At 34.6% G+C, this 72,089-nt stretch overlaps 3 protein-coding genes across 5 annotated transcripts; 2 read left to right on the top strand and 1 right to left on the bottom strand.

Annotated features, from left to right (window-relative positions):
• The first annotated feature begins 13,772 nt into the window (after nucleotides 1–13,772).
• LOC105336236 (Fanconi anemia group J protein homolog) lies at nucleotides 13,773–38,913 on the top strand. Of its 2 annotated transcripts, none has more exons than XM_066078625.1 (30): nucleotides 13,773–13,858; nucleotides 14,231–14,327; nucleotides 14,792–14,903; nucleotides 15,068–15,106; nucleotides 15,197–15,280; nucleotides 17,295–17,395; nucleotides 18,296–18,426; nucleotides 23,661–23,750; nucleotides 24,024–24,117; nucleotides 28,211–28,336; nucleotides 28,737–28,832; nucleotides 29,426–29,561; nucleotides 29,711–29,757; nucleotides 29,986–30,135; nucleotides 32,109–32,324; nucleotides 32,494–32,530; nucleotides 32,639–32,700; nucleotides 32,919–33,176; nucleotides 33,438–33,509; nucleotides 33,756–33,885; nucleotides 34,288–34,388; nucleotides 34,570–34,605; nucleotides 34,691–34,818; nucleotides 35,129–35,193; nucleotides 35,333–35,444; nucleotides 35,788–37,150; nucleotides 37,462–37,525; nucleotides 37,644–37,772; nucleotides 38,124–38,278; nucleotides 38,770–38,913. In XM_066078625.1, the coding sequence occupies exons 2-30, from the start codon at nucleotides 14,238–14,240 to the stop codon at nucleotides 38,809–38,811; spliced, it is 4,266 nt and encodes a 1,421-aa protein (XP_065934697.1). In that variant the 5' UTR covers nucleotides 13,773–13,858; nucleotides 14,231–14,237; the 3' UTR covers nucleotides 38,812–38,913. The 2 variants fall into 2 exon arrangements, with proteins under 2 accessions (XP_065934697.1, XP_065934696.1); XM_066078624.1 differs by having other exon boundaries at nucleotides 15,194–15,280.
• Nucleotides 38,914–39,500: 587 nt separating this feature from the next.
• On the bottom strand, nucleotides 39,501–60,872 carry LOC105336237 (acyl-CoA dehydrogenase family member 10). 2 transcript variants are annotated; one of them, XM_011440464.4, is made up of 23 exons: nucleotides 60,750–60,872; nucleotides 60,008–60,193; nucleotides 59,462–59,610; nucleotides 59,093–59,268; nucleotides 58,688–58,862; nucleotides 50,929–51,091; nucleotides 50,489–50,583; nucleotides 50,249–50,364; nucleotides 49,579–49,760; nucleotides 48,717–48,867; nucleotides 48,474–48,619; nucleotides 48,020–48,193; nucleotides 44,259–44,441; nucleotides 43,775–43,944; nucleotides 43,206–43,346; nucleotides 42,888–43,025; nucleotides 42,696–42,786; nucleotides 42,275–42,433; nucleotides 41,825–41,997; nucleotides 41,503–41,646; nucleotides 41,311–41,388; nucleotides 40,009–40,164; nucleotides 39,501–39,843 (listed from the first exon to the last, which is right to left on the bottom strand). In XM_011440464.4, the coding sequence occupies exons 2-22, from the start codon at nucleotides 60,183–60,185 to the stop codon at nucleotides 40,012–40,014; spliced, it is 3,135 nt and encodes a 1,044-aa protein (XP_011438766.3). In that variant the 5' UTR covers nucleotides 60,186–60,193; nucleotides 60,750–60,872; the 3' UTR covers nucleotides 39,501–39,843; nucleotides 40,009–40,011. The 2 variants fall into 2 exon arrangements, with proteins under 2 accessions (XP_011438766.3, XP_011438767.3); XM_011440465.4 differs by lacking the exon at nucleotides 40,009–40,164 and having other exon boundaries at nucleotides 39,503–39,843.
• Nucleotides 60,873–60,892: 20 nt separating this feature from the next.
• Nucleotides 60,893–66,983, top strand: LOC105336238 (uncharacterized). Its single transcript, XM_011440466.4, has 4 exons — nucleotides 60,893–61,110; nucleotides 62,406–62,969; nucleotides 63,727–64,000; nucleotides 64,305–66,983. Exons 2-4 carry the CDS (start codon nucleotides 62,440–62,442, stop codon nucleotides 64,479–64,481), a joined length of 981 nt encoding a protein of 326 aa, XP_011438768.2. The 5' UTR covers nucleotides 60,893–61,110; nucleotides 62,406–62,439; the 3' UTR covers nucleotides 64,482–66,983.
• Nucleotides 66,984–72,089: the final 5,106 nt, after the last annotated feature.

The following is a 72,089-nucleotide window of genomic DNA, read 5'->3' as shown; positions in this document are numbered from 1 at the left end:
CTCTCTCTCTCTCTCTCTCTCTCTCTCTCTCTCTGAGAATGAAACATAAATGAAACATAATTATATCATTGATAGATTTTTTCTTTTTAAAACCCCTCAGTAAGGATATACATGGGCATCATGCATATATTTTATTATAGCATATCAATGTATCCAACATTTTTGGTTGCATGTTTACACTTATTGTTCATTTTATTCTGCATGTACATATCTTATCAAAAGAAAAACTTGCCATCTACCTATGTTGAATTTTTCATTTTAAATTATTACATCTCTTGACAAAATACATTAGGTTGGTTTAAATAATGAATAGAGAATTAAGCGTTATTGCATGAGTGACATATTAAGGTAACAGTTGTGTTGTGGTGTTGGCCGGTTCGAGCTCTTGTAAGACTGGGTGACATCAACCATTTGTCAATTATCTAAAACTTTGCTCCATGCTTTGTTTCAATAAATCTGGCTTCCTTTTACAGGAAAACAGAACTAGAACATTGTGTTCTACAGCAAGTCGCAGCAAGACACTTCAGGGTCGCGCACTAGTTGACAAATGAGCTTGATTAATATAACACGCACGGGCTTTGTTCCATGTTGGCCAATTCCGGAACTGAAGGTCATCTGGATCCAAAGGTCGAGTAGCATCATAGAGGTGTTCTTAAGATAATTCTATATTTATCTGTGGAGTTTGTTTTGAATTGGGCCTCGTCACATGTATGTTTGACTTCATCAAAAGATCCAAATCAAAATTTAAAAAAAAAACTATGCGTTTAATTTAGATATGCAACTTATATGCACATACAGAACAACTGCTTTTACATCTGTATATACCATTCACATAGGTTAATTTGGATGTTATTTGGCACGTAGCATCGGTTTTTGAAAGTGGGGGGGGGGGGGGGCAGACTCATCCAAAAAATCTTGACAAGCAAAAAAAATAACTTTATTCATTATTTCTTAAGAATTTTAAAGAAAGAAGGAGAGAAAAAAAGAAAGACAGAAATATTCTTTTTAAAAAAGACAAATATACACCGGATTAGTTATGCCAATAATCCGATATAAAACTTAAAAGGGTGGATGGTAAAACCTGCAACAGCTACACCTGTTGTATAATGAATAGGACAGTCTCAATATTGGATAAAAATTGGTTGCTAGATATAAATCTTATACAAATATTCATAGAGGGACAATTTACATCCTGTTTTTCGGATTGCCGTGATAAGGAATTGATAAAATGATTTAATTACACGATTGAGAAATTTCTAAGACGTCTGACATACGGACGACCACTGATTTGACAAAAACCCAACTCTGTGGCTAGGTATGACATACAGCTGAAAAAAATGAAGACAAAAAATTGAATGTCATACATGAGATTACGATCGCCAATTGTAATATTCACTTCATCTTATGTCAGGTTTTGCAAGGTGTTTTGGTGGCATGAAAACTAACAGTCTGCTAGGGCTAATAGGCCTAATGTATGAGTATCATGTTATGTGATCCCCCAGTTTTTTGAAATCAACCACAAATATCTGGCAATCAAATAACTGCTGGCACATGCCCTATCTCTCTCTCTCCTCCTTTTCTCTCTCTCCTCCTTTTCTCTCTCTCTCTCCTTCTTTCTTTCTTTCTCTTTCTCTCTCCTTCTCTCTCTCTCTCTCTCTCTCTCTCTCTCTCTCTCTCTCTCTCTCTCTCTCTCTCTCTCTCTCATTGACAACTTCTGACAGTTTCCTTAACGAAAGGTGTGAAGATAGTTCCTGATTTATACTCTCTATTGACACAGTACTTTAAAGAACTGTGATATTTCCTTGTGAAATACATCAAGTGAAAAATAATGAAAGTGTAAGATTATGAAGGGTTTCCTTCTTCACATGCATTCTTGATTTTATCGTTTTGCTTTTTTTTTTTAAATTAAAGATAAGCTAAATAGCACTATAGCTAATATAGCTAAGTGTTTTATTTTATGTTGCATTTCTTGCAAAGACTACATTTTACATGTATCTATTTATTTTTCAGAGACATGGTGTTTATTTTACCTTATGATTACAGATAAGTTTGAAATAAAAAAAAAATACATTTGAATAAATAAAGGAATGAAAAATTGTCGTTCAAATAGAGTCAATCTGAAAGAGTTTGCAACATCATAGCAAAAACTCGTATAATATAGTTGAAAATATGTGCCGGAATCTTATAACGTGCGCTGTTCTGTTTGCAATAGGAACAATATGGTGGAAGCTTAAAAAACTGAGCAATTCGACCTTCAAGCAACACTTTTTTGAATGAAACTGCTTAGATAATGGGTCTCTTTACTTAACAACTAATGAAACAGCGACAAAAAACCAAAACAAGCACTGAGAGCGGCATTCCCGACCTTTGGTACCATTGCCGCAAATCATCACATCTTGAAGTCAACGTGTTAAATCAATGAGAAAAAATCAGCTCCATCTCAAGAAGACTGTGGGTTTTAGCACCCTGGAACTAATGGAGATTTTAAAAGCAGAATTAAAGTCAAGTATTTTTAAGAAATATTACTGTTCCCCCATTGAGCGCCATTATAAAAATTTCAACACTTAAGAATTAGGAGTACGCCATAAGACTGAGTTGGCACTTAGGCTTCAAGATGTCACACGAGAGAGAGAGAGAGAGAGAGAGAGAGAGAGAGAGAGAGAGAGAGAGAGAGAGAGAGAGAGAGAGAGAGAGAGAGAGAGAGAGAGAGAGAGAGAGAGCAAATAGGTCTCTTTGCTTACATCACATTTTGCATGGATTCGTCTACTCGTCACCGGGCCATCAATCATTTATTACAAATATATTGTTTTCCTTCCTGCAATCGATACCTTATAAATTGTAAAAAAATTAAGATTGATTTTATTTTTCAATTTGATTGTGGGGGTGGAGCGATCAGGTAAAAACCTGGTTAATCCTTTAATAAGACTCCCAAATTTCATGACTGAAATAGATGCGCCATTTGCGTTCTGTTTTTAATTTATACATATCTTGTTTTTTTCTTATCTCTTCCTCTGTGTAGGGTTCCTTCTTGTACAAGAATCAGAAATAACTACATCTACGCCTAATTTCGTACCAAAGACTGACAATTCTAAACTACTAAATGATTTGAATTTAAACAGAAAACCACATATTTTAATGAAGGACAATAGAACTTGTGTTTTGTGTTTACTGAAAAGCAAGTTCTATTTTATGAACAAACCTACTCACACCTTGCGATAGTGAAAAATCTGTTTGAATGAATGAAAAACGTTGTTCTAAACGTGAAATAGAAACTGTTGATTGATAAGGCGTCCCTTCCTTGTTTACTATTAAATTTCACAGGTACTTGCTTGTCTAAGTCAATCTAACGGGGATAAAATAAACATTTCCATTTGTATCTTAAAACTTCATGTAAAAACTTCCAAGTGTGATTATTACATTTTATTATATACATCAAGGTTGATTAAACTTCATAAGGTACTGACTTAAAAGTAGTTTACATTTTACAGTAAAGGATTTCAAAACCCTTGAATTTTGCACAATGATAGTTTAATTATGTTTATATGATGATTTCGTATACGACTCTTTTATTTTTTTTCTTAAGTCTTGGAATTGACTTTTAAGTAATGAAAGTAATTCAGCTGTTATTTAGGGGGTGATTTTAGATATTAAAATACGAGCATAAGACCCCAAAATCGATTTCCAAAGTTATTGTGTATAGTCAGTATGTCTAAAACATTAATATTTGTTAGATTTACTCTTAATCCTCGAGATGGAATGCGGCATTTATAATACCAATTAATAGCATATTGCATAAAAATCTGAAATATGCATGGGTAATTTTTCTTAATTACGGCAAAAAAATTGTGTAATAATTATTAATAATAATTCTGTAATAATTCTGTAACAATTAAGAAACTTGACCCTTGACTCTCGCTGATGGTGCATGTATATAAAATGCATGACTCGATGACTATTCAAACTTCCAAGTTAATCATGAACCATTATTACTCCAGAAAATTGTCTCTAGAGTCGAGAGATTTTTTCAAGGAACCTATACTTGAACGTATTTGATATGTTTATCGACTTGAAGAAGATGATTGTGATTTGTAAGAGGCGGTAAGAGGAATCGGGGGAAGTGGTGTGTTCGAGACGCTGGAACGCACAGATTCTAATTAGTCTGAGCATAGAATGCATAGATTTAACAAGCCGTCCAACTGTGGTATTTGGATTATTAATTTTGAAGAAAAATTCACAGTCGAACTCTTATGCTAGATAGATTTGATAGCTTTGATGATTTGAACAAGATATATTGCATGTCTTAAATGGGCTTCATTTTAAGCTAAAATTAATGTACATTTCCTTCCCCAATGAAGACTTGTTGACTGTGTTGTGCATGTTCTTGAAATAAATCGATACTACAATTTACATGTACTGTCTCATGTAATATAGGTCTATATTTATAACACAACACATCTTCAGTATTCACCCTTGTAAACAGTGCATGGAACTTCAATGAAGTATGTTAATAAATTACAATGAAATTTAAAACAAGACTCCTCCTATGTCTTCAATACTCATCACAAACGTTGTATAGGATGTGGAATTCTATAAACGTAATAAGGAAGTCTTCCCCAGTGTTTGTATAGAATCATTCTATTCCGTTTTCCATCGACCAATGCCAGTAAACTGTCTGGCAGTTAGAAGACGACAAACAGAGAACTGGTCCCTCGATCGCGTACAAACGGGTGCGTTCGATTGGCGTTCTCAAGAACTTGGTATGTTTCTGAGAATGAAGTGTTTTCTTTCAACACTTCAGACCAATGAGATAACATTGTGTGGCATTTTCTCTCGTCACTCCGCAGACACCCACCCTCGTGTCCTCGTGGGGAGAATATCGAGCCAGGAATCCCTCTGTCTCCTGCACGCATTCTGCTCTCCATCCTCAGACGACCTGGGTTTAATTTGAGATTTTTATGAGGACTGGAGAGCTTTATGGAAGGCGAAAGTTGACAAAAGTTTACAAACACTACGCCCAATTCTCGCATACAAGGCTCTCGTCTGTGGCCTGAAGAGCCGGTAAACAGCTCTCTAAGTGTCTCGCGAGACGACGGCCCCTAGTCTCGAGAGCTGGGTAAATAGTCCTGACGCGTGCTGCTTCGGCCTGTATCTAAAATGATGTTTTATCTTTTATTTTGTGTGAAAATTAACTTTCTTCACGTTCACAAGGCGTCTATATAAAGACCAGACATGACAAAGTTATTTAAAAATGATTTATTTCTCCCGCATGATAGTGTCGTGAAAGCAGGATCAGGAGCACAATTTTGTGGGGATATACATTACGTGCTTCTGCATTTGGGAGGGGGGGGGGGGGTCCAAGTTATTTCAATGATATAAGATTGTACATACTACATGTAATTTATTTGTACATGTGTAATAGGGTGCATTTTATGATAATTACATTCATGCATATTATTCATATTTCATCATCATCATCTTACATTCCATATTTTACATGTACATATTTAGAAACAGACTAATATCCCTATAACTCCCTGTCTTTTATGCATCTATCAAGTAATCATTACTTAATTACCTATTCTAGTGGTTTCTAATATTTTATAGCCCTAAGTCATTTCACCTGTATGGTCACTTACATACATGTGGACAAGATCAGGTGGTTTACTTAGCCAATAGTATGTTTTTATGATTTTTTCCCGCTTTAACTGAGTAGCCTTTGTGACAGACCAAGGCTAGTATTCCTAGGAGTAAGACCTAATTTCTTCAAGAGACGATTTCACTTATTTATTTATTTCATCAACATATTTGAAGCAGTCATTTATAGTAAGTGTTCTATTTTTTGGTATTCTTGAACTTTAATATATAATTTAATAGATGATAATGATATTTTCTATTAATTGGTACATTTGGCTAATTCTACTTGTTTGAGGTTAAAATACCTTATTTATGAAAGAATGTATTTTATAAATTATCCCAGTAATTCATAGTTCTGATATCTAAGCTATAGTATCTCATTTCTAATATATGTGAAAGGTTAGTTATTGTTACCATATTTAATACTTGTAGTTAAAGAGTACCATTCTCAGAGTAATCAGGATTGTGCATGAAACCTTGTTCCATAAACAGGTGATCGTTGCAAAGTTATATTTTTATATTTATTTTATGTATCTTGATAAAATGTAATCTACAAAGGAGTTACATTGAAAGTATATGTTTTTATTTAATTAAATATTGATATTGATAAAGATGTAGAGCATATTTCTATATTTTTGTAAATTGTGTTCAAGGGCAGTAACTCTTCTTGACACTGAATTTATGATGCATTTTAATCAGAGTTATCCTTCTTTACAAATAGTTTGATTAGTGAACTCTGAGCATTAATGTATTTCACGAATATGTATTTGAATATGATTGTATATTTTTATGCTGAAACTTATGTAAACATTGATCCTTTTATGCTGATATCTATGAATTATATTACAGGGTTTAAATCCTTTATCCGAATAAATGAAGAACCCTTAAAGTGGATTTGTTTGTTTCTTTGGGACAACCCACTATCACATTTGGCGCCCACGTTGCATTCGGATACCAAGGAGATGGGGACCACACATGAAGCTGACTGATGTCTACAGATTCTTATGGTGGAAAGCCGAGGTCTACACAGATTGAACACTGGACTCATGTTTTGTGACTCTTGAATCCTGACCTGTTCCAGATCCAGACAAGATTGAAAAAGTTGTGAATTGGCCTAGACCAACCAAACCAGATGAAGTAAGACAGTTTGTTGGATTCGTTGGTTATTATCGACGTTTCATCAAAGACTTCACAAAGATTGCGAAACCATTAAATCAGTTGATGCCACCCACTTCACAGAAGAGCCGAAAGAATTCCAAAGCACCGCCATCTTGGGAATGGGGAGGAGATCAAGAGAAATCATTTCAACAACTCAAAAGACATTTATCATCACCACCAATATTAGGATTTCCAAATTACAATGAACCATTTGAACTTCATACAGACGCCTCTTTGTTAGGACTTGGCGCAGTTCTCTATCAGCTACAAGACAACACAAAGAGAGTAATAGCTTATGCAAGTCGAGGTTTAAGCAAATCTGAAAAACGCTACCCTGTACATAAACTGGAATTTCTAGCCTTAAAATGGAGCATTTGTGAAAAATTCAAAGACTATCTCTATGGACAAACCTTTAAAGTTTATACAGACAATAATCCTCTAACTTATGTTCTATCAACAGCACATCTTGATGCAACAAGCCAACGATGGATAGCAAATTTAGCATCATTTAACTTTGATATTATTTATCGACCAGGAAAATCTAACAATGATGCAGATAGCTTAAGCCGTTTACCTGGACTGACAAACCAAAACCATGAAAAAACTTGCAACATCTCAAGAGAAGCAATCCAATCCATTTGCAATGCCATTAATGTGTCACCTTACGCAGAATGTCTTGCCATAAATTGTGAATCTATAAAAGAAGATTTGACTCAGCCAGAAATTGATGAAGAAATAGACATCACTACAGCCCAATACAACGATCCAGTTTTGAAATTTTGGTTTCCATACATCAGGAGTAAAGTCAAACCATTCAGAAAAGAGATGCCAACATCTCCAGAACATATGACAATCTACAGAAATTTTGAGAAGCTGAAAATCATCAATGAAATCATATACAGAGAAACTCTTGTCCAGAAAAAGAAGAAGTATCAACTACTATTACCATCATCGTACATGCCAACAATTCTGAAATCACTACATGATGATATGGGTCACCCTGGGAGAGATAAAACAACATCATTGATACAAGACCGATTCTTCTGGCATAGAATGACAGTTGACATAGAGGAATACATTAAAAAATGTCAAAGATGTATATTGAGAAAATCACCTGAAAATCACAAAGCACCTCTTGTAAACATCGAAACTTGTCAACCTTTGGAACTTTTGTGCTTAGATTTTCTTACCCTAGAAACATCTAAAGGAGGTTACGAAAATGTACTTGTCATCACCGACCATTTTACCAGATATGCACAAGCCATTCCAACAAGAAATCAAACCGCAAAAACAACAGCTGATGTTTTATTTAATAACTTTATCATCCATTATGGAATACCAAAGAAAATCCACACCGACCAAGGAGCAAATTTTGAAAGTAACCTTATCAAAGAACTATGTGAAATTACTGGTGTGATGAAATCAAGAACTACACCTTACCACCCAATGGGAAATGGACTCTGTGAAAGATTCAATCGAACTTTAATCAAGATGTTAGGAACTCTACACCCAGAACAGAAGAAAGACTGGAAGAAACATATTGGTCCGATAGTTCACTGTTACAACTGTATGAAACAATCTTCAACAGGACAGACCCCATTCTATCTTATGTTCGGCAGAGAACCCCGACTACCTATTGACTTAGCTTTTAAAACAAATCCATATGAAGATAAACAGACAATGACTCATTACATAGAGAAACTTAAAGAAAGACTTGAAACATCCTACAATTTGGCACAACAGAATGTAAAACAATCTCAGGAAAAACAGAAAGATTTTTATGATAGAAAAGTAAGAGGGGCAACACTCAAAGCAGGAGATAGAATTCTCGTCAAGATAGTGTCTTTCACTGGAAAACACAAAATTGCCGACAAATGGGAGAGTGAACCGTACCTAGTACTTTCACAACCAAATCCTGATATTCCTGTTTATAGAGTCCAGCGAGAAGACAAATCAGGAAAAGTACGAACTTTGCATAGGAATTTATTACTTCCTTTGAATTTTATACCACCAGAAAGAATCGACATATTACCAAAGCCAGTACCAAGAAAGAGGAAATTGAAAAACAAATCAGAAGAGCCAACTCCAACTGAGCCTGTTAAATCAGACACAGACAGTGATGAAGACATGGACTTCCCACATGACGTCATACATGTTCCTCACACTGCTGCTGAGAAGATCTTGGGAGAAGATGTTGGTGATTTGGATGCAGGTGATATTGTGGAACCTGTCCATGAACCACATATTGCAGAAGAGGACTTCTTACATGATGCAGATGCAGACGCAGATGCTGAAGAAGATGAAGAACAACAGCCGGCTGATCGAGACGCTATCCAGCATTTGGATACGAATGATGAGGAGGAAGATGCAGAATCCCAGGAACTGGAAGATTCACCAGAACCTCAAGTTCGTAGATCTTCAAGAGTTAGAAGAAAACCAACATGGATGAACACAGGCCAATTTCTCGTAAATCAACACATAGTAGAAACAAGTTGGAGAGACAAAGCTGAATTCCTTCTGAAAGTAACTAAAGAACCAGCTTTGAAAGACCATCGTGATAAACTATTGGATGGACTTTTAAAAGTTATTGTGAAATAGACTTTCATATTCTTTTAAACCAGCAAAATGATGGGACATCATTTTCAAGCAGGGGGGAGAGTGTAATAGGGTGCATTTTATGATAATTACATTCATGCATATTATTCATATTTCATCATCATCATCTTACATTCCATATTTTACATGTACATATTTAGAAACAGACTAATATCCCTATAACTCCCTGTCTTTTATGCATCTATCAAGTAATCATTACTTAATTACCTATTCTAGTGGTTTCTAATATTTTATAGCCCTAAGTCATTTCACCTGTATGGTCACTTACATACATGTGGACAAGATCAGGTGGTTTACTTAGCCAATAGTATGTTTTTATGATTTTTTCCCGCTTTAACTGAGTAGCCTTTGTGACAGACCAAGGCTAGTATTCCTAGGAGTAAGACCTAATTTCTTCAAGAGACGATTTCACTTATTTATTTATTTCATCAACATATTTGAAGCAGTCATTTATAGTAAGTGTTCTATTTTTTGGTATTCTTGAACTTTAATATATAATTTAATAGATGATAATGATATTTTCTATTAATTGGTACATTTGGCTAATTCTACTTGTTTGAGGTTAAAATACCTTATTTATGAAAGAATGTATTTTATAAATTATCCCAGTAATTCATAGTTCTGATATCTAAGCTATAGTATCTCATTTCTAATATATGTGAAAGGTTAGTTATTGTTACCATATTTAATACTTGTAGTTAAAGAGTACCATTCTCAGAGTAATCAGGATTGTGCATGAAACCTTGTTCCATAAACAGGTGATCGTTGCAAAGTTATATTTTTATATTTATTTTATGTATCTTGATAAAATGTAATCTACAAAGGAGTTACATTGAAAGTATATGTTTTTATTTAATTAAATATTGATATTGATAAAGATGTAGAGCATATTTCTATATTTTTGTAAATTGTGTTCAAGGGCAGTAACTCTTCTTGACACTGAATTTATGATGCATTTTAATCAGAGTTATCCTTCTTTACAAATAGTTTGATTAGTGAACTCTGAGCATTAATGTATTTCACGAATATGTATTTGAATATGATTGTATATTTTTATGCTGAAACTTATGTAAACATTGATCCTTTTATGCTGATATCTATGAATTATATTACAGGGTTTAAATCCTTTATCCGAATAAATGAAGAACCCTTAAAGTGGATTTGTTTGTTTCTTTGGGACAACCCACTATCACACATGTACCATTGTTTCAAAAAACATTACAGGGGAAACCAAGGTCCTACAATACATCCCTTTGGGTCCTTTGCTGTTTACTGGGTCGGGACAATTCAGAGAGAAAACTCTTGTTGGATTTTATACAAAAAGTAGTTCTATGAGCGATAACTCAATCTATGACAGATATGGCATCGGGCTCGACAATCCAACTTGAACTGACCGGAAATGAAAATAATGGACACAGACCACAATTATTTTCCCCTCTTATTCCTTTATACAAAAATAAATCATATAAAAAATTCCACCGGCTCAAATGAGTTCAAATACAGCATACCTATAGAATGACACTAGTCCAACAGCATATCCAAACTACAGGAAAATCAATCGAGAGGGGACTGAGATATGGCCCCTAAAATAACCCCTACCATGAAAAATTCACTTTCACTTTGGAATTTGTGTAAACATTGGCCTCTTTACAACCTTTCTATTGCGCCTGTAAAGATAATTTTTCTAAACATTTTCCTGTCTGTATTTTTTTTCAAACTTTCTTCTTTCCATCCATGCCATTAAAGGAACCAAATTCGACCATTTAGTACCCCTAGGAATTTTTGAAATAATACATACATTTTTAGAATGGAACTACTTGCGTGGTCAATGAGCACGGGGTAAAAATAGTGGTATGTGACCTAATAATAACACAATTCTTCTTTGATTTTGATGAAACTTGGTAGGTAGACACTTATACCCATAATACACCTCCCTGTGAAATTTGGCGGGAATTGTGTATTCTGCATCAGAGTTATAGGCCTTTGAAATCTGGTCCAGGAAGGCTGAAATAACATGCAAAATCTAGCACGTTACACACAATATTCAAATTTCAAGAGCTACATTTAACATTAATTACTTTTCAAAAGTTTCATTAATCTATTACATTCATTAACCTAACATGTCTACATGATGATGCTAATGATGATTGAATTCTTTTACACCTGGAACTATGTTTTGGAAATTTTTGAAAAAAATACCCCAAATATGGCTAAATTTTTCAGAAAATGCCAAAAATGAAACATTTAATCACATGCCATGAGCTTGAAAAAATATTTAAAAAATTCTGCATTAAGTTTGCTATAGAAATCAGGTATTTTGATAAATATACAGTGGCTAATCCGTTTACATTAAGCAGATAATCACATAGAACCATTCACACATTTTCAGGAAATGGCACTTGCTGACCAAAGTAGATTAACTCAGAGTACACAGGGCTGATATGGATAGGCATAACATGCCTTTTGAAACAAAACTAACAATTAAGAAGAATTTAGAATGAATTCTATTTGTCCTTTCATTACATATACACTGAATAAATTACTTAAATGTACCCTAATTCATAAGGAGCCTTGGTTCATGAAAACTGTACTCTTAAAACAAAGGGAGATAACTCTACACATTAAGATCCAAAGTAGGGATTTTTTACAAACATTAACGAGAAACTATTTTAGAAATTACAAGTCCATCACCTTCTTTCAGCATTATCTGGTGTGATTAATCTTGAGGAGATCATACCTTTTGTAGCGAGGATTCACCATTCAAAGTCATGGGTTTCTACATACATTGTGCATTTAGAGGTGAAAATGTCTGGTATGTTACCATGAACTATGATGACCAAGACTCAAATTAATGATGAGAGTGCCAAAAAGATATTACTACAGTAATACAAGTAGTAAAGCTTCTAGCAGACCTCATATATCTTGGGCAATCACTGTTCAATGCCAGCAACCAAACTCATACACATGCTACATTTGTTGGTAGTTACATTTCTAGGACACAAAGAGGGGAAAAACTGACATAATAAGACTTTAAAGCAGTAATTTAAATAAAAGTTTGCAAGGCATTGATAATTTAGATGCTAAAATGACTATTTCTAACCAGTAAAATGTATATGTCTCATATAAATATCTATACATGAAGGTTTACATACTAGTATTCTAAAGTACTGAGGAAAATGTTGTGATGCCTACTCACCATCAGATTTCAATTGTTAAATTGTAAGAAAAATATGAATAAATGTATAAAATCAACTTACCATTTGTTGTTTTCTTCATTATGTCTCTTTCAAAATGGTGTTAACTGGGGGGGGGGGGGGGGGGGGGGGGGTAGCAGGTGCCCCTTTACCATTTTTACCAGCTTGTATGTCCTGTCATGCAATCTGCTAGGCAGTGAAACATGTAATCATTCAAAGGAATCATAAAGTAACATAAGCCCTACTTTCCTCCTTATGATTTAATCAAAATAATATTAAAGGAAATATATATATACTTTTACATGTAATATGATTAATATGAGAGAGAGAGAGAGAGAGAGAGAGAGAGAGAGAGAGAGAGAGAGAGAGAGAGAGAGAGAGAGAGAGAGAGAGAGAGGGGGGGGGGTATATTTAAGGCTTTATAACTTAATGACAAATCGACCAATTCTTTTATGATTTGGGTGATAAGTAAAGTTAACATTAGAAAGTGTTTTTAGACATTTTGCAAGTACTTACGTCCCCTGTTTGACTCATTGATGACACCATGCTGTTCACACCCCGTTCAAATCCATTTCACACAATTTTTACCGTTATTTTTTCATATTATCTGCCAAAATTGAAAAAGAACCCCACAAAATGTCATTATTCATCCTAATTGTTTGAAAAATAACGAAAAATTAGACTTAAGTTGATAAACGTGGATTTTGACCTTTGACCTGATAGGACACAGACCACAATTATTTTCCCCTCTTATTCCTTTATACAAAAATAAATCATATAAAAAATTCCACCGGCTCAAATGAGTTCAAATACAGCATACCTATAGAATGACACTAGTCCAACAGCATATCCAAACTACAGGAAAATCAATCGAGAGGGGACTGAGATATGGCCCCTAAAATAACCCCTACCATGAAAAATTCACTTTCACTTTGGAATTTGTGTAAACATTGGCCTCTTTACAACCTTTCTATTGCGCCTGTAAAGATAATTTTTCTAAACATTTTCCTGTCTGTATTTTTTTTCAAACTTTCTTCTTTCCATCCATGCCATTAAAGGAACCAAATTCGACCATTTAGTACCCCTAGGAATTTTTGAAATAATACATACATTTTTAGAATGGAACTACTTGCGTGGTCAATGAGCACGGGGTAAAAATAGTGGTATGTGACCTAATGGAGGGAAATATAAGAAATGAAACTTCATAAGAAATATTGTTTATATTTTGAGCAGTTAGACTACAATATATGAATAAGGTAAGGTATACACTTACCTTTTTCATGATAGTATGTACTAATAGCATAGTTATTGCACATTTCACCATACAAATTCCTTCTAATACTTTGCAAGACCTCTTCCATGTCTTCTGGAGTATTGTTGCATTTCTTTGCATGTCAACTCGCCATATATAGTAGCTAAACAAGATTAATTCGGGTATAATGATTATATTGTAAACAAAGCTATAGGTAGGCAATCCATGCTACGCAGCTTTATGTAGTGACATGTTATTTATGTCTTTGTTATAACAGTCAGACATGTTCATCTGTAATATTGTACTACAATACTGTATTTCAATGATAAATAACATATCATTTTATTGATTTGATTCTCTCTTAACTTAATTGCAGAGCTGCCATGGCCACAGAAAAGAAGCAAATGATCCATGGGGTGGAGGTAGTGTTCCCGTGTAAGCCGTACCCTTCACAGTTCAGTATGATGGAAAAGGTATACTTGTGCCTCACATCATTGCAGTGATTCATTTCAAAATAAAAATTAACCATTCTCAAGAATAAAACATTAACAAGCCCAAATTTTCACTGAAAACATTACACAATTTTTAATGTGTTGGTGTAAAAAGGGAACGAAAACAATGCGTAAAACTTTCTGAAATTTTTGTATCCATTGGAATGCACATTTCGTCATATCCTGGAGAAGAAAAATAGCCAAAAGTATTCACTATTTCTTGGTTATGCTTAAAGCCATTGCCTTTAAGTTTTGTTTAACTGATGCATTAGTCACCTTGCATGTGCACAGAAAGTTCGGTATACTGTGGTTGGCCTATTAGTTTGAAAATCCTTCTTGATTCCTTGCCTCCACCATGAATGATTTTATTATGTGCAGTGTGATATTTTCTTGACCAGTATTATATTTATTATGCTGATTTTTTATTTTGAGATTTGATTTTGAAGGTGATTAAAGGAATAGAGAGAAAAGAAAACTGCTTACTGGAAAGCCCTACAGGCAGTGGCAAAAGTTTGGCTCTATTATGCTCTGCTCTAGCATGGCAGACTGCAGAATACAGTCAGTATTCCCTTTTGAATTAATAAGTACATGTATTCAAATTGCTTATGATTATGTTTTACGTGTGTATATAATGAATAGTTTTTCTCATCTGCTTAAAACATATACCATGGAGATTATTGTGATTTTTGAAGTGATGAAGTACATGTTTATTTTAATTGTAGACAAAAGGGAAAAAGAACTCTCAGAATCGAGTGAAAAAGGTACTGGTGTGTTTAACCTCAAGGTATGAAAATCTGTCTTTAATATTTTCTCATAAATTAGATGTAAAATTTACAGCTTTGTTTCAGCAGACAGTAAAAAGAATTGTACATGTATGTGTAGTGAAGATAGCAAGGAAACTGCCAGCAAAGCTGCTGAAAAGAAAGCAATATCAAGTATGTACTTTAAAATGTATTGATATTGTAAATGGGTGATAGTGTGGATTAGTGTGTACGATATTTGGCGGAAAATTATTTTTCAACATGTTAGCATGGATTTGAATTAGCATATTTCAGAATGTGCCTATATTGTATATGAATAGTATTACTATTTGAAGATGTACTTGATTTAGCAGAAGTGGTTTACCACCAAAAAAGCAAAACAGAGTGCACAGCCTAATGTAATACATGGTTTTCATTTCCAGGATATTCACTTCCTCATTGGAATAACTGTAGATTGGCAAATAATCACCATGGTTTTAATATCACTATGTTCACGATTTATCATTTTTTCTGAAAAATTAAACCCATCAGGAATGCTAAAATTAGTTTTCAAAAACATTCCAATGTTTATACCTTGATCAATTGATTTTCTTGCAGAGTGAAATTTAAACCATTACAATAAGTACATTTAGTGAAATCATGAAATTTTAACATTGTGGAATTGAAACGAATTACGGTATTCTATATTCAATACTATTTGATTAATGTTCAGGTTTCAACATGAATTAAAATATTCACTTGTCTTTTGTACAGGTTGTTTTTTTTTTACTTGTCCAATAAACTTCTTTGAAAATCATATGATATGATTTTACCCCCAACAAAGTTTAGGGGGGATTTTTTGAAACGCCTACTCTGTCTGTCTGTCCATCTGCCTGTAGATGCAATATTTTACCCCGTATAGACTTTTGTACAGATTTAATGATTGTATGACAGTTTTTATTTTCCATATCCTATATATTGTACACCGATGTTGAAAAGTTAAGGAGGTAATCCTTACAAATTTTATCAATTAATTAATAGTAAACACTCCAAAATATATTTATATAAATACATCCAGATGGAGATTTTTTGTCCTTATTCCATAACATGTTTTATAAGTATTCTAATTTCTATCAATTCACAATGCAGAATTTTGGTTTGTCAATGATAAAGTCTTAGAAGCTGAAAAGAACATCAAAGACAAATGTGGCTGATTCAGTTGTCCCAAGGGGGGCATTATCTGAGGCATGGTTTAGATGGAGCATGTGTTTAGGGAAAATTGATAATCTGAAAAATGGGCAGTGGTTTGTGGGTTATTTTGATACTGTTTCATATAAACCAAAAGATTCTGTCATTATAAGGAAATAAATTATATCATTAATAACAAAGAAATGAATTTTTTGAATAATTATACTTTAGTTAGAAGCTGTTTAAATTTAGTAGTTTATAAAAAAAAAAATGAGGAAAAGACCCAATAGGGCATTCATGTAAATGAAATTCAAAATCATTGATAAGATTGTAGTGTTTTGGAAATTTAAAAATTGTTAGTAATATTAAATTCTCCTTTTTACATTTAAATAATGAAAGTATGCAAATATTGATAATGTTTTGCGAGTTTGTCATAGAAAATCATAGGTCTTATGGGATCAATTTTCCGAGATATGGAGTTGCATTGTACTATAGGAGAAAGTGAGGAAATTTTGAAATGACTAATTGCATCTGTCAAGACACAGAATAGAAACATATCCAAGGTGTTAACCACAGGAGAGTTTTGCATTACTATTTTTATTTACTGCAAAGGAAGGGCTTTTTGTCACTGAGTTTTTACTCTCTATATCAAATGAACAAATATTTGACATTGCATGGATACAGAAATTTTTAAATGCATGTATTACATATATATTCACAGGGAAGTTCTGACAATTTTGATTTTTTCTTTGTTAATTGATTTTTTTTTTTACAACTCTAAAATATTTTTTTAATTTATATATCACAAACCTTTATGACTTTCATTTTATATTTTAGTTACTTTATGAAATACTTTCATTTTATATTTTAGTTACTTTATGAAATTCATATTTGTCCCATTTGAAATTAGCATTGCTGGGGGTATTAGTCCCATTAGGACAGTTGTATTGGTACATTATAGTTATGGACAGGATTGCTTTTAAGATCAATTATTGTAAATCAATTTTACATTATTTTGAAGGTGTCTTGAATGCTGTCTCTGCCAGTCCTTCAGCGTTTGATGATGATGATGACGACTTCAAACAGCCAGGGAGCTTTAGAACACCTGGAAACACAAAACAGGTAGATGTCTAGTTAATTAATTAGTGTAATGATGTACACTGTTGAAAACATGGTTGGTGGGTCAACTTTCTTGTCTGTTGTTTAAAATTTGTGTTACTGTGAAAGACATATCAAGCTCTCTATTTGTGATGAATCGGAGTGGTATTGAAAATATTTGAAAGAATTGGACACAATTTGTATCTGATAGTTAAATACAAAGTAGGCTTTTGCTGAGACAATAAAGGCAAAATAATGTTATATGAATGATGTTGACATTATTTGTTTATATGTTTAAAAGAAATGCTGAGAAATATTGAGAGACTAGAATTACCTGTAATTGATTGATAGTAGATAGAAGACTTTTTAAATGAAAACTAGTGATGATCCTTTCATTTATGTTGCAGTAAAATTGTGGGAAATTGAACCCATCTGTTGACGGACATTTGTTTTTGAATTGCCAATCATAAATCTTTACTCATGATTAAATCAATATGAGCTGTATTTTTTAGAATTTTATTTTGCTGCAAAAACCTGATAGTATGATAAGTCTGCATATAACTGAAACTATTATGATAAATAAGATTTGAAAAAATCATTTATTTTTGTCAAAGGAAATATTTCTCTTCTATTAAAGGAATATATAGCAAATCAATTTTTGTACAGGACGACAATAACTCAATTTTGCTCCAAATAAGGCTTCTTAACGACCTTTTCCACAAAAATGTGGCTAACAGAAATTTAAAAACCATGATATTTTTGTTATTTTAGTAGGAAAAAACATTTTAGTTAAAAAAAATGCAGCTTATATTGCTTTAAGTTCTTCAGTACATTGCAATAGTTTGTATAAATGCCATCAGATGTCTTTTAATGTACATGTTGTTTCAGGATGAATTGTATACAGATTTGAATTTTTTTTTGTAGAATGCTAGGCCTTACGTGTCTATTTCCTATGAGACTTCCCCACCGGAATGTGAGCAGTCCACCAATAGTGGCTCCCCAGACACTAGCAAACCTTGTACGTGTGGAGCAGACTCAGCACCCAAGGCACGGAAGTAAGTTATCATTTTATTTTAAAATTAAAGCAATATTTTAATAAGAAAGAAACGAAAGAATGGGAGAAGAGGCACTACCTACTGGTGTATATTAAAGTTCTCTCTATAGTTCAAGGTCAAATTCATACATGTACAAGTTATCTAGTTAATATACAAAATTGAAGTACTTTTATTTATAACTAAGTTATTACAGACCAGGCTAGCGAACTGAATATCCGAACCATGGGAAAAAAGATTATTTCTTTGAAGACTGATGTCAAAAATGTTTGGTCATTGCGCATAAGCCTATGTACATAAAAATCATAATTCAGATGCTATCTTGAAATCTTTTATTACATTTTTTATCATAGTAAAAAAAACAACTCTGGACGTTTTTTATGCGCCACCATGAATGTGTGGGGCATAAAGTCTTTGACATGTCTGTCTTCCATCTATTCTTCTGTCTATCTGTCCATCACACTAGTTTTAGCTCAGTTTCAAAGGTACCGTATATTGTTCGAGATATTTTTTTTATCAAACATCATACAAAAACATGCATTGGCAAGAACAATTCAACTGTGTTATAATTTTATGACCTTAAGGAGAAAAATATAAAAATAAATGGATTTAATGTTCTTGTAAATATATAAATTGTATTAATAAATCTACTATGTATTGATATTTGCTTTTTTTTTTTTTTTTTAAATTCCATCTGTCATAGATAAATATTGTGAATTATGTGTATTGAATGTGCTATAGCCATCCTCACTTTAAAGATTTTCTGTATAGATTTTTTAGTCTGATGGGAAATGATTTGGTTTTAAACGCTGCATTTATTTGTAAGATGTCTATGTTTGATAAAATCTAAGATGCCAAAATTGAAGTTGAGATAGTTTATTAGTTCCATAGGAAAATATATTCATCGAAAAATAATATTTTTTTTTTTCAAATTTTCAACAGCCTGTTAATATACCAAATGAAATAACAACACACTATTTTTTATTATCATCTTTCAAGTGTATTTTCAAAAAGATTGTATAGGAAATTGCATACTCTAGTATCTTGCACAAATGCCTCGTATTCAAGGTACCCTAGTTTTTTGCAAAGAAGCTTAATTGTCAAAGTACATGTAGTAGTAAATCAATAAAAAAATTCCTGGGAAAATTTACATAATATTGAGGAACATGTCTACTTACCTTTATTAATTAATTAATTAAAAAAAAAAATAAAACAAATTTGAGTAAAGATGAAAAGTTTACTTTTTCTCTAAAAGAAACTTAATGTTCTCTAAAATCTTTAGAACAATGCATTCAATTGTTGATTGTTTTGATGCAATAGAGCTTTGTCAACTGAATCTAATTTCTGAAAAAAATATGAATTACAACTCTATGCATTTTATGAGCAGTCATTTTTTGTATCTGATTAATTGTAATTATTCTAATCCCTTTCAAGATTCATTGGTCATTTATGCAATTTAAATAAGATTGATAAATGCTGGATGAAATAAAAGTAATGAAATATTTTATTGACTAGCTGGTATGTTGTATATATAATATTATTGCTAGGCAAAAATACTGATCATTTTTAGCATTGAAAACAAACTTGTAAAAGTTAGGATGCAGTTTATTGACAAATTTCTTTCCATGGTTAAGGAAATGCTATTACCAAGATTTATACATGTATGTAATAATAATTATAACCCAAGAAATTGAAAGAATACATTCTGCATTCAAAACAGTGGAAAAAGAGGTTTTGACTATTATATTCTTGTTTTTAACATAAATTATGGAGACTATGGACCAATTCACTGCCAGCAGCATAATATTCGGTAGACAATGCTCCCACTAAACTCAGTCAGAGAACAAGCGAGGCATGGTGAAGGTTTCTCCGTACCTGTTTTATGAAAAGAATTATCTAATTCGAAACGTCGTCCACAGCTGTAACTTTGACAAAATTTCTGTTTGACTTGCATCCTGAATAATTTGCTCATTAGTAGAACATTATCTTGTTGCAGATTTGGATATAATTGTCAGAGTACTGTTTACAGCATGACCAATTTGTTGTAAAACAATTGCATATAATACCGTAAGATTTATGACGCAGTGCCACAAAGGGGAAAAGAGCGAGAAATCATCACATGTAAATAAACGCGCGTTGAATTAATTTGATCATGATGAAATAAGTCTGGCGGACCACCCAGCGGTGAGAATTATTTCATTTGTAAACAATCTCTCACACAAAGCCTGAGACACTGGTGACAGATCTAGCAATAAATGTGCTATGATGAATATATGATCACACCTTGCCTGTCAGGTATCAGAGGGATTTTTTCCTCCGAGGTGCCAGGGTCCTGACTGATTGATTGGCCCACCTAGGTGTGATTTCTGGATGGTACATAACGAGACTTACCTGCCTCTCCACGGGGCCCCAGTGTCTTGTCTTTACGGTGGATGATGGTCTACCTGTTACATTATTCATGAACTCTTCTTGGGCTTGATCTGCTTCTTGACAATGTCACCTAACTGTTATGCTGCCTCCCAATTATATATTGATTAACTTGTTTGGTAGGAATACCTTTCCTTTTTGCCTGTCTGTTGTGGAAATCTTTTATGGGTTGGTGATGCAAAGTTGCCATTTACATGACTTTTAATAGAACCTGTTCGTGTGTGATATTTCTATAAATAAAATCTATAGATATTTTGTCCTTTTCCTTTATTTTTGTATTAAAATTTTTTTATTTTATATTTCAAATTTTTGTTTGTAAAATACTGTATTACTTTAACAGTTCATTTTGTGGTTTAAAAATCTGGTTTTGTCGTCTGTGGTCAAAATTGGATAATTGTTTATTTAGATAATCATGAAGTCCATCTGCATCATGTAATCAATAGCATTAATTTGTGCTCTCTTCTTTGCTAATTTTGTTTATTAGGGAGAAAAACTTTTAGTGATGTGAATTTGGAACAACAAGTAATTTCATTAAGCTAGAATAATAGAAGAAAGTATTTTGGAAAACCAAAGAAAAAAGCCGTTTTTATAGGGATGATTTGATTTTGGGGCCGTAATCTTGAAAATCAGTGTTTGGCCAACCAAATAATCACACAGATTGCTAGACATCGAGAATGAAATTGACAACAATATAGGTTTCAAATCCAATTGCTTTTTGCACAAGGCAAGGCAAGATTGGCTAGATGGGGAAATAGAATTAGGCCAATTGGGGAGTTTAGCGTGGTCATTTTCGCCAATTGTGTAAGAATCTTTGAAGATGCTCTTGTCAGGAAACGGCCAATGGATGTTTAGTGAGGCTTGTTACAAGAATAGTCCGATAAATTGCGGCAAGATCGCTCTCATCGTGGCATAAAGGAAATCACTATGACATTATTTAATTGAGTTGGTGACTCTGAATGGTAGTTTTTTCTTCTGGATAGTTTTGATGGATGCTGATGCGGTATTTAACTTGATCACTGTTGTCAGATGTATGGATAATGAACCTAGAAGAGAGAGTCAGAGAAAATAAAGAAGCCAATGGAAGTGACATCTTCATCTTCCTATCTGATTATATTTATGCGTAGAGCGGAATCGATGGGTAGATAAAATACATTTAAATCTGACAATGTGTCTGCTTTTAAACAGTGTATATCGTTCGCTGTGGGACACGGTGCTACGTAATTTTAAAGTTTTCTCATAAAACTCCATTTTGAACAATGTTGGTGGTTTTAAGTATCTGTTACTTCTCTTCACAAATGATGATTTTGATCAGAATTTATTTCGGAGAGGAGGGGTTATCCTAACACCAAATTCTGCTTGAATGGAGATTTAAAGATTATTCACATTTTAATCCATTTTAGAAAATTGAAAGTTATTAAGCAGATTATTTGAATTTATTGTCTGTTTGCCCCACTCAACAAAATTAAAAGGAGGCAATTAAGGAGATGTAACCCACATCATGAAATAACAGGTTCATTAAAAATAGCGAATCAAGCTGCAAATCCAAGCAGATGGTGTGTTATGCAAACAGTATATGTACATCTATTAACGATTTTATTTATATGTTTATTCTTGTATAGAATGTGTTGAAATTTTTATTTTTTTTGGGGGGGGGGGGGGTGCCTTTTAAAAAAATTAATTGATGCTTATTTGTTAAGAAATAAAAAAATATGAAGAAGAAGAGAATGCTACAGTTAAATTTTATGTTACTGTGGAATCATTAGAATTCGTGGTGGCTCAATTTTCGTGGTATTCGTGGGTAGCCTTATCTTTGTTGCTGAAACAGTAACTGACGCATCCACAAAATCACATCCCCACGAATCAGCAAAAAAGTCATAATCCAAGAAAATTGGCTCCCATGAATTTATGAATTTAAATGATTCCACAGTATGTAGCTTTAAATTATTTCTTTTGAATCTGTTTTTTTTGGCAACTGATATGAAAATGTTGATAGTGATGAAATCATATTTTAAAGGGAGATGTTTTAAAGACAATTTAGACACTGAAATATTAATCTGAAAGAAAGTACATAATATACAAAATCCAATTAAAATTTTTTTTTCTTCAAAATTTCAGATATTTGACTGTAAAATGCATTTTTGAAATGTTTTGAAGGGTAAGAATTGTAAAACTCACAGCTAGTCTTGAATGGGTGCAACTTCTGTCATGTGTATACATGTATCACCAACTGATTCTTCAACCAAAATAGAATGATTTTTTTTTTCAAAATGTGAGATTTTGAAAGATAAATTCTGTATATCTGAGATGAATTTCATCATGTATTTTTAAACAATCTGAAAAAGGGTCTTTTCCCATTCCTCAAAAATCAGTTACCTAAAAAATTTCAGTTAAGCATTCCTTTTTCAGTAGGCTTGAACAGCAGACATAGTCTGCCCCATCCCTCTTAGGATGTGAAGTACATATTAAATTCATGTACAATACTTAAAATCAAAACAAAAATTAGCTGCCTTCTACATTGATTTTAGAAGTAATGCATATACTTAGTGTACACTACAACGAAAGCTGATGATGATAAATGCAAGGAATTTTATGTATCCCTCTCTCTTATTAACTCCTTTTGAGGTAAATTACAAAAAGTCTATATATATTTTATAAAGACATAAACGGTTACCAGTGAGTAAATGAATTGACTTGTGGCTTGTCTGTCCGTCATATATGTTGCTAATCTGTTCTGAGTATGAAACTAAATATTGTACGTAATCTGTAATAATAAGTACCTGGGGTAATTATTTGTTAATGTTTATTTTCAGGGTCCCCAAGATTTACTTTGGAACCAGAACACACAAACAGATTGCCCAGATCATCCGTGAGCTGAAGAAAACGGCCTACAGGGAAGTCAAGTAAGCTCAGCTGGGGAAAGGGACACAACTGCTGTAGACTGCTTTTTTTATCTGTTCATGAATTAAATTTTTTTGAATTAAATATAAATGTATTTTAATGTGCTTTATTTTCTTGTAAAATATTAGTACCAATAATGTACAGTCATGTGAATTTTTGTACTTTATTTAAAGACCTTTCCTCACAATATGAAAAAGATTTCAAGTTATATGTTAAGGGACTAGATACAGTGCCATGTTTTGTCATAGTTATATGATATATATTTGACTTGACAGAATGACAATTCTAGCTGCCAGGGAACATACCTGTATCCATCCTGCTGTCAGTCAGATGAAGGGCAAGAATGAAGGATGTAAGGAGTTACTTGACGTAAGTATCACAATGTGTACAGGGATGTCCTGGTAGATATCACAGAGATATGTATAGAGATGTAGATATCACAGATATGTACAAGGAAGTAGATGTCACAGATATGTACTGGGATGTAGATATCACGCATGTGTACAGGGATGTAGATATCACACATGTGTACAGGGATGTAGATATCACAGATCTATACAGGGATGTCAATGTCACAGATATGTACTGGGATGTAGATATCACACATGTGTACAGGGAATTAGATATCACACTTGTGTACAGAGATGTAGATATCACAGATATGTACAGGGAGGTAGATGTCACAGATGTGTACAGGTGTAGATATCACATGTCAACAAGGATGTAGATATTGCACATGTGTACAGGGATGTAGATATCACATTTTTACAAGGATGTAGGTACCACAGATATATTCAGGGATGTAGATATTACAAATTTGTACAGAAATGTAGATATAACAGATGTGTACAGGGATGTAGATATCACACATGTGTACAGGGATGTGGATGTCACACATGTGTACAGAGATATAGGTACCACAGATATATACAGGGATGTAGATATCACAAATTTGTACAGAAATGTAGGTATCACAGATGTGTACAGGGATGTTGGTATTTCATGATGTAGAACATTTTTATAAATTATTCTATCTCAAGATTTGATTTGTCCGCCTAATCACCTGGCAAAACCAGGTGATTATTAGACGGTGGCTATGAATAGCCAAGGTCTATTGCTACGGTCCTGACCGGAAGAGTATTTTTCACGGGGACCCTAGCGGATAAGGAACGATAACTCTGTTAGGTATGCAGTGTTACACGCAATGTTTTATCTGTGTCGATTTCAGTATGATAACATTCTAATCTTATCAGATATTTTAAGCATTATAGCTGCTAATCATTTTGTACATATATTTGAATAATTTATGAAATTGTGTTTTATTTTAAATGAGCCGTTACCCTGTCTGCTTACGCAGTATCGATAATTTATGCACCAACTGCCAGTTGTGACGTTAAACTCTGTATCAGGACTGCAAAAACTATATCACTGCGATAATTGGCTAAGAGATCTCACAATAATCACTTCTTGTTTTTTTTAAAATGTAAACAATTGTCAGAAACACACTATTTAAACAGGTTTGGCAATTCATATGTCAACAAGTATGCTTCATCGATAAATTCATTCATTTTCAACACATTAATTTTAGTTGAAGCAGAATAATTATTTTGTTGTAGCTTATTCTAAAGAATTCACAACAGATACTGACGATGAATATTAGATAAATTACATTTTATTGAACTTCAACCAATCAATGCAGGCACGTAGCATCAGGGGGGGGGGGGGCAGGGGGCCCCCCCCCCCCCCCCGCACTTTTTCTCGCAGCAACCAATTCTTTAAAATTTACATATAAAAAATAGAATTATCATGAAGTTGGAGTTGCCCCCCCCCCCCCACTTTTTTGGGAGTATGTAAAAAATTGATATGAAAATAAGAAAATGAGGAGTGAAATTGAAGTTATATAGTACGCCAGCTTCCCCCCCCCCCCCCCCCCCCCCCCACGGATTAGGATGCTACGTGCCTGCAATGGCACACTTTCGTCTACAAGTGTGCATGTGTTTTCTTAACATACAAAAAACTTGAAATTTACGATACAAATGTGTTTAATTTTGGACTATCCTGTGATTTACCTAATTTCGTAACCCACTCAGTCTGTAGGAACATTAATTTTATTACAGGCACCCCAATATTCATCAGACAATATTTACTACTGATGTTGACGCTTTACTTGCTGCTGACTTTCTCTCAAACACGCTTATCGATTGACCTCGGATTGTAAAATTCACGTGCAAATCAAGTCGCCATTTTACATGTACATGTAAAACCAAACAATATTAGATGTTTGTAAGATTTTCAGTTCAGATTTTTTGTAAGCAAATAAGGGATTAAAGACATGCTGTGAAAGTAAAAACGTCTTATGGATTTCACGGCGTGTCAGCTCGTGTATCTAACATATCTCTAATTTGCAGCAAACGCTAGCTTTTTTGGGGGAAAAAAACAATCGGTTCAACTCATGCAATATTCTATATACGTTTATGGTACATTGTGAACGGTAATGTAAGATATAATAATTTTGTTCACTTAACAGTTTCTGACGAATTTTTCACACTAAACTGAAATAACGCAATTTGATGAGCGAAGTACAATCTGTGACTTTAATCCATATGTGCCCATCTCTGCTATAAGAGAACCTTTTCTTTGGTTTCGGGGGATTTTTTCGCAAACAGACACATGTACGTAAATATCGCCCCTTTTGTTCTCAAATAATTTTTTACTTGCGAGTACAACTGTATTATGAGTTTCTTCGATATTTGTTTCCATTTACAAATCTGCGGGCCTGTATAAATGCGCCAGTTTGTTGCGACTTGCAATCGAAATCGAATTGCACACCGGTTAGAAAGTGTCATCACTCAACGAAATGCTACATCGGCCGTAGCGTATACATCCATGCTATATTTGCAATAAATAACGAAACATGAAGGTAAAAGGTAAGGTGCTTCATAGATGACTGTAGTATTCTGCTAAGCTACAGAACCATAGCTTTCCAGAAATATTGCCAGGATTTGCGGACCCTAGATCTATTGTATAGACTATATAGTACATGCAAAGAATAAAATGAAATTTATATACACAGCTGTACGGTCAGAAAAACAAGCGTTTAACTTGGATTTTGTTTGTTTGGTGTTTTTAAAAACTAATTTTGAATAATTAATCTATATTTCTTGTAAGTTTACTAGAAAATTTTAATGTAGCAAGTAAATTATGCGTGTTAAAGTGTACTGAGAAGCGATAAAATATACATGTGACTTTCCTAAATTCATTCAAATGATTTAAATAAATCTATAGCTAAATACAATAAGACAAATGTACTTTAAAACGTTGATTAATGAAACTGCCGCGACTGAATATTGTATATTTTTTGCTAAAATTTTATTCACTTTCGTTGTGAGCAAATGGAAATAATCCACTACAGTCGAAGATAAAATATTGATTGACTCTTCTGTTTCATGATGACGATGACGTGCATTCCAAAAGCAATACCAGTTTTATCAAACAGGTTCTTGCAAACTATTCCGTTTTCTGTACACCTAAATGTATAACTGACTATGAGGACAAAAGCAAGTGTGATGGTCCACAAGCAAGTGTGATGATGCAACTTTTTCCCCGTAAAGAAATTGAGGGAAAATGCTGTCGAGAAGGACAATAAACATACTACATGTATGCCCAAATAGTTAGTAAAAACCTGATAAGTATTTTATTATACCAAAGCTTTATTTGTTCTCGTTACTTTGAGAAATCTACAATATCTTTAAAGCACAATAGTCCAATCCACATTTTTCAAAAGTTGTTCCCCTTTGTGGGGTCAACCCAAAGGTCAAAAAGGAAAAAAAAAACCAAAATTCCCCTTCTTTATACAAACAAATATTTGGGCGTACTGTGATGAAATCGCTTTGGATTTGATTTATTCATACAATATGTGGTGGCAACCCACATATTTAATGAGTCATTCTGGGGCAATCAAAATACATTTGTGTAGTACATGTATTACCGAAAACGGAGTTTTAATGTCAACTGATATAGATTCAAACATAGATACAAACATATAGATACAAACTTCTATACTACTAAGGCTACTGTGATAAATCTATGGGTTTTCCCCAAAAGATGACGATAAAGAGACAAAATATTTGTAAAGTGTGGATTGTGAACACAAATACGATTTCCACAGAATTATCCATGTGAGTAACTCACGACCAGTTGTGCTAGTACATGTATGAGCTGCTGGCTGTGGATTTTTGACAACAATAATTTCCATACATGTAATATGCCACTTTCAAACGGCGCCACCGTCTAACAGTACTTTCAGTACTTTGATTTTTTTACAAGGAACATCTCAATCTGCGGTAGATTATTAAATGGCATAGATGAAAGTTAATTTTGCTCTGAATCAGATTTAGCCTCAGTATGAATATATTCCCTTGATTAGATGTTATACTATTTTATACATGTACTATGTTTTAAGGGGCCAGGCTGCAAGTTCAATGATCGCCTGAAGAGGATGCCTGCCACACAGGACTACGTGAAGAAGCAAGGACTGACTGAGGCCTGGGACATCGAGGACTTTGTGGGACTCTCCAAGAACATCAAGGTAGCTAGAGGGTTTGGTAATAGGGGCTGGAGCAGGCAAGTTGCGTTAAAAATTGAATGAGACTGACTGACTGAAGACTTGGTCATTGAGCGAATGACAATGGCCTTTACATTTAAGAGGCCAATTTACGTTTGAATAAGTACTGTATCAATGATCAGTGTTAAGCATCAGCTGCAAACACATTTATGGCAACATGTGTTTTATCGTTTTAGGTACTTACATGTACTAGTGTGAGTGACAGGCATTGTAATACTTGTACTTTCAAATTCAAGTCAGAGCTATGAAGATGTTTCAGTAATATTGTCAATGAAATATTTTGATGTTGACTAATCTTGTCATTTTTATAAAAAATTTACATGTCTTAGTGCGTGGTTTATTGTAAACTCTTATTCACATGCAGGTTTGTCCGTACTTTGCCACCAGGGGGTTGAGGAGTGGAGCAGACATTGTATTCTGTCCATACAACTACCTCATAGACCCAGTCATCAGGAAATCAGTAAGATCTTTGTACAAAGTCCTTTATTTAATATTATTTACTCCAATATAATATGAACTTTGTATTTTATCCATCAATGCCTGATTTATTTTTTTAAGAACTTTCCAAAAAAAACTTTCCACAAACATCTTGACTAAGTTATTTGTGATTATTATAATATCGTGTTTTCTCCAAGCATATGATTGGTCAATTGCTGTCACATGATCATGCTATAAATTCTGTTATAGACCTTACTATACTACAATTAGAAAATTTATGGACCTCACTATACTAAAAATAGATTTTCATAACAAAATACATATATATTTGGCATGTGCGACATTGTGATGTCATAATAGCGAAATCAACACCTACATGTATTATATTTTACTATTATATGCTTGAAGAGAATAATTTTTTGATTTGTTATAATAAAACAGTTATAGCCTTTTGATATGGATCAGTACATTACTTTATAGACCTGATGAGAGTATATCATCTTCGGACTTCGTCCTCAATCGATATACTCTGATCAGGTCTATAAAACCATGTATTGACCTCATCAAAAGGCTATAATTGTATATTGTTCATGTATGTTCCATTTTTTTTTCCAGATGGAGATTAGTCTCAAAGACCAGGTGGTGATCCTGGACGAAGCTCACAACATGGAGGACACATCTCGCGACTCAGCAGGCGAGAAAATCGGGGATGATGCCTTGGAGAAAGCCGTTAATGAACTGGACGAGATGAGTCAGTGATTTTTATTTTTCCAGAACCATTTTTTGTCTTTTAATTGCTGTTTGATGCGGTGTTATTACTATTTTTTAGCAATAAAGTTTCTTGTCAGAAGCAGGCCTTATGTAATCTAAACATAATATATTTGATACTATTTTCTACAGTTAAGTACGAGATCCTAACAGCAGAACATCTAAGAGTCAGGCAGTTGGTGAGTGATTAAAATGCAGACAATTATTCATAAGGCATTTATGAATCTGAAATGACGATAAACCACTGGGTAGATCACAAGTGTATTCTAGAGATTACTACTATTTTATATATGAATTAACTTCATTGAAGTACGAAAGTATCACAATCTTTTCATCTAATTATTTTACCGAAGACTAAGTATATTGTATATATACTTTGAATAATATATTGTTGGAATTCTCTGCAGTGTGCGGGACTCCTAAGTTTGATCAGGGACAACCAGGACAATCTACAGAACATGGACTTTGACCACGAGTACAAGTGCTGGTCCAGCTACGACATTGTGGTCAGACTAGAGAAGATCGGGGCTGGTCCCAAACACTTTCAGGACATGCAGGTATTTTTGGTGTGCGACCAGGCACCGCCATCACAAACATATAGAATTTACTCAAATCAGATTCTGAGAATAAAAAGTGCAGGATAAAACTTCAGATTTGCGGCTGAGAAAAAAGATGAAAAAATTTGGTGATGGCTGGACCTGTACTCATGTCATGCTACAGTACCTATATTCACATTCTAACTACAATCAAACACTTTTGTCTTATGCATAGAAAGTGTTTACAGTCTTCTTTATTGCACATTATTTTAGGAGTCATCATTGTGGCTTATATTCACTTAAGGTACCTCACTACACCCAGACTTATACTTTTTAAGACACAACATCACAAGATGGCGATTTTAATGTTTTGTTAAACTGTTTATATCGTTCATTTCGGTTGTATATTGTCGTAGCTCAGTGGTTAAAGTATTGGGCTTCTGAACTGCAGATCATTAGTTCAAATCCACCTGGAGCTTTTGTTCATATTTTCTGAATTAAATTTTCAAAAATGTAATTTTTCATTCTAAATAGCACATTTTTTTGCCTATTTGACTTTAATACTTCTTATCCATTATGATATCTATCATAATCAAGTAACTTTCTGCTGATTTGAGAAAATATTTCAAGGTGTAGTGAGCCACCTTAAAAAGTATACTGTTGAGAATCTATGTATATTTCAAGGATGTATTCTACCAAGGAATATATGAATCTTTCTCTTAACTTAAATCCAACAAGAATATATTTATACCCCCCGCAAACAAAGTTTGGGGGGGTATATAGGAATCACCTTGTCCGTCCGTCCGTCTGTCTGTCTGTCCGTCTGTCCGTCTGTCTGTGCAATCGTGTCCGGTCCATATCTTTCTTATTGAGAAACATTGGAAGTTCTTACTTCACACAAAGATTGCTTATGACCTAAGGGTGGGTCATGACCTTGACCCAAGGTCATTCGGGCAAGGTCAAGGTCACTGGCAGAAAAAGTGCAAAATTCGTGTCCGGTCCATATCTTTCTTATGGAGAAACATTGGAAGTTCTTACTTCACACAAAGATTGCCTATGACCGAAGGGTGTGTCATGACCTTGACCCAAGGTCATTCGGGCAAGGTCAAGGTCACTGGCAGAAAAAGTGCAAAATTCGTGTCCGGTCCATATCTTTCTTATGGAGAAACATTGGAAGTTCTTACTTCACACAAAGATTGCCTATGACCGAAGGGTGTGTCATGACCTTGACCCAAGGTCATTCGGGCAAGGTCAAGGTCACTGGCAGAAAAAGTGCAAAATTCGTGTCCGGTCCATATCTTTCTTATGGAGAAACATTGGAAGTTCTTACTTCACACAAAGATTGCTTATGACCTAAGGGTGTGTCATGACCTTGACCCAAGGTCATTCGGGCAAGGTCAATGTCACTGGCAGAAAAAGTGCAAAATTTGTGTCCGGTCCATATCTTTCTTATGGAGAAACATTGGAAGTTCTTACTTCACACAAAGATTGCTTATGACTTAAGAGTGTGTCATGATCTTGAACCAAGGCCATTCGGGCAAGGTCAAGGTCACTGACAGAAAAAATGCAAAATTCGTGTCCGGTCCATATCTTTCTTATGGGGAAACATTGGAAGTTCTTACTTCACACAAAGATTGCTTATGATTAAAGGGTGTGTCATGACCTTGACCCAAGGTCAATTTAGAAAGTTCAAGGTCATTGTTTTAAAAAAGCTAAATTCTGTCTGTGTGATGTCTTGTATTAATGGAAATATTAGAAGCTAAAAATTAACAGTTTTCAAAAATAAAGCAGTTGTTATTTATAGAAAATGGACAGTGAAATAGATTCATCCAATATTTTCTATAATAGCAAAAATACACGCATTATGATTTTTTTCTTAGCGGGGGGTATCAATTGTGAGCTTGCTCACAGTACCTCTAGTTTCACTTATTGTCCAAATCTAGTCACACAAATGCGAGTACCACCTTTACAAATAACTATCTCTTTTTCTGCAGCAACACTTGAAGGCGGTGTTTGAGGAAGCCCTGGATAAAGAAACCGTCGTCAAAGATATGTCGGGTCGCGTGGTCAAGATCAGCAGCGCCACCTTACAAACTCTGGAGCACATCGTTAAGGTGTTGACTTACCTGTACAAGGACGATCTGAAGTATGTCACAGATTACAGAATGGCCGTTGTCAAGGCAACCGTTTACACAAGGAATCCAAACACTGTAAGTAATATCAAGTACATGTACCTGTTATATATTATTTGTGTTCATCAAGTCTTTTGCATAAATTTTACTCATTTACATTTATCTGCAAATTTTATCAACTAATTTTTTTTTTCATTAGATTTATGTTTTAAAACGGGTTTACAGCTCTACATATTTATACTTGCAGGATGATATGTGGTTGAATTCGAAAAGAAGAAGAGGAGGTAAATTCAATCAAGCATATCTGTTAAGGCTCATGCTGTGTAAATTACAAATTCATTTATAGCTGCTTTGAATTGCACAGTTTAAAGAATTGTCCATGCTTTTAATAGGTCAATCCATGATTCCAACAACTCAGCTAACCTTGAACTTTTGGTGCATGAACCCAGGAGTGGTATTAAAGATTACAATTTTTTTTTACAAATGTGAAAAACATCATAAATTTTAAGATTGATAAAATTTTCCATTTATCTAAATTACCAACTTAACTTGAGACATTAATGGTAGCTTTGTAGTAAAAAGTTTTCAAATCTAATTTATATATTCTAAATTCATTTGCTACAAGTATTAAATTTAATCTTAACTCCATCTTGACTGTTTTTGTTTCTCAAGGCTTTCTCTGACCTGTCGGTCTGTAGAAGTGTGGTTCTGACCAGTGGTACCCTGTCACCCATCAACTCCTTCGAGTCGGAGCTGGGCGTGCCCTTCCCCATCAAACTGGAGGCCAACCATGTGATTGAGGACAAACAGGTGTGGGTGGGGACTGTCGGTCAGGGGCCCCGGGGAGGGACTCTAGAGGCTGTGTACCGGTCCGTGGAGACCCTACAGTTCCAGGACGAGTTGGGGGATCTGGTCCTCAGAGTATGCCAGGTGAAGCAACAGTTCTTTTAATTTCTAAACTTATTTTCCACTCAGAATATTTTGAGAATCTGCTTTTCAGTCTCTTGTACTGGTTTAAGATTATCTGTAGGCTTGGTCACAAAAATATATGCCACAAACCAATCCATCACTGGTAAATACAAAATAAAATGACTGGAATAAATAGATTTACAATCTGTTTATAAGTCAAAATATATTGATCACTTACTTGCTGCTGAAATAGAAATAATCAACTTTTTGTGAACATTTCAGCATGTTCCCCATGGAGTGCTATGCTTTGTTCCCTCCTACAGTACCCTAAGTAAACTGAGAAATCGCTGGGAGGTTAGTATGCTCAATCATCTCTCATTGATAGGATAATGATAAATAAACAGGAATTCTGTTGTCAGAACATTTTATGTCTTGTAGAATAATTTTAATGTTAGATAAATGTACATTTGCAAAAATTGCTATTTGAATTTAATTTGGTCAGTTGTACATGTAACAGAAACTACAGAAAAGAATAATATAGTGATTACTGACATGTACTATTGCTTTTTGTTTATTACATGCGTTACGTTTTCTTTACAGATCACAGGTTTATGGGAGCGGATCAAAGAACATAAGGAGGTGATGGTGGAACCCCGCTCCTCAGAGAGAGTGGACTTTGAGGACATCATGAGGCAGTTCTATGACTCGGTCAACATGTTACAGGATCAGAGTAAGTCTGTTTTGTGTGAGGTTTGAGGACATCATGAAGCAGTTCTATGACTTGGTCAACATGTTGCAAGATTGTAGTATGTCTGCATCTATTGGCTTACTCATGAGATTTTGTAGTTTGATAATCTTGCACTTATTTTGTCATTCAAACTTAGCTATATCTTCCACCTCAGTCTAACCTAGCCTTTCTATGCAATTATTTTCATTATTTGTAAGTGAGTACTTAAATGTGCTGAGAAGATTTTGGAAAATACAATAGAACATGGTTGCCCCCAAATTATGCTTACATGTTCTGTAGTTGAATAATGTTAAATTAAGTTAATAAGTTGTTTTGATTTTTATTTTTGACTTAATGTTTTTATGATGAATAATATGTGAATGTTAGTGTTGGAATGTGTTTCAGCGGAGGGTAAGAAGACAGGAGCCCTGTTTGTGGCCGTGTTCCGGGGGAAAGTCAGTGAGGGGATGGACTTCGCAGACAACTACGCCAGGGCTGTCATCACTGTAAGATATAATGGTCTTAGTTAAACCTAAATTTACCATATTATTGTAAGAGAAAAACCACAAAAACGATATCTAAAATTTTAGAAGATTTAGTGATTATTCTGTCAAGCACAAAATTTCATGCACTGCAAAAACTTCTAAGAAGAGAAGTATGTATACATTGTGCACTTCTTTTCTTCAGGTTGGAATACCCTACCCCAACTCAAAGGATGTTCAGGTATGGTCATTGTTCTATGGATTGATCAAATTGGATTGCATTAAACAAGAGGAATGTGATAACTTGATATTTTCTTGTTGTGAAGGTGAAGTATAAGCAGGAGTACAACAACATGTACCGGTTATCCCGCGGACTCTTGTCAGGGTCCGAGTGGTACGATATCCAGGCTTTTCGGGCACTGAACCAGGCCCTGGGACGCTGCATCCGACACAGGTGAGTGCTCAGGTTGACTGATAAAATTTACCAATTGCTGAAATTGGCCTCAGGTGAGTGCTTTGGTAGATTGGTGATTTTAACCAAGCACCTGGCTTGTTATGGTGCACGTTTGATGTTGGTAATTTATGGTTTCAAATAAAATCTATCTTTTGTTGCTTTTCAAAATAACAAAGGAAGTTGAGAAATTGGTGCGTATCTACTTATACCTACATGTATAAAATATATTATTTTTGATGAAAGAAACAAGAACAATTCAGGGTGTATGAATGAATTAAAACTATAAAAGAAGAAAACATTACTTTTGTAGGAAAGACTGGGGAGCCATCATCCTTGTGGACAACAGATTTGTCCGGAATCAGAATAAAGTTCAAGGTAACATAAAAATTGTCTAAAAATCAGAATTTCTCCTTGTACTGGAAAAAGTTAAAAGTAAGAACATGATTAAAATCTTTGTAAAGCCATAACACTTGATACATCCTTATATGTACATGTAATGTCAATTTGTCTATAGGTTTGTCAAAGTGGGTGAGGAGAAAAGTTCATACATACCAGACCTTTGATTCTGCCATCACTTCCATAGATAAGTTCACAAAGGACAGACAAGAAGACATGCCTGTTGTCAAGTATGGAATCTTATACTTCTTTGTATTATTTGAATTGATAATTAAAAATTTGCCGTGTAAAAGTACATCACTTGAAAGCTTAAAACATAATGCCATGGTAGAACTTTCTGCAAACAAGAAACAACAGCAGTTTTATGAACTGCATTGAATTTAGTCTTATCTGGCTAACAAACATAATACTGGTACATAAATGGTTTCTCAACTTTCAAATTTTTTAGTGTTTGTATAGCTTCCATGTAAGAATTTAAAGAACTTTAGAAAGAAAACAGAAATTAAAATAACAAGATATTTAGGTAAGGAAAAAATTATCCGTTCTTTGGTTTAATTTCTTTTGTTACTGTAGCCCTGACACCTCCTTCATCCCTGGGACCCCTGTCACTCCTGGTCAACATCTGGGGTCACAAATGACCTCGCCTATCACCTCCACCCCCTATGGAGGAGGGTCAGAGACACCCCTAGGGAAGGGCTTCCTGTCAGACACTCCACTGAAATCTATTGTGAAGTCTCCTAACACTTTGTTAGGGTCCCCGGAACCAAGCCCACAAAGAACAGATAACTGTGTGCTGATGTCCCCTACTGAGGTTCACAAAAACCAGAATTACCAGGACCTGGTTCAAAACAGACAAGTGGTTCAACCACATGTGACCCAGAATAACCAGATGAGCCTTCCTAATACACAACCCCTTGACCACATGTCACAGATAATGAAGGTCATTAACTCGTCCTGTGCTCCCAAAGACAAACCTTATTACATCATTATTGGACAAGGGACACCCCAGCAACAGATGTATCTGATTGAACCCCCTACAAAACCAACAGTTAAGTCTAGTGGTAAAGTTGTTGTACCTCAGCTCAACGTAGGTAAGGGTCAGACTCCAAACAAGACCGGAGGTCAAGTGTGTGGAAAGGTCACAGGTCAAACATGCAGTACATTGGTAGGTCCAGGTGAAGGAAAAGCTAAGGGTCAAATTCAACAACAGATTCATTTTGGTCAAACCCCTATGAAGAGTTTACTTCAAACAAGTGCAGCATCAGTTACAAAACCATCAAAAACTGTCTCTACAGGACCTCAAAAGCTGCAGCAAGATTTATCCAGTTCAACAGCTAATGCTGAGTGTGTTATAGATCTTACTGAAAATTCTAAGCTGCCAGAAGGGGACAGTGAGAACAAGAAAACATCAGGTCAGAGTGGGCCAGTTTCACAAGCTTGTCAAGGAGATGTTGCAGCAGTTCAGAATGAGACGAGTTCTGCAGAGAAACCAAACCGGTTTTTCAAATTTTGTAGCATAAATGATCCTAGGAACCCAGAACCAATTCTTAAAAGTGAGACTAAATCAGCAGAACCAGTCACTCCTGTGCTGTTTGGTGGAAACTCCCAGGATGAAGATGTGGTAAAATTGGACCCAACACCCAAAAATACAAGTAGGAAACCACTGTTTCGAAAGATGGAGAAGAACATGGACATGTCTAATGAAGCAGTGCATAGTGACGATAGCGAGAGAGAATTTAAAAATTCTAGTCATGTTAGTAAAACGGCTGTGGCAGAAGAGGAAGTAGCAGGAAAAGAAGAGGACTGTACTTTGAGGACAAGAAGGGGTCCTCGAGGAGTGAAAAGGACATCAGCCTCGAAATCCAATCTGAGGTTGTCCAAACGTAAGAAAGGGGTAGAGTTTTTGGATGAGGAAGAGGACAGCAAGGAAAATCAGGTAGCCGTCTTGGGAGGTTTTCAAATCATTATTAACCTAATTTAAACATTTTTATGTAAGTGCAGTGTACTGCATACAACTGCTTAAATTGTAGCAAGTACAGCTCGAATTGTAATAGACAATTAAATACGGTATTTCATGCATTACTGTGGAATCATTATCCTCAACCAGATATGAAATTTAGTCTCATTTGTACATGTATTAATTATTCCAAAAAATCCAGGAAAGAATATCGCAAATAAATTGAAATTATATTGATTGCAACTGTATAATTACTCTCATAATTTGCTCTGTGTTTGTGTTTTATCAAGACTCAAAAACAAGCGCAACTTACCTGTAAAAAATGTGGCCACAGTCTCATCAGTCCGCTAGGGGGTATGTTTACTAACAAATTTTCCTTATTTTCTTTATTAATATTATGATGCTAAGACCTTTTTTTTAAGTATTAAATATCTTCTCCAAATTGTGGTTTAAAATCTGCTTCTTTTCACAGAGCACGAGAAAAGGAAAAGAGTTCCTAAGTTTCTGGAGACAGCTGAGGTCTTTAAGAACAAGGCAGTCATCTTTGTGTCTGACAAAGGAGATGAAATAAGTTTCCAGCCCTATACAGCAGAAAATGGCGGTAAGACCACAGTTCCTGTAAAAGGGCTGGGAATTTAATGTATAGAGACTGAATGTATTACTATTCAACCACCAGTCCATAAATGTGATAGATCCCTTTAAAATGATGTTTTTTAAATGCAATTAAATAACTACTGTTAATAATACTTTCTCAAAGAACTTCGTAGTGTGAACAGCAATTTATAATTTATATAGATTGAAAATGTTTTATATCCTAGTACTCATAGAACATTGTAATAGGATTCGTGTTTAGTACTCAAACTCAGCCAGTAAAGCCAAAGGGCTTGCTGTTTGTGTATTGAAGGTTCAGGAATGTACCGATAAATAACGCACAGGAAAATCTGTTTGACAGGTCTTACGATGAACAGTATATGGAGTGAAAAGGAGGGATGCTGTGTCCAATTTATCACGTGTAAAGGGTGTCACAAACGTGGCAAGCAAGATCAGTTGATTGGAGCAGAGATCGTATGTGTGGAGAATCCTTCACAAGAATTTCAGAAAGGACAGGTAAGGCCAAAAAGATGTATCTATTTTATATTTTCAATTTTAATAAATTCATTCCTTTTAAATAACTCTGTTAACTGAGAGAGTGCTAGAGACCAGTACATTCACTTTTTTTATCTTTTGGCCAAACTCGCTTATTTTTTTTTAAATATCTGACATATTTTCTATTCAAAGTATTTGACAATTTTATTAGAACAGCTTAGGGTGATATGGTAGTAAACCAAATTTGTTTAAATATTCCTTTTTAAGGAATTGTAATAACCTTCATGAATTAAAAAACAAACTTAGTTTACTTCTATCATTCACTGTTTTCATAGTGAATCTAATATTTGAACAATTTACAGCCTTGAAATACATGTCTGTGTCCTTCTACTGTAGATATAGTGAAAATTTCCACATGTTTATCTGATCTGTTATCAGTGACACAGTTACTTCAATAAAGTGCATGTTGTGTGTACTGATATGTTGCTAAGCTATTTTTTTTTCTTTTTCAGGTTTGGCTAATTTCAGCTACTGTTTCTATAAATGATTGTTAATGTATTGATCTTGTTAATGTTACTTGTACAATGTACATTATAGTTGTTATTGATATACAATGCATGAGAGAAATAAAATCTTATAGATCTCTAAGCCTTTGACAGTTTAGTGGATCAAAATGGTTGTTTTTAGGGACCATCTCAAATTACAGTTACATTTACTTTCGGAATATTTAGAAATTTTCAATTTTCTGCACTTAGAAGCAGAATACAAAAAAACTACAATTTAATATAGGGATTTTTCTTATTGTAGTCTGTGATTAGCAATATCATTTTCTACCTGATATGTAAGAAACATATAAGGGATTATCTCAAAATATCAAAGTGCACAAAATTTTGCTATTAAAGTACATGTATTACAAACAAAGATTGGTATAATGGATTCATTAAAAAAAGGTTAGAAGAATAATCCCGATATAAGATAATTTCTGTTAGTAAAATTACCAAGGCGTACTCTTTTTTCTTCTTATTGCATAATTATCAATGCTCACCTACAGAATGGTGAAAAAAAAATTAATGTAAAAAAATGTATTTCGCTTTATTGTGCTCATTTTCATAAATGGTAATATCAAAACAATCCCTTGATAGAAGTAAATACGCAGTATTATATAGGAATGCAGAAAATTACCAGTATGCTCAATGAAAACTAAAGAAGGACACTTTAACCTCCAAGCGAGTCATTTTATCAGTATACAAAATTTTATTTTTAATAAACAATTAATACAAGGCAAAAATCAATATACATTTGTATTTGTATAAAAAATGTCTTCATTCATGTACATGGTTACAGTAATTTCAGAGTTCATTGCATGATATAACCATCCTTATTGATCACAGTGTATAATAATCACAGTCACGTTATTGTTCAACAGTTTGAGTTTGTATTCATTATAATCTGGCCTTTCTGTACTCAATCTTGGCAATTTGCCTAAGATGAACTTCATCGGGTCCGTCTGCCAAGCGTAACACCCTCGCCTTAGCGTACAAATGAGCTAAACAGAAGTCGTCGGATACACCGCCGCCACCATGGACCTGAAATCAGAAACAGAAGTCGTAGACACAAAAAAAAATGATTAAAACTCTAATTCATTAAAACATAGACTATATACTGGCAAATAGCATATACATTAAACTGAATATGTTTACTGTACTAAATAAAAACTGCTGGATGTGTCCTGAAAACATGAAAATTGGCACCTTTCAAAGTTTTGCTAAATTATGCTTTCTGTACTCCTGACGAGCGACACTTCGTAGATGAACTTCATCTGGGCCATCTGCTAGCCGCAGAACTCGAGCCCAGGAAAACATTCCGGCAAGAAGAAAATCGTCGCTCAACCCTGCTCCTCCGTGGGCCTAGAAGGGAACCAGTTAACAATCATACCTCAGTTGCTTGTTCAAGTATTTCAAGGGTATTTATACAATACAATTGATAATTGGATATAATGCAAATCTAGGTGTCATGGCAGAAATGATTTTTTGTCAATTTCAAAAATTGGGATGTATCGGTGTTGAGATGAGAATATTTCATCATTAGCTTAGCTTGTTCATTCTCTAAAAGGTTATCCCATTCTGTACTGTTTTATTACATATTTAATTTATTTGTATGTGGTTTGTTCATGGTTGACCCAAATACCCTTCTTCAATCAATTCACTTTATACACCATGTATCCTTCCTCTTCAAAATTACATGGAGGTTAAGATGGTAAAAATGTGATGAATAAATAAAAATATATAAAGAACTAGATAGGTCTAAGAAGGACTCAACCTTATTTATAAAAAGGGATCTGACATGCATGATGTATTCCCCCCCAAAACTTTGTTAGTTTGAGTATTGAGTTATGGACAATTCTATGGCCAAATTTAAACATTAAACTCTTACTTAAATCAGGAATATATGTTATATTCTCTAAGGGAAAATAAATCTTCAATTTTCTAATGCTAAAAAATTCTTGAGTATTGAGAGGTAAAACAACAAAATATGAAAAATGTCAAAGTATTGGATGGTTTAACTATAAACATTAAAGCTTAACACTGCTTGTAAATAGTCGCCGTCACACAGATACCTGGTATATATAAACCCTTCCATTCCGTTACACCCGATTGCACACCTGAAACTTGTCGCCAACGTGTAGTATTCCTTTTGTAATCTTTCGATTTTATGCATTTATTTCTTATTCTATGTGCATATTCTGTTTGTAAATAATGCATTGACCAACTTATTTGATGTTAGTATTCTCCTAGCTTGAAAAAAAGTGCGTAAAATTTGATAAATTCACACAGGTGAGACATCTACAGCAAAGTACTTTGAACTGTTTAGACGTCTGTGCCTTATATAGGGGTGGTAGGGACATCAGTGATGAAAGAGACGGTGCCTATTTACGAGCAGTGTTCAGCTTTAATGATGCGTATATATTTGAGGATTCGGGAAATACCATTTATCCTGGTGCAATTGTGGTGTATACATGTAAATTCGAGCTATGTACTATTAAAAGTACTGACCTGAATTGCACGATCAATGACCCGCTGTGCCATATTTGGACCTGCTACTTTGATCATGGCTATTTCTGGAGCTGCGACCTTTTAAAAATAAGAAAAGAAAGCACATGCAAGTTATTTCATGGTGTACACTTTTTATGAGATTATATATATATATATATATATATATATATATATAATGAAAACTTAGGTTACCTTGTTGCCATAGATATCCATCATGTGAGCAGCTTTAAACACCAATAGACGAGTCTGTTCTATCTCTATCCTGGACTTGGCCACATCCTGTTGTATGGTCCCCTGTGCTGCTAAAGGCTTACCAAATGCAACCCTGTTCTGTGTCTAAATTCAATAAAAAATGGCTGTTAAGTATTTCTTTTACAATGGAATTTTTTTTCACCTCTAAAAAATCTATAATTATTAAAGACATTACAATGGATAAATTTTTTCTCAGTGCAGTCTACTTTTAAAAATTTGATTGTGACATAATAATGCATGTTTAATTATAAGTAAGACCTACTCGTTCCAGCATCATCTCTAGAGCTCGCTCAGAATTGCCGATCAGTCTCATGCAGTGATGAATCCTGCCAGGACCCAGGCGACCTTGAGCAATCTCAAAGCCACGCCCCTCTCCAAGCAACATGTTGCCAAGGGGAACCTTCACATTCTCAAACAGCACCTCTGCATGTCCAGCTATCATTTGAAAATGAACAGTTTATACACAATGTACTTATAATTCTATGTCATTTAAAGTTACTTCAAGTGTGGATCCATACATTGTCTGAGAAATAGTTCTGGTGTTTTTTTGCACAAGTTCTGTTATCAGATATTTTTTAATGTGAATTTATTAAGTAAGTCTGAATATTCCTGGGAGGCCTGACCCCCATGACCTCATCTAGATCCATGCATGCACGTCAAATGCAGTTGTTATGGTTATGAACAAAATTATAATATTTGATGTTTAACTGACCTGGGTAGTCTAGATAACCAAACACAGTGAGGGGTCGGACAATCTTGACCCCCGGGGCATCCATGGGGACCAGGATCATACTCTGTTGTTTGTGGGTGGAGGCTGACTTGTCTGTCTTCCCCATGAACACACAGACTTTGCAGTCCGGGTGTAAAGCACCTGTAGAAATCCGATATATATATTTCACATATATACCTGCTCTGAACTATGAACATTCTTGTTTCTGGGAGTTTAATGATTGTCTGTCCAGTATTATTTAATCTGCCTGTTAAACACAATTCAAAAATCTGCATAATCACTTGATAATCAAGTTTTCAATATACACACTGGTACAAAATTTATCACAGCTGCAGAAAATGTACATCAGTATGTAACATGTACCGATAATAGCAGATAAAAAGTATACATGACCTTACATTACCTGAAGTCCACCATTTGTGTCCATTGATAACGTAATGGTCCCCCTCCCTGATTATGGAGGCTTCAATGTTTGTGGCATCAGATGAGGCAACCTGTCAACAACAGTAGTCAGTCACTAAACAAATTACCACAAAATGAGGAAAAATATCTCATCTCTCTCTCTCTCTCTCTCTCTCTCTCCTGATAAATATACCTGTGGCTCGGTCATCCCAAAGCAAGACTTCATTTCTCCATTCAGCAGGGGAGTTAACCACTGTCGCTTCTGTTCCTCTGTTCCGTACCTGACTATCACCTCCATGTTACCTGTATCTGGGGCCTGACAGTTAAACACCTGGATGAAAGCAAACAAATTTATTATAGATAGTTTGGAAAGAAAATGATACTGCTAATAATTGATGCATGCCAAATATTTTATATCAAAACAAGCACCTTTGTTTTATTACTAATATATAGGCAGATTTATTCAAGAGTCACACCAAAAGTGAACAAAAGAGAAAAGATGGAAGCTAACCTCTGGTGCTATTGGAGATTTGCCCATCTCCTCGCACATAAAGGCATACTCCAGATTACTGAGGCCAGCACCGTACTTCATACCTGGGTCCGATTCTTTGGGAAGAAACAAGTTCCACAAACCAGCTGCTTTGGCTTTTGCCTAGACAGAGACAGCAAACTTGGCTTTGATTTCAAACAACAAATCTGGTAATAAATCTAGAGATTAAATAGATATTTATAATTATGTGTATGTATCTTGTAGTTACAAGATTTTACCACTTGCAATTTCTTTACATAAAATGTTAGGGTTTCATATTATCTACTGTAAATTCTTCATTTTATGTGAGTACTTAATTCCACAATTCTGCTGTTTTGCATCAAATCGCGAGAATGTAAAATCATGAGCACCAATTTTTTTTATGATTTCACATTGCTCAAAACTGTCTGAAATATAAGAGCAAGATTTTAAAATCTGCGAGGACTGCTTCTCGTGATTCCTCACGTTTAATAAGAAATTTTCAGTATATGCATCACTACCCTTTACAAACAGCTTATATTTATCAACTTGTTTATATCATTCATCAATACCTTGAGCTCTGTGATGATTGGGCAGACTTTCCAACGATTCTGCTCCTCCTTATAGAAATCTATCACCTGCTTCTCGGTGGGTTTGACCTCTTTCTCTATGAAGTCCTTGACCCGATCGTAGATATTCTTAGCCCTAGGAGACAATCCATCGGGGGATACAGCCATATTACCTGTAAAAAAGATCATGCAATGGTAAACCGAGCTTTGGTGGACTTCTATAATATTCCAGATAATTTCATTGTATGTTTTTTTTATAGTACATGTTATAGAGATTAAATAGACTTCAAAGCTTTATAAGTGCATATACCATCACAATAAATTCATAACAATTATGAAGCAAGTAAAACAGTAGAGTATAAAGAATAAATATAAAGTTATATCAAACTTGATACAACTATCAACTACCTGTACAGTAAGCATTATGTCCACAATCTCATGAAAGTATAAGCAATGTCTGTGTCATTTAATTTTGAAGATTTCTTACTGGTGGTTTCCCCAGGGCCAGTGCTGTTGTTTCTCTTTCCCCCAGCGTTTTGCGGCTGCATCCCCCCACCAGTAGCAGACAGTGTAGGTGGCAGCTTACTGTTAGAGGCAATCTTCCAGCCCTCCTCAGCCATCAGCTTGGCAAATTCTCCGACCAACTTGGAATTGGGAGAGCTACCTTGTCCTGTTAATACATGACCAACTCTACACACAGGTATTTCAAGCACATAATGTTAATTAAACCAGAGTTGTCTCTAAGAACCGAGGGGTGGGGAATTCACCTGCCTATAATGCCTTAATTACCCGGCTATTATTGCATTTCAAACATATTGTAGCTATAAGCAAGACCCCTAGACCCCCTTCTACATTTTTATTTCTTCCTTCTTCATTCAATTTTCAGAGACATATCATTTTTTTCAAGAGTCAGCCTCCCACAAAAGGGATGTCTGGTCAATTTTGTTCTTATTTGGAAATATGTGTTTTACCATTTCCTTCATAACTTCAATAATCTACACTTACTTCAATCTAACTTAAGGTAATTATTTTCACCATTTCCTTCTGGTACTGAAGTCTAATCAATGTACAAAGGATATTGAATTCTGACCAATTATATTGATGTGCATATTTATACATGTATTTTGATAACAACTTGTACAGGTCTCTTTTCATCACCAAAGTAAAAGGTCAGACACTAAACCGGTAAATGATCTTTGGAGCTCATGTGTACAGGTTTTAAAAATAGGGGAGAAGAGGAAAACTCAAATAACTGACAGAACAGTCTTAGAACTCTGTATAGGCTTGCTCTCTTTGCTGACAGTGTTGCTTGAAGAGATTACCGGTACATACTATAATCAAACCACTGTACAATATTGGTAGGAAGGATTTTTTCTATTACCATGAGCAATAGGACACTTGCCAATCATCATGGCCGAGTTACTTCTTCTGGCACCTAATTTTAGCAGAGAGAAAGAACAATATAACAGGTGTATGTCTTACCTGAAGAAGGACAGTCTGATTACCGACATGACCTAGATATTCAACCCAGGTGAAAATTTAGGTACAAGTACAGGTTGATAACAAGATATGGTGTATTGGTTATACAGATACATACACATAATATTTACTTTAAATTACACAATACTGGAAGTAGCTATTTAAATAAACTTATATCTGTTTAATATCCTTTGAATATGTATCTAATTCCAACTACAAAACCTGTTTACCAGTATAACCAGTATACAGTAAAACACGGTTATAGCGAACACGCTTATAATGAATTGACGCTTACAGCGAAGTGAATTTCATTCCCCAAGTCTCTATTTCATGTTGTAAACTTGACGGTTATAACGAATTACGCTTATAACGAAGTTAAATTGCCTGTCCCTGGGACTTCGTTATAAGCGTGTTTTACTGTATATATTACCGACAGGTATAAAGGTGTTGGAGCAGAAAACTTCCACTTTGTCTAAAGTAATACAGATATGATTCATACTTTTTTCCTGTAGGGAGTGCATGGGTATATAGTGCATCATATCTCTTTTCTTAACTTTGTTCATGAGGTAAAATCTCACGACATGTATATCTTTTATCACTGTCCCAAATACAAATTTTAGATAAAAGACTGTCACCCACCCCCCACCCCCACCCCCATTTACCTTTCCTGTCTACATCATTTATTCGTTGTAAATAATGCATAAGGTTTCTATATGTACCAATCTGTAGTTGTATAAAATTGAACATAATTTAAGATGGTATGGGACATCTGTGGATATTGATGTGGATTAAAATACATCATAAATAAAATGCTTTCACAGATTAGAATTTTTAAATTTTTTTCAATAATTTACCAAAAAGTATGTTTTAAAAACTTTTGAAGGGTAATTTTAAAGACCTGCGGGATTCGAACTCATGACTTACAGATCCGTAGTGAATCGTCTAACCCACTCTGCTAAGCTGTTAAAGTAATTCTTGGAGAGAGACTATTTATAAAATTATACTTATTTTTATTGTTTACTTCTATTATTAATACATCACAACTTGGAGGTGTCCCATATCACCTTAAAAACACTGGTATATGTACATATTTATTTGCATAACTTATACCAAAGTTGTCAGATTCAAGGTAACTGCCTAATGATTAACTCTCCCAACACTTTCCACCATGACGTAATTAAATTAGTCAACCCTGTTCTTGGTTACCCTGTTCTGGAAAGTTCTTTCCATCAAACTAAAATCGCATGTTCAAGAAATGAATTGGCTCATTTTGTTTACTCTACATCTGTCAATATCTTATTTTCTATGTATATCTTAAATAAGATACCTGTAAATATAGTAACCCAATATGTAATTATTCAATATTACATGTATTTCATTGCAAGCATTTATTTTCAATGCAAATTCCCCCTGACTTGGATCTGCAAAAGCGTGTCCACCACCTTACTCTCATATTTGCTATTTTAGGCTGGTTTATCAAAAATGAAAGTAGGTTTTTAATTCATTTCTCAATATTACTTATAAAAAAAAATTCAATTATAGCTTACAGACACCATCTCACATGTAATGAAATACTAAAAGGTGTCAGCAGTTACTCTGGTGCAGGCATTTCATAGTTAATTGGCAAAATGTCTTTATTTATAAGTATAGATATATTTTGTTTTCTTTCAACATTTTTGCTATATTAACCTCCCCTTTTTATTGCATAAAATATTGTGTCTTATTTCTGATCCATATTTTAATTTGTTTCTAATCAGATGTGCACTATACATCATGCAGCATTTTTAACTGATATTTGGATGTGTGATTTTTTTTTATCATAGTTTGTGATTATCAAGTCTATCAAAAGAATGCTTACTAATCTTGTTTTCATAATGTCTAAAGGGATAACTGTTTATTTCAATGTAAAATGCATGTATGCTACAGTTAAAAAAATGTATCCTACTATTTCATGTATCCTTACATGTAAAACTCATATCCTATCTATCAACTCACATATCATATCAACTCATGTCAACTCATATACCCTATCAACTCGTGTATCCTATCAATTCACATATCCCATCAACTCATGTACCCTATCAACTCATGTATCCTACCAACTTATGTATCCTATCAACTTATGTAGTCTATCAGTTCGTTTATCCTACTAATTCACATATCCTATCAACTCATGTACTCTGTCAATTTGTGTACATGCATCCTACCAACTCACACATCCTATCAACTCAGGTACTCTATCAACTCGTGTATTCTACAAGATCAGATATCCTTTAAGACTCATGAATCATACCAAGACATATGTCTTTCAAAATGTTGCTTTCATCCTTATTAACAGTGCATAATGAATGATGCAAGATATCTCTTTGTATCTGAGACTATTAAGGTGGAATAACACACCAGGAAAAATCACTCAAATGAACAGTAAATTATTTAATTATGAGAGATATGATAATAAACAAACTGTACAAATGTCAAATACGTGAACAATTTGCAGTTTGGGGATAAAAATTTAATATCTAAAAAATTCAATACAATAAGTAATAGCAAAAGCCCCTGCGGGATTCGAACTTGGGATGTACGGATCACAAGCCTGACACGTTATCCACTCGGCTATGAAGTAAGTTACATGTTGCTTTCGATAAAATCCTTTTGATAGAATGAAATGTCGTTTCGATGAGAGGTCAGCCATTTTGTGACGATGTGTTATTCCACCTTAAAGATTACATGAGATATAGAAATAATTCATTTGTAGTTATCCATATTTACCTGAGATAGCTCGTTTGTAGACACCCTGTAGAATAGCTGCAAACCTGAAGAGTCCAAAGGCAATGTAAAAGTCCCAGGAAGGAACAGAGGGGATCCCCATCTTCTGACAGTAAATAGCATGGAATTCCTCAACACTGGGGATTCCCAGTGAAGGCACATCAAAGTTCTTAAAAGCTGTAATATAACATAATATTGTATTAGATATGAATACAAAACTGATATACAGTTGAACTTCAATATCTTGATTACAATGGATATGTCTAAGTGATTTGTTAGTACCAACCACTTATTTTTTCAAGCATTTTACCCTTGATATCTTGAATACTTGGATATCTCAAAGTTTGAAAAAACAAAGTTTGACTGTAATAAGAATCCTCATCCAAATTTTACCATCACTTGATCACAGCAAATATACAGAATCATGATTATAAATGTGTAAAAGTGAAAAACTTACATTTGATCATGATAAAATTGGGTGGCATGTAGAAATTCATGAGGGTTGTTGCCAGGTCTGTTATAGGATCTCCTATTGTAGAAAGCTCCCAGTCAAGTACTCCAATCACCTCAGGCTTCGTCGGGTGAAAAATCAGGTTGTCAAGTCTAAAAAAAAAAAAATGAAGGTTAATCTCTCTCTTTCTCTCTCTCTCTCTTTCTCTCTCTCTCACACACATATACACATAAGACAGACTTAATGAACCTGAAATCTCCATGAGCGATTGTAACAGCCTCTTTCTCTGGGATGTGTTTGTTGAGCCAATCCATCAGTTTGTTCATGGCCTCTATTTCCTCTGTCTTACTGGCCTCATACTGCTTGGTCCAGCGGTTGAGGTTGCGCTTCAGATATCCCCCTATTGCAGTAAATGAAACTATTCAATTTATGTACCGGTACATGCAGTAAAACTTGGTTATAACAAAATCCTAGGGACCAATGGATTGACTTTGTTATATCCGTAATTTGTTATATCCATAGAACAATTCGTAATAATAATTTTAGCGAATTCACCATAATCATGTTTTCTTTCACCACACTACAACTTTTGCTAATTGAGGCTTCAAATGAAAATACATTCTTTTAATACCCTTAATAATCATATTATAAATTGAAGAATTTATGTGAAAATAAATCCATTCAAACTATTATGTTAAATGGTAGTGCAAACTTTTTAAATTGTAAAGAAATTCATTAAAAGTGTTAAAATTCATCATTGTTCACCTCTGCATGAATCAATTAATCATTCAGTATATCTGTAAATTTGTTTATACCCGAATTCATGATAACCATAAAATTTTACAAAAATTTGTAAAGAGGACTAAAAAAAACTTCGCTCCTTGCAAGATTTTGCTATATTCGAGTCTGTACTAAACAAATTTTACTGAACCTTATAATAATGACGTTATAAAACTTGATGTGTAAGTCATAATCAGGAATACTCTTCCAATATTTATACATGTAGATTTAGCAACAACAAAAAACCAACAGTTCCTAGTATTATAATTCAGCTTTCTGTACATCTGATTTTCTGAAGACTATTATAATCCTGTTAAGTTTTTTCTCCTACCCTTTTTGCCATAATCATCCAGTCCTGCCTTTGATATGTCCACTTTATGAATCTTACAGAGTGTATCGGCCATAGCCATGTAAATGTCTCGTCTCTCCTGCTTCGTCATTCCAGGTAACTCCACTGCTTTAAAGATCCGCCCCTTACAATACTCCATCACATAGAATGGGGTACCAATCACGCTGAAATCAGAATTTGAAAATACAACCCTAAAGGTTAAATGACCTTCCAGTCTAGAGTCAAAGTATAAAAGAAGGATTTTTACTGACACTGGGTTCTACATCATGATCATAAGAACCTAGATATGTACATACTTAATGCTGTTATTCAAAATCAGGGGTATATAACTGTAGATTCCTAATTAAACGCTAGAATAAATACCCGCATAAAATCGCAAGAAGTACATCTCGCGCATTTTAAAATTTCGCTTTTATTTTTCAGTCATATTCTCACAATATGAAACTACAATACAAATTCGGCATTCGTGATTTTATATTCCCGCGATTCGATGGAAAATGGTTGAATCGCGGAATTAAGTACTCGCATAAAAAATAAGGAATACAGTATACTGACCCATTGTCCTGAAAGGGTCAAAGGCTATCACAGTCAGAGAACAAGGATGAGACTTGACTGATCGACTGTCACCAATAAAAGAACAAGTTTAACTGACCTACTGTCCTCACAGAGCCCATACATCCTAGGGATGGGAACGCCACACTGTCCCACAGCTTTCATCACGCGGTACTCTCGCTCCACCGCATGAGCTGAGGGAAGGAGTTTACCAGGCTACAAGTAGATTATCACTTCATTATTCAGCATAAAAAATACAGTGCTATCCCAACAAGTAAAACATTAGCTTTTCACAAATATCAAAAAAAAAATTAACCAAGGGATGTAGGAATTTACTCACTGGTTTCTTACGAAGAACAAGGTGTTTGTCTGCGTAGTATACATAGTATGTCGGATTGGACTGGCCATGTTGGAAACATCGGATGACAGGAGGTTCTGAAAACCAAAGAGATTATCAAAAACATCCTAAGTCAAAGCACTTGCCAATTAATATGATAGCAATAAATGCAGGAAATGAGACCACTTCTTTATTTATTAATGTTTGAATAGGAAGAACACGACCAAATCAAATCATAGCACATGGTCATTGGAATTCTACAAATGCATTGGGTGGCTTGAACCTGGTAGTTTAGAAAGTCTTTGTATGTACACAAAATGTATATGTAATATGGAATGCATTGAAAAATTCTTCACAAATTTTGACTAAGTGTAGTTACGTAATATGGAATGCATTGAAAATTTCTTTACAAATTTTGACTAAGTGTAGCTACATGTCCCTACCAGAGGAGTGCATATTGAGCTGTTGGTTGAAGTAAGTCTCCAGTCTGTCAAGAGGAATCCTTAGATGTTCCGGTACAGTGGTGGTATCATCAACAAACCTCCGCAGGCAGAGCCCGCCAACTTCCTGTTCAAGGTCAAGGACAGCCTTGTCCGGATCCGATACCTGCAAAAGTTTTACTGGTCAGGTTTTTACTTTCTCTACAGATATACATGGATGTAATGAAGTGTAAAAGGACTCTCTTTTATACATTAACTAACTGTTCATAAAAACTAAAAGTTTTAAAATTCTTCAGATGATACCAAATTTGGTAACAGTACATTTGTCATGGTGTGTTATTTTGTGTAAATATGTTTAAGAGTTTACTCATGCCAAATGACAAGTAAATATGTCATGGTGTGTTATTTTCTGTAAATATGTTTAAGAGTTTACTCATGCCAAATGACAAGTAATTAGCTAGAGTCAGTCTGCTCTGCTAATTATCCCCAATTACCGGTAGTCTATATATAATTGTTCTGAGTTGTTCTTAAGCTTTTTGAGTAATTATCATGAGTAATGTACCACACTTTTATTAATTATCTTTTAGAATATAAATACAGTTAGAAATTTATTCAATTCAGTCAGACACTTTCGGCCACTATCTCATGTTGCTTATGTCTTCACACTGACTATCTAGTTGACTGTCCACCAGTCCGTCAGTAGACTAAGCAACATTGAGCTAAATTCAAACCTGACTCATTTGGCTTTTTTTTAAGAAATAATTATTTTTATCCTGTTCTATTTTGACTTTATTTTATTTGATTATTGTTGATATTTTATAAGTTAATTAAAATCACTTGATCAATAAATTGTGAAACCTGCCTTCGAGTTATAGCTCTATGCATATTCGACTTAGAGGTCAATTTAAGCCTATTGACTAGGCTGACCCCCTGTCTCTTGGGTTGGGCCTATACAAGTTAATTCCCCTTATTCTATAGTGCCCTAATCCCCCTCGGTGACAGATGTGGTGGAGAATCCGGGTATGCATAGTTGATTTATGCTATAGCTAGAAGGCACAGTCAATAGACAGGATAGTTTAGTTTATAAAGGTACTTCCATGATGGAGATGAAATAGAGCCAGACCTATCCAAACGGGAGCTACACTACTGAAAGATAAGTACAACTTTGTTGATATTTTTCCACTTTCAATTGTGTGAGAAATAAAAATGTACACTGTGTAGATAATTCAAGTTCATTTCATCTCTGACTTCTATGTTAATTGCTTAGAGAAATGTAAATGAAGTGCAAATTTCAGTCCAACTCGGCTTCCATGATACTGACTACTCTCTTATAGTTTCAGACTAGCTCTAAACTTGAAGTCAGTCATGGGACGAAGAAAGGTTTCCCAGGGATGGTTATGTCAGAAGAGGAGATGTTCTCAACTTTCCTGCATGACCCAAGGGACACCCGAATTACAGTTCACTGCAGCCATGGAGAGGAACTTTGTCGAAGCCAAACTACAGAATACACCCATTAAGTGCTTGGTGGATAGTGGAGCTTCCATTAGCTGTATAAGTCAACACCAATTACAGCGATTACAATATAATGGAGACATACAAGAATCCTCCATAACTAGTGCTGTTGGTGTCTGTGGAGAAGTCCATCCTGTTCTTGGAGAAATTATGCTGGAAGTAACTTTTGGACACATTACAGTGAAGCAAAAATTCAGAGTGTTTGAAACCCTACATTCGAAAGTGATATTTGGACTTGATTTCCTGCAAGAAAACAAAATAAGGACTGATTTTGAAAATATGACATTAACAATTCCATTTCCAGGGAAAAATCTCAACTACATAAGTGAATCTGGAAGTGCTGATCATGTAACTGTCTCCACCATTCGTGACCAAAGAACATTTACTACAATGGCCGAGACCGTCAATCACATCATTCTCGAACCTCATTCAGAAACAATTCTGCCTGTCAAGATTCCAAACTACTCACCTGGAGCAACTGTGATTTTAGAACCTAGTCACACTCTTCAATCAAAATTCTCTGTAGCTGGAGGAAGAACAGTCACCTACCTAGATGATAACCAAATCGGCATCTACAGAGTCTTAAATCCAACCAACCTTCCTGTCTATTTAAAATCTAACCTCCAAATTGCTGCCGCACAACCTGTAAATTTTGAAGATGTCCATTGTCTCCAACAGCAGGAACCAGCCTTTCTGTGTAGTCTCTCAGAAAACATTGAACAGTTTGATAAAGACTGTGCGAGCATCTTGTCTGACATAGGAATTGATTTAGACTCTTGTGACTTGGACAGTGTGCAGCGACAACAACTTTGCAAGTTTCTAGCACAAAACAGAAACATTTTTGCAAAGGATCTGTCAGAACTCGGGAAAACAGACATGCACTATCACACTATCCATACAAAAGGTGACAAAGTGGTCAGTTCTGCGCCTTATCGCCAGTCTCCGCAGATGCGAGCCGAGTTAGAACGACAACTTGATGAAATGGAAAAACATGGCATCATTGAAGAATCCACTTCACCATTCCATAGCCCAGTAGTGCTAGTAAAGAAGCGAAACAACGAATATCGTTTCTGTGTTGACTTTCGAGCACTGAACAGAATCACAGAGCCTATGTCTTTCACAATTCCTCACATGTCGGATATTCTTGACACTTTAGCTGATGCCAAGCCAGAAATTTACTCAACACTTGACCTACGATCTGGATTTTGGCAAGTGCCTTTGGACCCTACTACAAAACACAAGAGTGCTTTCATTACCCACAAAGGAGTGTATGAATTTAATAGACTGGCCTTTGGAATGATGAACTCACCAATGACCTTCCAATGCCTGATGACAAAAGTGCTCCGGAATCTGAATTTCAAAGTTGCTCTTGTGTACATTGATGATGTGCTAATATTCTCAAAGAACTTTCAGGAACACTTACAACATCTTCACCTAGTGTTTTCGAGCTTACGTAGTGCAAATCTAAAATTACATCCATCCAAGTGCATCTTCGCAAAGAAAGAAGTCAAATATTTAGGACATATTATTTCAAAACATGGAGTAAGAGTAAATCCAGAAAATACAGAAAAAGTTAAAACTTTCCCAGTCCCGCAAAACACCAAACAAGTGAAGAGTTTCCTTGGCATGGCAAATTATTACAGAAAATTCGTCAAAGACTTTGCCCAAATTGCTTCTCCATTAACATCCCTACTAAAGAAGAATGTGAAGTTTCAATGGACTTTAAGTTGTCAGAAAGCATATGACACCTTGAAAAATGCACTTGTTACTGCTCCAATCCTTGCTTTTCCAGACTTTGACAAGCCATTTATTCTTTCAACAGACGCCTCTGAATACTCAATGGGATATGTGCTCAGCCAAATCCAGAATGGACGCGAACATGCCATAGCATATGGAGGTAGATCCCTTCATGGTGCTGAATTAAAATGGCATATAACAGACAAAGAAGCTTTGGCCCTTGTTGAGGGAATCCAGCACTTCAAACATTATTTGGCAAACCAGGAATTCACTGTGTTTACTGACAATGTGTCTGTCAAATATCTGCAGAAGATCCGAGATTGTCAAGGTCGCCTTGGAAGATGGAGCCTTCTACTTCAAGGTTACAACTTCAAGATCGTCCACCGTGATGGAAGCAAAAATCCAGCTGACTGCTTATCCAGACAACAGCATGACAATTATACGTCTACAGATTCACCTGACCTGGGCGAACATCTTTACTATGTCAATCACAAGGAACACACAGAAACTGTTCTAGTCTATCCAGGGGAAGAAGAAGAACATGTAATTGCCAGTTTACAAGATAGGCCGTCTCCAGAACTTATTTTACAGAACATGGCAAACTTGCAACAACAGTGCCCTGACTTTCAAGGAATCTATGAGTACAAACTAAACCAAGAACTTCCCAATGATCCAGCGATTGCCAGAACTATCGTGGCTGAATCCTACAACTTCGAACTTGAAGATGGGATCTTGAAACATTTCTACTCAAAACGATGCAAGAAAGTCCCAAAACAAGAACGTTTAGTGAAACAAGTTGCAGTTCCAAGAATTCTGCGTGATGACGTACTGCGATCATACCACGACTGTATTCTTGGTGGTGGTCATCAAGGATTTGAAAGAACATATGCTGCACTACGCAATAAATACTTCTGGCCCTCAATGTATGATGATATAAAACGCTATGTTCAGACCTGTGAAACTTGTCAACAAAGCAAACGCAATTACGGTGCTAAGCGTCCACCTCTGAAGCCCCAAATAAGTGATGATATATTTGGAAGGTGGCATATGGACATTTTAAGTGGACTTCCAACAACTCCTAACAAACACAAGCATATTCTTCTGGTTGTGGACAGTTATTCCAAATGGTGCGAAGCATTTCCATTGCGAACTCAAGAAGCCAGTGAAGTTGCAAGAGTCTTATACAAGGAGATAATAACTAGGTACGGAGCACCAAGAACACTTATATCAGATCGCGGAAGGAATTTTGTCTCCAATCTTGTAAAGGCACTCTCAGAGATGTTCCAAATAACAAGGCATTTAACGAGCTCCTATCATCCGCAAACCAATGGATCTGTTGAAAGGATGAACTCCGTCATTCTCCAAGCTATACGCTGCTATGCTAAAGGACAGCAAGATGACTGGGATGATCTTCTACTCCCAGGGATCCGAATGGCATACCGAGCAACTCCTGCAACTCAGTCAACTGATTTCTCACCATACTTCATGCTCTATGGAAGAGAGATGTGCCTCCCTATTGATTCCTCCTTAGTCCCAAAAGAACACTTGGCTCAGGACCAAAAGATATTCCTTGGACGAATTTTACAAAATTTAGAAAGAACACGAAAGATTGCTTCCGAGAATATTAAACTAGCCCAAGAAAGAAATAAACAACGATATGATCAGACAGCTAAGGAACCAGACTTCTTCCCAACTCAACGTGTTTGGTTATATTGCACCAAAGTTCCAGTGGGTAACGCTCCAAAACTACACCGCCAGTGGGTTGGTCCATATTACATCACCATGGTCAACAGACAAAATCACACATACAAAATCAGGAATTGTGCAAACAACAAAGAGGTAAAGTCACTGGTAAGTGCCCATCGTTTAAAACCATACCATGATCCTCTCACCAGGCCGACTAACCCTCCTCCAGAACATGCTAATGACGACGCTCAACTTGATCCTGATGAACTTGACCAGAACATAGGCAGACCTACTGTTCAGCCAGCAAGACAGAATGCACCAGCAGTACCCAGTCAAGCAAACAACCCACCAAGAGTGCAAAATAGACCACCAAGACAGAACAGACGACAGAATAAGCGGCCACAGCAACATAATCAGCAGCCACACCAACATAATCAGCCTCCTCAACAACAGAATCAGCAGCCACAGCAAAGGAATCAGCTGCAACAAAATCAACCCCTACAGCACAATCAGCCTTTACAGCAACACAGTAGGCAGCCACAGAGACCCAACCAACAGCAAAGCAATTGGAGACCACAGAAACAAAGTCAGAAGACACAACCAGATCAACAAATTCAACGCAACAACCACTTAAATCAACCTAGAAATCCACCTATTGCTGATACCAGACCTTCATGCAGAGACTGCAAACGAGGCTCCTGCACACCATTCAAGGAGGACATGATTGACCGGCTCTTAGCGTCTAACAGAGGAAATGGAACACTCTACTACAAAGTTAAGTTCTCGACTGGAAATACAGAATGGCATTTTCCATGCAAAATTCCTTCTCATTTAGTACGCCAATTTCATGCAGACAGAACCATGAGCGGAAAGAAGAGAAAGAGACCTCTGCATCAGACCAAACACAAGTTCTTCAACAAACAAGACCCACAGCCCCAGGAAGAAAAGTCATCCCAAAGCAATAATTCCCAGACAAGTTCTGTTAACGTTTTGAGTGGAACAACATTCAACTTTAAAGAAGAATTACGGGCCATACGCATGATGAACGGACGAGCCTACTTTCTGGTTCAGACTGGTTCCTCGGATCCCAAATGGAAACCACTTACATCAGCCAGTTCCCATGCATGTAAATTTATTTCGTCCGTGTCCAAACAACTTGATGAAGAAATACTACAAAATGACATCCAACATCTTCGTAATCAACGCCTTAAGATACCCGAACAGAACTGCGAGCTTTGGCAAATGGTCACAGGACACAAAATTCACGAAGTACAATTCAGCCGACACAGTGAACCCCAGTATTTAATGAGTTTTGCAAATCCTTATGTGCCACCAAAGTGGGTTCCATTCAATGATGTACCATTTGGCCTTGTTACATTTCTCCTGGAGGATTTGAAGAGTGAATATTGTGAAGAACTAGACATCCCTCAGTAGTTCTCAAACTTCATGTCAATGTGGAACTTCCAATATTATGTCATGTTTTGATATCTGTGTGATGTAATTTTAATCCTTCCTGACCATTTGTAAAGAAATTCATCTGCTTTAATTTTATTTTGATTTTTTGAACCAAACTTTAGTTTAGTACAAAGTAGATCCAAGGAATGGTATGAGTGCACGCATACTATTTCTTATATCTACATTATTTTAGGCTTAAGTAACAATTATTTATTAACTCTTTCATGCCATGAATTTCTTTCAAAAGGTACTATTAACCAATATTTTGTTTGCCATGTAGTACTATTTTTTTTTTTGTTTTTTTTGTTTTGTATTGCATACTGAAATTTTTTTCAGCTAGACTATACTATTGTATATACTTTCACTTGTAAATATTATGTTTGAGGACAAACATTTTCGAGCAGGGGGGAATATGTCATGGTGTGTTATTTTGTGTAAATATGTTTAAGAGTTTACTCATGCCAAATGACAAGTAAATATGTCATGGTGTGTTATTTTGTGTAAATATGTTTAAGAGTTTACTCATGCCAAATGACAAGTAATTAGCTAGAGTCAGTCTGCTCTGCTAATTATCCCCAATTACCGGTAGTCTATATATAATTGTTCTGAGTTGTTCTTAAGCTTTTTGAGTAATTATCATGAGTAATGTACCACACTTTTATTAATTATCTTTTAGAATATAAATACAGTTAGAAATTTATTCAATTCAGTCAGACACTTTCGGCCACTATCTCATGTTGCTTATGTCTTCACACTGACTATCTAGTTGACTGTCCACCAGTCCGTCAGTAGACTAAGCAACATTGAGCTAAATTCAAACCTGACTCATTTGGCTTTTTTTTAAGAAATAATTATTTTTATCCTGTTCTATTTTGACTTTATTTTATTTGATTATTGTTGATATTTTATAAGTTAATTAAAATCACTTGATCAATAAATTGTGAAACCTGCCTTCGAGTTATAGCTCTATGCATATTCGACTTAGAGGTCAATTTAAGCCTATTGACTAGGCTGACCCCCTGTCTCTTGGGTTGGGCCTATACAAGTTAATTCCCCTTATTCTATAGTGCCCTAATCCCCCTCGGTGACACATTTTAACATAAGATAATATCAAGTTCTTTATTATTAAAGAATAGAAGAAAAGAAATAAACAAGTTATCTTGACATTACCCATTTGTGTACATAAAAGCATTGAAATAGCAATGTCGATAAAATACAATCAATATAGTACCAACTTTTAAAACAAGAGCAAATTCTGAAATGTAAAAAGAAATGCATGATAACACACCTAATTTAAATAATGGCTCCATTTTTGCAGTAATTATAACATAATTACACTACATAAATGTGTATTTCAATTCTTTTGTGTCACCTTAATGGTTCTGATCCCTAATTGTTTGGCTGCCTTTAGATTTACACCCAGATCATCTAGAAACACAGACTCCTCTGGTTTGACATCCAGCTGCTGTAGACAGATTTCGTAGATCCTTTGCTCCGGTTTCCTGGAACCCACTTTAGTGGACTCAACAACTACATCAAACAATTCCCTGCAATTCAGAGAGTTTTTGAGGAAGCTTTATCATCAGAGAATGCATGGGGTCTAATGCAGATTTTTCAAAAGATTTTTCATAATTATAATGAATTTGTACAAAATTATCAAACCTTTTTCTAGCTCCTTTATTCCAAACATCCATTGGACCATCAAAATAAAGATATTGGAAGGTTTGTTTTTAACTAAAGTGAAAATAAAACTGTGTCAATCAATACATTGATGTACCTCGGCATATTCCAGTCTGATTCTCGATCCTCCCACTTCCAGTTATTGGTTAATAGGGCCGTTTTCATGCCCTCAATCCTCAGACATTTTATTGCATCTATGATGGACTGGTTTGGTATTGCCAGATTTTGTCCCACAAACTTCAGCAGCCCTGACATATCTGCTTTTTTCCCTGCCTACAATAAAATCAGTTTTATGAACATCTCCTGTTTTGTACATGTAACAATTTTATTAATTAGATTGATAATATGTGTTTATAAACGTATGCATATACATTTTGTACAAAAATATATGAGATACCAAATTACATTTGTAGTATCACTTCCACCATAAAATTTGATTATCGATATAGTTGTAGAAATGTTTTACCCTTTTAGAAACTTCATTGCTGAATTTTTCGGCAAACTCTGAAAGAGTGATCTCTCCACGCTCCAGCTGATTCCACGCCCCATTGTCTCCACTCTCTACCACAGTCCGCGAGATACTGCCTTTAGGGAGACCCAACTTCTTCTCATACTCTGTGTCAAAATAAAATTTGCTTTACTCTCCAGCAGAAAATATTATACATGTACAAAAAAGCCTCTATAGCCATATTCAGAAATGCAACTCTCATTTCAACAACTTTATAATTCAAATGATATGCATTACTTTGTGATAAATACTATCATGCAGAAAGGATTTAAACAGAACAAACAATGGTATATTATGACATTTCGTTAGATTATTGACGTCATAGTCTCTCGATATGCTTTGCAATCAAAGATGTTTAACCTATTGATAACATAAAATCTTAATGTTGGAATGGTGCTGTACATCTTATTTCAGTTAAAGAATGCAAATAGTGTTAAAATTTTCCATTAAAAAACTCATTTAACAAGACAATACATATAATTCACTGGTGCATATACTGTATACCTATAAATGCTGCCAATGGTGATGGCACAACAACTCCACCTAAGTCAAATATGACTGCTTTTGTTGTCTTCGATCTCCGGTGAGCCATCACTGAAGAAGCTTGAATTCTGTGTGATAAACTATAGACTGACTCCAATAGATGTGGGGCCCTTAGTATGCGTAGAGGCAATCTGTACATCCTTCCATCTATGCAATCAAAAAGATTTTTTTAATTATAATGCATCTAAATCTGTTCATTACTTTATTGATGATACACTAAAATGTCAGTTTGTTCTAATGAAATCTATTGATTTTTTAATTTTAATCTGCTATAACATATATTTGAGTAAATTGCCCATTGCTGTATCAGATTGGATAATGTTAAATGTTGACCATAGGCATTATATTTATCGATGACCTCTGTATACCTGTATATCTACTGGAGATAACATACAGTTAGCCTACAAATTAAAGTACATGTAGAGATAATCTCCTGTACTATACGTTAGCGTATTTAAAATTTTAAAGAGAATATATATATATATATATATATATATATATATATATATATATATATATATATATATATATATATATACACATTTTTTTAAAAATATAACGTTTACTTCCAACATGCCTATTGTCTGCTTATCAGTGGTTCTAAAAAATTACATGCAACTTTTTTATAAATTGATGTCACAAGATTGGCTTCAAATAGTTAATGGAGAAATTCAATATGCACTATAATATCACGGTTTCCTACCTAGCAAAATGTCACGAATGAAAGTACTGCGGAATCTTGAACTTTGAAGCTGAACCTCAAAACTCAAAAAACCAAAAGTAGGATGTTATTATAGAGTTATCCCCCTTTTCAAGGATGTGAATCCCGATTCCGATAAGAATTACAAGTTTTATTTTCAATATTTTGAAATTTTATGTGATGTTTACACAAGAATTCCGTGTGTGAGACAAATAGTCAATGAAATAACCAACAGAAGAGGGTCATGGATAAGCATAGCTTGACTGGATAAGCTGGAGAAAATGCAACCATCTGACTTGTATCCAACATCCCGAATGACACAGCTGTGACATATTCAATGATTATTAAGTCTTTTCGAATGAAGGTATGCTTTTGTAAGTAAAGTGGAAATAGAGTCAACTGATGTCTCAAAAATACACACGTTTTACTTTTTTGTTAGATTAACCAGGTTTGGACCAATCTCCCAAATGGGATATAATAGCCCGTTCGGGATATAATAGCCCAAATGGGATAAATTTAAAGTGCAAAAAATATTTATTTTTTTTATTTTAAAATATTTGATATAAATCGGCACTAATGTGAATCAGATGCAACAACTTTTGGTGAAGAAGTTTTTCTGTATGTCTATAGTTTGTAAGATTGATCCCCAAGAAGTTTTGGATATACCATGATATACTGAGGGATCAATCTCCGTAATATGACAGCTACAGAAAAAGTTGTTTACCAAAATATGTTGTATTTCATCTATTCTAATGCGGATTTTTATCAAAAATTTCAAAATCAAATTTTTTTATTTTTTGCACTTTAAGTTTATATTCCATTTGGGCTATTTAATACGGTATATCCCAAACAGGCTATTATATCCCATTTTGGAGATTGGTCCCAACCTGTTAACGTCATCTATAGGATGAGAAGTATAGCATATACACATGCTCCTAAACACTGACCAACTGAAACAGACACGACTGTACCAAAAAATACATTTCACTTAATTTATGTTGCACGATAAATATGTATTAAATAGATAAATGTATTCACCTACAAAAGAGTGTTATATTATTAACATTGCTTAGAAATATCAGAAAAATCAAGGTAGAGAAAATACCTGGGTATTTTCAGATGCATGTGCCTGATGTGGCCTTCTTCAAAAGGTATATGATTGGTTTAGCAAAACAATCACAAAATTTTAAAAACTGCATGGCTACCGTTTCTCAGGGTGTGTAACTTTATCTAGCTGTCAGCTCCGGATCTCCAGCTCGTTTTCTGACATGACACTGCATATGTAATGAGGATAAAAAAAAATGTTCTCTGCACCATTTTACTGCATGGGCTATCAAACAGTCATTTCCCCAAATGTCACAACCATTTTTGTTAATTTTATATCTTTGAATTTGAGGTTTTTTTATAAGAGTTGTAGAGATGCACACATGTAGAGATACATAAATTAAGAATTTCAAGCTCCTGCCTATTTGAGTTCGTAAAAATATTGATATTTATGATAAGTATAAGCATCATATTGATTCTATAAAGTAAACTACTTTCACACATCTGCTAAATTACAGTAATTGTCCCAATAGTTGTTCCCTGTATTTAAATCCTGTACAAATGATATATGATAAAATGATGTATATGTAATAGCTTTCATAGATTTTATTACAGTTCCCATTCATTGACGCCACACTCAGAGGACGCCATGAGAAAGCTGAGCTTTCTGTCTCCTACCCAGTCCCTGAAATGGATCTGTCTCTTCATTCTGGCTTTCCTTGTGCTGGAGTTACTCCTCTTTAACTGTTTCATATTCTATGCTCTGGGTGTACTGCAAAGGACTGTGGGGCCCTTGCTGAACATTGGCGATGTTGACTGGACAGAGGACCTCAAACAGGCCCCCTGGGTCCGGAGAATGGTCTACAGGGGCAAGGCGGGGGGATTTGTGTCCTTGATGCAGGACACAGTGGAGAGATTATACCTGATAGAGGAAGAAGGGTCAGAGAAAAAACTGAGAACTTTTGGAGTTGATGTCTCTCATTCGGGTGAATTTCTATACATCTATAGACATATTCTGGCCAGGAGGAACTTTCCCTATGCTCGGTTGGTGATTGACATTGGTGCTAACGATGGCCTCCTCTCCAGCAACTCATTCAACTTCATCCAAATTGGTTGGTCAGGACTTTTAGTGGAACCCCAGGCCTCTCAGGCAGAAATGGCTGCTAAAAATGTTGTCAGGTACAAAAACATTTGTTGATGTAGTTTAATGTGCATAATATTGCAATTAATTTGCAATAAAAATCAAATATTTGGGCCCGATAAAATGGGCTGTAAAATGTTATGAACTCAAGTGCATAAACATGCCTACACACCCTTTTAGTAGCAGAGTAAATTGCCTTATCGGTTGTTCAAAATAACTAGACATGTTTATAACTTAGATATCAGTGATATGTACAAAGTAGTTTCTAACGGGATCAACCAGATGTTATTTATCAAATTCAAATTTGTTTTTTGAAAGCCAAAAAAAAACACCCTAAATAACTATGATAATATCGGCAAATGTTTACTGTCTGTATGTTTGAATGATAAATTAAATATTGTGTACCAATATTTTTTGCATTTATCTGATGGGACTTTGGAAATAAAGCCTATGATATCATACCAAAATGATTTTTAAAAAGTTATATATATATATATATATAGCCATTTAGCAAAAATGAGATATAAAAGTTTAAGGTGTTGACAATTGCCTTAAAATGGGAGCAAGATACATTGTCATTTCTCTTGAATGGAATGTCTAAGATTTTAAGTAAAAATCAAAGTTTCTTAGATAAAATAAAGAGAAACTTCTGCACTTTTTATGACAACAGTTTGATAACTATATTTGCAACATACTCTATATAAACATGTACTTGCATTTTTGCAGTGATTTTCATAATATCATCTAACTAAAGTACATTCAATGATTTTCAACAAAAACCTTTTTTTTGACCAGGTATGTGAATCCGTATCGTGAAAATAATCAGACAGTCAAGGTCATCAAAAATGTCATCAGCAAGAAATCAGGGATTGTGCCCTTCATGCGAAGGTCAGACATTGCTGACATGGAGGGTCACATTGCAGCCGAGGAGGATTATTATCCAGACGGTCAGATGGACGGAGAAATCATCCAAGTACCCAGTATAACAGTCCGACAATTCACCGCCAAATATAACGTCCCAAAGTACTTTGGAGTCCTGTCTATTGATGCTGAGGGCACCGGCAACCAGGTGTGATATTATTCATTATATATCTATATGTTCTTCCTCAAAAAGGTTTTATTTATTAATTTTGGGGGGAAAATAGGTTAATATAGTGTACAGGTTGAGGCTTAAAGGCCAGGGGGAAAAAGGCTGCAGGTCTGAAAAAATTTGGATGGATGATCTTGGTATTTTTTCAGACCAGGAGCAACAGAACTGCAACTTGAAAAAAAGTATCGACATACCTATATATTCTTAAAAACACAGTGCTCTTGTATTATACATTTATCCTGTTTATGTTGATATAACAATGTATTTTCTATTCTCTCTACAGATTTTACATTCTTTCATTGACCTTGGATTTCGGCCGGGGTACATCATTTACGAAGATTTACACGAGAGAGCATTTGAACTTCCTGTTGTCACAGAAAAGTACATGAACGACAGTGGATACGTCCTAATGTCCAGGCGCGGCTGGAACCTTATCTTCTGTCACAGGACTAGGAAGTGACATACACAGTGGTCTTCTCTAAATATGTAAACATGTTACTTGTAAAATTATTTTTCTAATTAGGCAGAGAAGAGAGAATTATTTGTTGACTGTTGTACATACATTTTTTTTTTTATTCAATTGGTGGGAAATCCAAAATGATAAGTATTCATAAAACTTTAGTGTTAGAGAAGGATATACATTTTGATATACATTGTATTACATGTATCTGTATACAGGTAGTTATGTATAGTATGGTATCTGAAAGTATTGTGAAGTATCAGTGTAGGTAGTTTATTTTTTAGTGCTGGAATGTAGTATAACACACAATAGATAAATCTGAACCCTAGACACTGTATGGTGCATATTCCGTAAACCAACCTTTATTTAGAAATGGATGTAAGCAAATTTCATGAAGTTTTTGAGAGCCTCATTTATAGGACTTTTTCTTGCCTCAAAATACTTTTGTAATGTTTTATCCAATTAAATTTTAAAAATTAACATTAAAGTAAGTCACACATTCACAAACCAATATATTACACGTGAACCATGAAAAAATGATAAAGAATAAAATTTAGTTTACTGATTACAGTAAATGTATTGAATTTTACAGAATAGATATCAAGGATAAAGTCTAAGGCAAGTTTATTAATCCCCAGTTTCCAATGGGTCAAGCAAACCATACACGTAGGATTTAGCCCGCACCGTAATGGTTAACCTTCAGACATTCAAGACCACTGAGCCAAACCTATATCAGAGTACATTAGCACTTCTATGCATCATACATGTAGGTATAATTAACAAATAGACCACAGTGATAGCGTGAACGCAGAAAGCTTGAAGAGCTTATATCTGATACCGGCCCCCTCCCTTAGTTTTATATCTTATTTACACCAGTAGGTCTCATTTTACTGGAAACATATACAAGAGATTCTTGTCAATTTCTTTGATATTAAATTAGATTGGTTATGTAATGGTCATAAGACTTTTATCCATTTTATCACGCTGTATATCTATTTTGATCGTTCATATCTGTAGTTTTTTCGTAGAAGAGAATTTTAGAGTGGATTATTAAGACACGGAGAAGAGTGAAAAAAAATATGACAGCATTATGATAGCTTTGCCCTGGATAATTTTCGTCAGAGAAGAGACCCCATTATTTTTAAGCAGTTCTGCAATCGTTTAAAGATATACCAGTGCATCAGCATATTAAAAAAACGAGAGTAGATCTGGCTGGGTGTAAAGTAATACTCAAGATAAATGGAGGAAAATCCAACAGTTTCATGCATGTTTTTTTTTTCTTCATGAAAATTATTTTCCGCATCCTGATGATATATCAGAGAGTGATGCAAGACTTCTTTGCTCCTGGGGTCTCTTTTCATAACCAGGAACTATCAAGTGCCTTTATACATTTTCAGCATTTCAGATATAACAAAGATTTAGCCAGGATTTTTTTTTCTACAGATATAACAAAGATTTAGCCAGGATTTTTTTTTCTACAGATATAACAAAGATTTAGCCAGGATTGTTTTTCTATAGGTTTATATTTTGGTTTGTAGTTATGTAGTTAATAGTTTTGTTAGTTTTCAGATTTGGTGCTCTGGAAAAAACTGGTACATGTTGCTTTTATTTCAACCTTTTATAATTTTTCAAATGTGCAATTTTATTAAGTTTACACATTTATAGCTAGACAACAATTATTTTTGAATACCTCAAATTGAATTTATTCAATGTGTGTGATTTTGATTATTTAAAAATTTTGATTTTGAGTTGATTTGAATTTACCGGTAGTTGTTACAAGGTTAGTGAGATTTTTTTTTTTTAATTTCACATTAATGAAAAATTTGAGAGAAGATATGTACACTTCAGCATTTGGTGTTGTTAGTTCACAGTGAAATGGATTTATCCCAAACAAAGTGCAATTATTATTTTCCTATACCAAAGGTGGACTTAAATCAAACACAATGAGTTATTTTGTGATAATGTTGCCAAAATTAGTGTTTTGTTCAAAGTTGAAATATCTAGGTCATTGTCATGACAACTAAACAGTCCTTGGCAACCTGTATTATTTCATGGGGCTATGACAAGAATAGCTCCTCCCAAAGCAACTGTTTCTGTGTTACATAATCAATTGATTCATTTATCTCCCTTTTTGTCATGGCGTTGCTAAATACAAATTATATAACAAGATTTTTTCAAATGATAAACAAACAAGTTGTACATATGGAGCACTGTTTCTCATCAGCTGTGATATTCGCCTAGGAGGAGTCCAGAAGAACAAGATACTCAGACTTATTATTACTGAACAGACAGACAGTATAAACACACTCTATCTATCAGCTGAGATTGTATGAAATGACGGTTATCGAGATGCCGGTCTGTAATGTCTTCTGTCACAATGTAACTGGATACAGAACAAATCAGACTAAAGGATAATATTTCAATTGATTTCTATAATATTCTTACTTTTGATATTGTGTTGTTAAATCCTCCCTTTGAGCATGGCAAGGAGGTATCCCTAAACAAAGGAGCCATGTTGTTCAAACTTTCCCCAACTGCTACTTGAACATCTTTCATCATGTTTCAAAAAAATTTTATGAAATCAAAATTCCTTTAGATTACGTTTAAGCATTAAATTGTGATGTTCTTTTAATAGCATGGTTTACTGCTGTAATGGTCTGTTTTAAAAAAAAAATAAAGCCTTCATTTTCATTAAAATTAAAATTTACATACTTATTTTGACAAAAATGTTACAGGGACAAAGACTTAGGAATTATGTGTACGTGTCAGTACTTCTTATATCTTGAAATCATTAGCAGAATTTAGTTTCTTTGTGAGCCGAGACTATGCCATAGGATTCAATTTTTGATGTGCAATTTTAACAATTTTCATTCTACTAAGCAACAAATTTTGATCTTGATATGCAACACTGTACATTGTATTTACGTTTTCCATTGTATTTTTCTGCTATAAATATACATGTGTATACTACGAATATATTTTGTACAGTATAGTCCAATACATTTCATCAATGACTATTTTGATATTTAATCTATCATAAAGCACTTCAGGCTTTATTGGATTTGATCAGCCCCAACCATATTTGATCACCTCATAATACTAAAAGAATGATTCCTTATTCCGTAAAAAAATATCTAATTTTCAAATTTGATGATTTTTACGTCCCTTTTTTGCTGAATGATAATTACAATACTCCATTCATGGACCTTTTTACTCAAGGGTTGTCTTTTTGTTTTTCATTATATAAAACCTATTATATATGAATATATTTTTTTATTATTTTATGCTGTGATGTCTCTCCGTAATATTTTGTCTTTTACTGTTTGTTTCATATTCCTGTAGAAAACAAGTGCCTAATGTGCTGCTTAGTCATAGACAAACTTTGAATTGTTGTTATTGAAAGAAAAAATAGGACACAAATTAAATCATGTGGCTATTTTTGCCAATAAATTTATGAGCCCTGACTGTGCTGTAGTAACCGATCATGTACATTGTATGTTTGATATGCAGTTCTAAAGACACAATTCGAACAATTTTAGTTCAACCTATCAAATTCTTTAACAAGCCCATTTTCAACAAAAATATTTTGACTGAAGTTTTTTTTTACCATATATCTACAACAGTGTAAGAGGATATTACATTGTATTGAGAAGGTTGTTTTCTTTTTTATAAAAAGAGCGTTTTAATAGTCTGATTGTGATATAGTCAGATATACCTGTATGTATTAATATATGGTTGTTTGTCAACACATCCATGCATTCCTTAAACTACTACAAATGTCATTATATGCTGATATCAACGAGGTATGATATTCAAGATACATGGAATTAAAAGATATAAAAGGATAAATTGTTACAGATTTTCTTTTACTTTATTTTTGTATGAAGAATTGCACATGTGCTTTGACTTCCTAGCCCCAGACCCATCATTTGTAAGTGTTCATGATATATTATTTCCACAGAATATGTTCCACCTTTGGCAATATTTGGGTTTTTTTTTTGTTTTGAAAGGAAGACTGCTTAACCACACTGAGACCAGAAGACTCTTTGTTAAGTGGAAGAGTATATTGTAGTGTCCATGACAAGAAGAGAAATTTGCAATGTTGGAAGGCATTATCAACCAAATATTGCGACTTCCCCTGTCATTTCCCGGTTAAGATTTGATTTATTGTGTTGTAAGCTCTGCCGCTATGCCACAGAAATCAGTCAGCAACATGTGGCCTGATGCTGGGTATAGGATTGATCTCCCCTGAGTCAGTGCCCGTAGTATTTTTGACAGTTGATCTATAGGGTTTAATAACCTTGTCTTCCCGTTCTGTGCGCGATATTGGGGCTTCTATTAAACTTTTCATTTTCTCCGCTACTAAGACTGTCTTTGGCATGCATATTGATTGATGTTTTCACAGAAAATGTTTCTTTTCATTTTGGCGGATTAATTTGGAAGTGTAATGTTAGACGGCGGGCTTGCTCTCCGTAATGTAATAATCGGAAAAAGTAAATCGCGCTAGGAGAAGCACTTTCCGAGTTTCTTTACGCTGATATTATCCAATTATTGGCGAAACAATCTCAGAATCGGCAAAAAAAAACTCGGTGGTCGCATAAAATTTAGACGAATAGTTTGTTAAAGTATTAATGTTGTTGAAATTGTCTAGATTTTTTGATTAATGAATAAGTAATTAATGGGTTTTTTTCAGGATTTAACATTTTGTTGTTTGCAGTTGTCGTATAATTTGAAAGAATTTTATAGTTGACAATTTCTGACTCGTATGCATTTTTCAGCTAAAAGAATTATTTTTTTCTTCTTTTTTTTCTCTTGGACATAATTCATTTATTAGACTAATGCAGGAAGACGTTGCAGTACCTTGATTTTTAAAGGAAATTATTTGAGCAATAGTTACGGTATGTAACATCGATAATGGTCAACCCGACCTTCTGCTTCTGATCATCTGCATACATGTCTTCATAAAGTTAAAAATTAAAAACAAAGAAAAAACACAGAAAAAAGACCACAACATTCAGAATGCGCTAAATTAAAGTACTAGTATATGAAAGAAATAACAAGATATATATTTAAATTTTGCACGGAACACCTACACACGAAATATATATATATATATATATATATATATATATATATATATATATATATATATATATATATATATATATATATATATATATATATATATAAACTGAATTATTTATTGTTAAATCATTTTATGTTAGAAAACATAATTTGTTGGAGTTTTTGTTTTTTAAATTCTTTTAATAAGTAATGTTTGGGCTTAAAAATATATGCTAATTACTATCACCTCTCTGCAAAATTAAAACAAACTTTGTCCACTGCCCAGGAGGTTGCTGGCACGTACATGTAGCAACAGAATCGGGGAAAGGGGGCAGGGATCTTGTCCCTTTCCATTTTTAATGGACATTTTTTTATAGCCATACGTAAAAATAAATAAAGGAACTGGCCTCTCCACTTTTTGGAGAAAAAATAGAAAGATATGATGTTTGAAATTCGGTATTATTTTGAGGTCCAACATTTTAGTTTATACTGTATTTCACTTTTTTACTTGTTTGCTTGTCAAAATATTTGGGGTAGGTCTGACCCTCCAGATTGGAACAACAACGATGCTACATTTCTGAAGACTTGTCGATGAAAACAAATCTTTGATAAGGTGTTCTTTTCTGTTATTTGATTTTCAATCGTAATCGTGATATTTCAATAAAACAGAAGGCAATAAACAAATTACGATGTATTGCCCATACTGTGTAAATGTTTCTAACAGAGAAATATCTCTTAAAAACTTTATTTATCTTCAACGTTTCAAGCAAAACAGTATCGATGTTCGGTCTTGCCAAGAAATCTATATCTTGTACATGCTTTCCTCGTCCTTAATATTTTCGAAAATTAATAAAGCTAATAGCTATGCGCTCGAGTAATCAGATTTAATACACGTTCCTCTCAAGCGAGCGTCCATTGAAAGCGACGTGCTTATATGAATAAAATGCTTGATGAAACTTTCAGAAAAACTAATTACGGAAAACTCTAAATAGGGTTAGAGAAGGGGGAGGTCACGTGATCTTCACACAATTTCTAACGACTGCAATCGGCTGGAATTAGATTGTCTTGTCAGAAATAAGAACTGAAAGGGCCGGGATTGCTTCAAAGGCCGATTTCTAATTAGATAGATGTCGTTCGACGGATTACTTACATTTAATGAAAAAGTGTCGTTAGCGAGCTACTTTCACGTTTTGGCCGGCGATATTGGCTTCATCGACCAATAGGGTTCCGGATAAATCAGTGTCTTTGGAGATAAGGGGTTACTGTCGAGTTTTATGTATTTCCACAGTGTTCTTTGTTTTCTGGCCCATTGATCAGGGCTGTGTTTTATTGGTAACCACAGGTTTACGGACGTTTCATCAATCCCATCAATACACACTATACACCCAGATACAAATATTAATGTATTCACTCTATACGCATTCTATAATTGTACACAAATAAATCAATAGCAGTGTTTTACACAATTCAGTCATAAAGTTTTAATTCTCGGCATTCTTTTTTTATTTATCGAGTTTGTTTTGTTGTGATATACAATAGATAAGTTTATCTAATATCATCAACTACATGGAATGTTTCATTTTCTTTTTTAAAAAATAAGATAAATCCAATACAATTCATTAAGTTCTCTTAGATATATTAATTAGTCATAAATAAAGTGCTGGTTTAACAATTTTCTAGTATGAAAGCGAAAAAATGCTATATTTATGCAGGAAAGACCAGGTACGGTTGTCTCTCTTTGCGTTGTTCACTAGCAGAACAGTTCGAAGAACGCGATGAAACATTCGGTGAAATTTTGCCAAGATACTGGAGATGTTTCATCTAAAACCCATCATAAAAACATCTCTTGATATTGGTTCATTTTTTATATTTTGGTTAAAAGTACTTTCCCAATAACTGGATTAAGTTTACATCAAAGAGGAAACTACGGCATCCATAAATCAAAAAGAAGTCTGGGGCTGGTACGGTATCTACAGCAATCTGCCAATGGTCTAAACACGTACCATTTTGTCTAAAATATCTCCACCAAAAGAAAGTGAATCAGTGTCCATTAGCAAAAACATAGATCTAAATTGAATTAAAAGAAGAAAAACACAGCCTTCTGCAATCTCAATAATCTTTGGGTGAATTTCTATTGATTCGAAAACAATGTCTACCAAAACATTAAGTGGCGATGTTTCGACCTTCTCCAAGACTTGACGGATTGGGTTTGTAGTGGCCCGTACATGGCCCGAGAATTCTGTCATTTCTTATTAAACCAAGTTCAAACAATCTCATAACTAACCACAGAAAGCCCAAATGAAAAATATAACCTCTGCATTTCCCCATTCCGCGCGATTTGATATACCAGATAATCGATGAAAATGCGATCCTATCTTAGCACTTCGGCATCCCCAGATTTCCCTTTGCTGAAAAAAGTTACAACTTGTATATTCAGTTTTCATGTTTGAAAATGTCGAGACTTGTACGTTCCTTTGATATGTATAACCAAACATGTTTCTATGTTTAATATAGGTGGATGGTATGTATTTACATTTCGTTTAA

Source organism: Magallana gigas, chromosome 3, assembly GCF_963853765.1.
Source record: "Magallana gigas chromosome 3, xbMagGiga1.1, whole genome shotgun sequence".
Taxonomy (NCBI): domain Eukaryota; kingdom Metazoa; phylum Mollusca; class Bivalvia; order Ostreida; family Ostreidae; genus Magallana; species Magallana gigas.
Note: the sequence above shows the minus strand (reverse complement) of the source record. Positions and strands in the feature narration are given on the sequence as shown.

Excerpts from the sequence above, each read along its gene's own strand:
- LOC105336238 (XM_011440466.4), top strand. The coding sequence starts at position 62,440 with ATGAGAAAGCTGAGCTTTCTGTCTCCTACCCAGTCCCTGAAATGGATC. Across the intron at positions 62,970-63,726 it reads GCTGCTAAAAATGTTGTCAG|GTATGTGAATCCGTATCGTG; the intron begins GTACAAAAACAT and ends TTTTTTGACCAG. Across the intron at positions 64,001-64,304 it reads CTGAGGGCACCGGCAACCAG|ATTTTACATTCTTTCATTGA; the intron begins GTGTGATATTAT and ends TTCTCTCTACAG.
- LOC105336237 (XM_011440464.4), bottom strand. The coding sequence starts at position 60,185 with ATGTACAGATTGCCTCTACGCATACTAAGGGCCCCACATCTATTGGAG. Across the intron at positions 42,434-42,695 it reads ACACAAATGGTGGACTTCAG|GTGCTTTACACCCGGACTGC; the intron begins GTAATGTAAGGT and ends GGATTTCTACAG. Across the intron at positions 41,389-41,502 it reads TGGATATCTATGGCAACAAG|GTCGCAGCTCCAGAAATAGC; the intron begins GTAACCTAAGTT and ends TATTTTTAAAAG.
- LOC105336236 (XM_066078624.1), top strand. The coding sequence starts at position 14,238 with ATGGCCACAGAAAAGAAGCAAATGATCCATGGGGTGGAGGTAGTGTTC. Across the intron at positions 28,337-28,736 it reads GACTCTCCAAGAACATCAAG|GTTTGTCCGTACTTTGCCAC; the intron begins GTAGCTAGAGGG and ends ATTCACATGCAG. Across the intron at positions 34,819-35,128 it reads GGACGCTGCATCCGACACAG|GAAAGACTGGGGAGCCATCA; the intron begins GTGAGTGCTCAG and ends TTACTTTTGTAG.